The sequence below is a fragment of the Momordica charantia genome (assembly GCF_013281855.1).
Source record: "Momordica charantia cultivar OHB3-1 chromosome 7 unlocalized genomic scaffold, Mcharantia_2.0 BLBB01000007.1, whole genome shotgun sequence".
NCBI lineage: Eukaryota > Viridiplantae > Streptophyta > Magnoliopsida > Cucurbitales > Cucurbitaceae > Momordica > Momordica charantia.
Genome location: NW_028275165.1, coordinates 15,113,698 through 15,179,002, shown reverse-complemented (window position 1 = coordinate 15,179,002; position 65,305 = coordinate 15,113,698). Strand labels below are relative to the sequence as shown.

At 34.0% G+C, this 65,305-nt stretch overlaps 1 protein-coding gene, 2 long non-coding RNA genes and 1 pseudogene across 3 annotated transcripts in view; 2 read left to right on the top strand and 2 right to left on the bottom strand.

Moving 5' to 3' along the window:
* Positions 1–10,717: 10,717 nt before the first annotated feature.
* On the bottom strand, positions 10,718–12,403 carry LOC148210436 (UDP-glycosyltransferase 75C1 pseudogene; annotated as a pseudogene).
* Positions 12,404–34,513: 22,110 nt separating this feature from the next.
* Positions 34,514–36,223, top strand: LOC148210435 (uncharacterized). Its single transcript, XR_015792336.1, has 3 exons — positions 34,514–35,029; positions 35,736–35,803; positions 35,889–36,223. It is a non-coding gene; the product is annotated as an uncharacterized LOC148210435 (long non-coding RNA).
* A 13,606-nt stretch (positions 36,224–49,829) lies between these two features.
* On the top strand, positions 49,830–51,402 carry LOC111016219 (UDP-glycosyltransferase 75C1). The gene has a single exon (XM_022291521.2). It carries the CDS (start codon positions 49,903–49,905, stop codon positions 51,256–51,258), a length of 1,356 nt encoding a protein of 451 aa, XP_022147213.2. The 5' UTR covers positions 49,830–49,902; the 3' UTR covers positions 51,259–51,402.
* A 13,067-nt stretch (positions 51,403–64,469) lies between these two features.
* The window catches only part of LOC148210434 (uncharacterized), a 1,218-nt gene continuing 382 nt past the window's right edge, over positions 64,470–65,305 (bottom strand). Inside the window, exons 1-3 of the long non-coding RNA XR_015792357.1 lie at positions 65,238–65,305; positions 64,834–64,947; positions 64,470–64,755 (exon numbers count right to left, since the gene is read on the bottom strand). The exon at positions 65,238–65,305 is cut by the window's right edge and continues 382 nt beyond it. This is a non-coding gene — a long non-coding RNA (uncharacterized LOC148210434). The remainder of the gene's footprint in view (positions 64,756–64,833; positions 64,948–65,237) is intronic.

Below are 65,305 nucleotides of genomic sequence, written 5' to 3'. Positions count from 1 at the left end.
AGCATACGACTAAGGGAGGACGGGAGGGGCGCCGCGACATGCAGACAACAGTCTGCAAGAAAGACAGACTGGCAGGCGGCAGTACAACCGACTGCTTTAGGAATGTCATCGCTTGTTCGTGAAACTCTCATACAACGATGAGCCCCCATTGCGCCACGTATGAAACATCCTTCTTAGTCGGTCACAAGCACCTATAAAAAGAGAAAACAAACCACCACCACCACTACGGGGTAAGTGAAGAATCTGTCACTAATCTCTTAAGGTGCTCCATACTACATTTCTCTTGGATGACTAACTTGAGCGTCAGAGTTTATTAAACGGATCGCACCAGTATCGAAGATCATTGTTGTAGACTTATTTATCTGACGAGGTCCCGTTTTGAAGGACACGTGGACTTCTTCGAAACTTGCCATCAATATTAATTTTCCTAGTAAAATCCCAATGAACATTGATGTAAGACCATAAATATACAAGATATAATTGTTTTCTAACTAAAAAAAACTCAAAACGATTAGATTTAGGCATGCATTTTTGTCTTTTAATCTTTCTTTTATTGATGGTGGTCCTCACTATCCAAAAGACTCAAATTTTTTCAAATGGAATGAAGAACTATAGAATGGTTTCCCATGGTGTGCTCGTTCCTTTTTATTTTATTTTATGCTTTCCTTTTTTTTTCCTCTTTTCAAAATACGAGACTCTTTTTATCTCTTAAATTATGTATTTAAAATTTTAAGTATGCTTCCTATTTTAAGAACTCAATAACCATTTTGTTTTTTATTTTTAGTTTTATTCAATTTTCTGTTTTTTTGTTTTTTTCAAAAATCATTTTGAAATTCTATGTAAATTAAAAAAAAAACAAAATTACTTCTAACTCTAAAATTTTTTCTTTCTAAAATTCTCTCTTAAAAATTTATTTTTCTCTCTAAAATTTTCATATTTTGAATATTTATTATTATTTATTTTTCTCCAAAATTTTCTATATTTTTATTTTTTATTCTTTTTCTAATCCATCAATTTCATTTCTCTCTCTAATAATTTAATATTTTTCCTAACTTTTTTCTTTCTAAAATTTCGTCTTTTATAACTTTTTTTCTCTTCGTAATCCATTTTTTCTCTGAAAATTACATCTTATTTTCTCGTTCAATTTTCTTTCACTGTAATTTTTATTTATCTCTATATTTATTTATTTTTTCTAAAATTTATATTTTTAATCTTGTTTTTATCTCTAAATTTGTTTCCACTGTAATTTTCCTCCATCTTTATAATTTCTTTTTTTCTTTAACATATCTTTTCCTCTTAACTTGACTTTTTTTCTCTAAAATTTTACTCTTTTTGTCTTTTAACTTTTCTTTCACTATTTTTTTTTCTAAATATTTTTATTTACATCTCTCTAAACTTGTATTTTCATGTCTCTACATTAGTGGATGACAAAAATTTATGCAGGGTCGGGACCCAAAAATAGGAAATGCATGTCCCGATCCATCCTCGTCCCCATTCCCGATTCCTTTTTTAAAATAATTAATACATATTTATTACACTTTTTTATACTTAAATTCTAAAAATAATTAAAAACAATTTTAAAATCAATAATTTTTCTCGAGAGCATCTTTCGGATCGAAGAACGAGGTGGAGATGCGGATTGAAAATTTTCACGAGCATGAGAATGAGGGAGATCATCATCACTCTCACCCACACCATTGTCATTCTACCCTACATAGAATAGAATTTTCTCTCTCTATGTATTTTAAATTTTCTAACTTTTTAAAAACATAAAAGTAAAAATGGTTATTTGGTTTTTGTTTTTTACAAACAAAAACAAAAACTGGTTATCAAACACATAGGTTTTTTTTTTTAAAAAACAGAAAACCAAAAACTAAAACCAAGAAAAACCAAAAATAAAAAACAAAAATGGTTATCAAACGCGGCCATAAGTAAACTTTTTTTATTTTTTTTATTTTAGGGGTATTTTTGTACCATTTTCAAAATCAAATATCTTGAAAATTTTAAATGGCTATATTGTCCTAGCAGTATCAACGATTTCGATGCTGGAGCATTGGTCAGTAAAAAATAGTAAAAGGATTTAACTCCTATTATTTCTCGTGGATATAATTCTCCTTTTCTTTATGTTTATTTATTGTTTAAAATTTATAAACAAAAATGTATTTGTTTGGTTACCCACTTCTTAAGTCAAATTTAGAGCAATTTAGTTACAACGATCTACTTTTTATCACTTGCTACAACCTTGAGTGTAATATACTTAACACTTGCTTTGGATCTAGGATTACTAGGACAACATTGACCCTTCTTTGCAATGCGCTCGACGCCTCCCCTTGTGGGTCGTGGGGACCTAAAATCCATACTTGGGTCCACAGTATAATGCCCGCACAGGTGTTTTAAATTTACCTCTCAATAATATCCATTGATCATTTGTTTAAATAATATTAATGTAGAAAGTATTGTATTACGAGAATACTAGATTTTGTGAAGTGCCATATGTACTAGTATTTATTAAAGTTTTGTTTTGTATTTTTTTGTTTTAGTTCAATAGAGTGGAGATTCACGTCTCTAATCTTTTGGTGGATTATTTTAACTTGAGTTATGTTGAGATTGATATGTTAAAGTTTAATAAACTTGTTGCATGCCAATTTTTAGAGGGTCACACGCCAAGCATTACCTTTTCCCATAAGATGCACTTTTTTAAGTTGAACTTAGAAACAACGATACAACTACTTACCAATTACTCAATTAGCATGAGCTGATATTACTTTCTAAAGTTCGATTTATCTTTAATCGTCTATTTCCATTCTATTTAATAGTTGTTTATTTTTAGAATAATATTTACCTCGTTATCTTTCAATAGGAAAATTTGACAATTGTTCATTTTTTTCGAAAAAAAAATATATCTATTCTCTTTACTTTTACATTTATCTCTTCTACTTGTCAAACAAAATATATAATGGTGTTCAATCAAAAATTCTATTAATTAGAGATAAGGATTATTCCATCTCTTGAGAGCTAAAAAAAACCACGTGAGACAATATCAATTTGATCTTTTTGTGGTAATCAAATATTGATCATGCTTGGGGTAAGAGAATACTCCTCGAGGTGCTCAATTGGATTGGTCGACCACCTAGATCTTGACTAGGACATGTGAACCCTCACACCAAACCAACGGATCAGCCAACCTAAATCAGGAAGGCCAACAAGGATTGATCTTGGTGCCACGAAGCGAGAGTTTTAATTTCAAATTTCAGGGGAGGAGAGAAAATATAGAATACAAAAGCAACTATGGTTTTAATTGTATTGATAAAACTAATAATCTATTTATACTGATCCAATCTCAAGTCATGATTCAAACAGGAGATCTAATTCAAATAATATGATTTAAACTATATCCTAACTTAAATAACATAATAATCTAATAATAATTCAAATAAGAATGTCTAATATAATTCTAATTCAAATAACATAATCAAATAATAATTTAAATAACGTTATCTAATATAATCTTAGATAACTCATAAATTGTGGGTTTGCAAAAATAACGTTATGTCAAAGCCAATACCTAACCAATCTAATAACATCAATACTGACGCTGATGCCAATGTCAACCAAGAACCAAAAGCAAACCAAACCACACCCAAAATCAATTCCAAATCCAGCCAAATCAAATCCATAAACAATTCCAAAACCACTAAAGCCAAATCCAATACAAATTCAAATCCAACTCCATATTGGATAACGGAACCAAAACAGGAAACCATGTCCAATGAATAAAATGATTTTCAATACTATTAACGATTCCTATGATTCCTACGAGGAGTAGGATATTGATTTACTATAAGGATTATAATATTATTTTCCCTAAAAGGATTAGGATATTTGACCTCCTATAAATTAATGTGTTGTTGCACATCAAAATGGCGGCTGAACGTGTAGGTGCACGACTTTTCAGAGGGCAGCGACAGTGGTATTTGGTACAGTTTCAAAGGCGAGATCTCGGGGTTGTAGAGCATCGTCGACAACCTATTCTGGTGGATATATGGTGAAGTTTTTCATTCCTGTTTCCTACGATTCTATTGTTGTAGTTCCTAGAAGTTAGGTGGCTTTTGTCAAGGCTTCTTGATTTGATATATTATTGTATTTGCTCATTGTATTATCTCAAAATAATAGTAGAACTCATTGTCGCGAAATACTGGACATAGCTCATAGTTGGGGTGAACCAATATAAATCTCTTGTACCGTTTACAGTACTTTTCCTATATTTCTCTTATTTTGTGATGATTTAGTTTTCGGAAAATATTCTTGATAAGTACTCAACACAACCAACCACCAATATCAAAATCAAAATTAAACCTAATACCAAAACCAAAACCAAAACCAAAATCACACAGTCAAAACAAAAATAAAAACAAACCAAACTAATGCCCATAGCAACAAATAATGTAGATAATTCAAATTCCAACATGTTTCTCTTTCTACATTATCCTCCTCGCTATAGGGGTAGTATTTCCCTCGAATAGGTCATCCATCCAACCTTCGATATCCTCATACTAATATTTTATATACTTTTCTAATTGTCTTCCAAGATCGAACTACTACTTGCCTTCCTATGAACAAATGATACAAAGGAATCATCATCAAAATGAGATCACTTTACGTTGGTAACCAATCACCGAAAATAATAGGCAAGCACCAAGAAATGCACACAAAAACGAGACTTCAACACATATTGAAACAATTTTTCAGAGAAAAATTCTAATACCATGTTAATTTTAAGAGAGGAGAGAAAATAGAAAATACAAAGCAACTAATAACTTATTTATACTAATATAATACCAAATTATAATTCAAATAATATGATGAAAACTATATCCCAATTCAAATAACATAATCTAATAATAATTCAAATAACATTATTTAATATAATTCCGATTTAAATAACATAATTATTTAAATAATAATTCAAATAACACTATTTAATATAATCTAAACACCGAAAACCCCATCTTGGCTAGACCACTCAACCCCAAGTGTAGGATAAACCAGATGTGAAACTTGGGATCGTGCATGGCACAAGGTAGCTAGCCTAACACTGACTAGTCGAACGTACAGCGCACGACTAAGTACAGATTGACAAAGTAGCTAAGTTGACTTTCAAGGTTCTCCTATAAATATTGGAATTTGCCTTATAGGTATGATAAGCGACATTGCACTTGCTCAACTCAACCTAACTTGATTTAAATACTATTTTTTTCTTTTGAAACACGAGTGTGTTGGGCGTAACAGTTAAGAGGGTGTTTGGTTCGCTGTTTTGCCATAAATTATTAAGTTTGAGTTTGTTAAGTTTGTATTTGGTTGGTGTTAAGTTTGTGTTTTGTATCTTGTTAAAGTGACTTTATTAAACTTGTGTTCAGTTGGTTGAGTTTTAATTTTTTTTAAAAAAATATAATTTATAAACTAATTATTTAATTAAAATAATTTAAATTACATTTAAATGATTTTACAAAAGTCAATAACAAAATTAGGAAATACTATTTTAAGGATATAAAAAATATTTTTAATACATTTATCCATCCAATTTGTTTTCCAATTATTAATTTTTAAAATAAATATTCAATTATCAATGAAAATACTTTTCAAGTATTTATCAAAGTCTAAACAAGAGTATACAAATTCATTCGACATAAATTTTACCGTAGAGAAAATGTTATGAACAATTTATTTAATTTTTCACTATTTACCATCTTAAGTAAATTTGATTAGTTAATCAATCTAAAAAAAATTGATTATTTAATTATCATCAACATTACTATTAAATTTCACTTCTTTTATTTGACAGTTACATTTTATTACAAAGCGAAAACCTTTCCAATAATGCTTCCTTAAAAATTATAAACTTTATAAGTTAAAAAGAAGATATTAAATTAAAATAAATAATTATAAAAAATTATAACATCATTTACAAATGTGATAGTGATAAAAAAAAGTAAATAAAAATGGTATAAACAAAATAAACAACTATATAAAATGAAAAAAAAAAGAAAAAAAAACAAACAGTTAGAAATAGATACCAAGAATAAAAAAAAATTCTTGGTTCATTTGAAAAAAAACCTAGAGAAAATATTATTGAATTAAATTATTTATTACATGTAATTTTAATTAAATTCATTTCCTTATTTATATTAATTAATTTTTTCATTTATTTAATATTTAATTAAAAAATAAATGTATTTTAGAAAATACAATAAAGACAAAATATACACTATAGCAACTTGGGGAGTATAGACAAAGTGCTATCACAACCTGGAAAGAGTGGAATAGTATCTACCATAGCAAACTTGGAGAGTGGAATAGTATTTACTATACCAAATTTGAGTTTATAAAACTGCAAAGCAAACATGGATTTGTTAAATAAACTCTACTCCCTATTTTGAAAATGTCTGAGAGTGTACATAAATTTTCGAAAAATCGATTTGAACCATCGAGATTGACCAAACCGACATTGACCAGTCGATGTAGTCAGCGGTTCGGTCGGTGCCGATTTTACATGTCATAAAATCAACAAATTGGTCGATCGGAAAATCAAGAGAAAAAAAAAATCGATTGTCCGATCCATTATTAATTTGAAAAATATTTGCTGAGTGGTAGTTTATTCATCCTTAAAAATATCTGGTCCTACCGGTTAAGCTATAATCCTAATAGTTGTAATGGTATCTCCAAGTATTTCTACAATAAAACGATATTCTATACTTTTGACATAATTCTCACAATTTTACTTTTGATTTTTTATCCAAAAGACCTTACAAATCATATTAATGGAGATAATTGTTGTCATCTATATATCATACATCACCCCTCCTTTAATCAATATAGAACTTCCTTTGTGCTCTTTCCGTGGGTTAATGTGTCATACCATCACATGATTTACACTCTTAGCTCACTTCCGAAAATCTGTCGGTTCATTTATTTGAAGAGAGGGGAGACGGGAGACGGGAGATGGAAGAGAGGGAGGGGGAGACGAAGGAGGGAAATCAGGGAGGTGAGAGAAGGGGGGAAGGAGGAAGAGGATAAAGAAACCCTAGTTTTTAATTAATTATATATATATATATATATATATATATATATTTTAATTTAATGAATGGTTCTGTTCCGTTTGGGTTGAATTGATCAAAACCTTATTGAACCTGTGAACCGAACCGAATTTTTGGTTGTTACCCAACCCTTACGGTTTGGGTTGAAGGGTTGAGTTTGGGTTGTCCGGGTTGTTCGGATTACCGGGGTTTTTGAACACCCCTACTTGCAACCACTTGCTGCGTTGCCCCACCGTTGTTCCTTACTCGATTATGTCAATTTGTGCATCACCTAACAAAATATGTCTCCCTCGCTTGATTTGTGTCTCCTTTGCAATAGTTTCAGTCTCCTCTCTTTCTCACTTCGTGGCTTCAATCGTTTCCCTTTGATCGTCTCTCTCGACGTGTTGTCCCTCCTTATATTTGGTGAATTATGTTTTTACATATATATCATGTAAGTTTATACTAATAACTGTTGGAAAAAAAAACTAGAATCAAGTAGAGATAGAATCTACGAGAGATCATGGAATTTGAAATATTTTACTTTTAAAAATAGAGAGAGTAAAATGGTCCAAATTAAAACTACAAAACAGTTAGGAAAAAAATTGGGTAACAAATATGGACATCTACTAAAAGGGTAGAAATTTAAATATAATACATCTAGTCTCCAATATTTATGTATGGCTAAAAGTTCTGAAAAAAAGTAATTCAAATATTCCGTCCTTTGTCTCGTACCGGACACTTTCTCTCTCCATTTTGCGCTCAATACACACATTTTTTTACTGATAGATTAGACTTATTTGGTAGAGAATTCAAATTTTGTTTCTTAACTTCGGATTCACCAGATGAAATGAATTTTGATTTAGAAAATATCATGTTTGATATATTTATTTTTGAAATCTGTTTTCGAATTCTGTCATCCAAATAGTGCAAATTATGAAAACAATATGTTTCACTATTTTCCGATTCTAAATTTTAAGTTTTTAAATGTATAATTACATTAAAAAATATAAAAAGTTTGATAAATTCATTTCATTTTGTTAAAGTTAAAATATGTAAAACATAATATATTATAAATTTATAATATTATAAAATAATAATCATACAAAATTTATAACATACACATTAATAAATTAATTAATAATATTTTAGATTGAACTAAATAATTAATTAACTACCACTAATTTACAAATATATTACTAAAAATACATTGAACAACTTTTAATTTTTAATTCAATTTTTAAATTTGCTACCAACTAAGTATTCAAAAGCATTGAAAACATGAAATACAGTTTTCAAATTCCTTGTTTTAAAATTTCTATTTTTAGATCATCAACGAAACAAATCTGTTTTTTTTTTCTAATCCTTATATGTATGTATATATATATATCACTATTTTCTACTCTTTTTGTTGCAAATTTTTTTAAAAAGATTAGATAATAAAATTTATGAAAATAATTTAAGGTGGTGAAAAGGCTAAATGGAAGTTTGTTGGTTGTTATTGTGATGGGTAGGTTCTTGTCTCAAATAAAACTAAAGAAGGCTGAGGTGACATTGAAGAGGATTAGACCCCCAAACTTTATATATAAAACAATAACCCCATATAATGAATAAAAAGAGAGCATTATTTTATTTTAATAATGCCATATAATGAATATTATATATTTTTTAATAAAAAGAGATTAAAAAAAATAATCTCATCCATATATATACTCTTTTTTGTTCATTACTTGTCACATCAGCATTGTTGAAGGATAACGTGAGTCTTTCACTATTAAATAATTATTAATAAAGAACAAAGTATCGTGTGAACAAAGATAATATGTATTTTTTTAAGGAAAAAAATATGTATTGATTTAGTACTAGGAGATTTTTTTAAAATACCCAAGTGGCCACATTCTTGAACGGTTTTCTCAATCTGGTCATTAATTTTTTAAAATTCTCAATTTTACCTTCAATGTATTAATAGGTTCTCATTTAGATCATTAGGTCAAAAAAAAATGCTATAATTTTTGACATAAACTTTTTTTGTTTGTTTTTTTTTTCTGATAAAAGACCTAAAATTTAATGTGTCATAAAATCATTGTTTTATTAAAATTTTTGAACACATGGATTTATTATTTGGAAAAAATGAATTTTGTTAATTGGTGGATCAAATTTAGTTGATGGACAGGTTGAATTTCATGTGTCAACTAGCATGATCACATGTCTAAATAAAGAAGTTAATAAAATAATAATTTAATGATTTAAAAAAAATTAACAAAATTTTAACAATTTGTATGGAATAACATAATTGAAATTTTTTTATCTACTAAAGTAAATTTGAAACTTTTAAAAATTAGACTAAATTGAAAATTGGTTGATCTGAGAAGACACTTTTCATAGTGAATGGATTTTGATTAATGAGCTTAGAATTTAATTTAACTAAATACTGTAATTAAAAAAAAAACAATAAATATCAATTTGGTACTTGTCTCTCACAAAAAGATCATAAGTTCGAATACTCATCCGTATTAAAAAAAATATATATTTTGAGATATTTTCATTCCATCGAAGTTTAATGTTTTGAAAAATAGCTATATTAATATAAAATAATAAAATTTTTATTTAAAAAAAATCTTAAAAAAGTAACCCTATTTTGATTGACCTATTTATTAATATAAATAATAAAATCTCAACTTAAAATAGTAAAAAAAGTAGGTATATCAAAAAACCCCAAAGTTCGCCTACCTTGTCCTTTTTATCTAAAGATATTTATAATATCTCTTCATAAACGTTGGTGTAAAAGATTTAAATTTGAATTTGCAGTTATCTCCGAATTTTTTAGACAAAACATACACGAGAAAAATATAGTTACACGGTTAACAATTGGAACATTGGAAATGAGTTCAAACATTTACCGCCTAGATCGGCTTTTACCGAACTGCCCCAATCTGATGCTTGACAAGATTCATATGCGTGTCCATTTGAGTAGATCATAGATGACGTGTATTTTAGATGTATTTTTCCCTTGATCAGAAATGCACTCTCAACTCAATAAATATTTAAATTGAAATATTTTACCGTATTTCTAATATATAATTTGTTGGCCTATAATGTATGCCATTTGAGGAAATTAGGCAAGATAACTTTAACACATATATTTGTAGCTTTAACAAAATAATAAGATAACTTAAAATTTAATAAAATAAAGAAACAAAACCACTATATGTGAATCATTTTTTTAAGTTTCATTTTCTTTCACATCTTAAAAAACCAACAAAATCCTCAATTGTTTTTTCTAATAAAATAAACGAAACTTCTTCGAGAAGTTATATCGTGTTCTCTACATACACCATACACCATATATGTGTTAAAATATAAACACCGCCAACGTAATCTTATGACTAGCACCGCGATAAGGTTAACTATCGTATTTTATAAAGAGCATCGCATAAGTGCTCACGTGAAAGACCAACGCGATGTTATCCTCCACATGAACACGTTAGAGTTTATGATCATATTGCTAAGTTATTCGATTATGTTATGCAATGGCCAATAACGTCCATTGATCGCATGAATTAGCACAATGATGTTATAGCCCACCTAAATACGTTAGTATTTCATCCTGTATGTATTTTATTCAATCATGCTAGAGATGGCCTAACCCCCCATGCATGTATGGTGAATATCCATGTAACCAATGATATATTTTCCAACTCATATAGAACATGTCAGCCCATCTTTTCCACAAACGTTAGGTGATACACCATTTAAATTAATCTAAAAACTCAAAGATGAGAAGAGCACTATTTTAAAACATAGGCATCAAAAGTAACGTCAAATAACAAATTCAACTATGCTTAGAACTTCCATAAAGTGGTTACTAGAGAGGGGTCGCATTGCAAACCTCATCAACGAAAGCTCCAATATTGATGTGGGAAGAACCTCCCTCTCCGGCTGTGCTTTCCTGGCCAGCTCCTTCCATTTTCTGACGTTCTTTCTCAAAACCGCCCCCTTTGTTCCGTCGCCCATCACAAGCTCCAGGCATCTCTTGATCTCCCCTCGCTCCACAATGCCATCACCATTCGCCCTTAACCTCACGCCACTCTCCAACAACTCCTCGATGATCTTCGCATTGGTTCCCTGATCCGTCCATTGCGGAAACGCCACCACCGGCACCCCACATGCAATGCTCTCGAGCAACGAATTCCACCCGCAATGCGTCACGAAACACCCGGTCGCCGGATTGGACAGAATCTCCACCTGCGAGCACCACGGCACTATCTTCCCACGCGCCTCAAGCTCCGCCCTACAGCTCAGTGCCTCGTCCTCTGCCCCGCTCACGGTGCTCCTCATCACCCACAGAAACGGGCTCCCCGACTCCAGCAGCGCTCCGGCGATCTCCTCCAATTGGGGCCTCGACAGCGCCGTGATGCTCCCGAACGACACGTACACCACCGACGACTTCGGCTTCGAGTTCAGCCACGCCATGTGGGATTTCGTCGAGGAATCAGACGGAATCTCGCGCTGAATCACCGGCCCAACTGTGACCAAATCCACATTGGGGATCGCTCTCAAGGAGTCGCGCTCCAATTCCTCGAACGAGTTGATCAAAATCTTCAAGTGGGGGTCTCGATTGAGGACGCGGAAATGGACCTCGAACTGTTTGAAGACCAGAGAGTTGGAATTGGCCGGATCGCACAGGGACGGGAGCTCGTCAGACGACAGCAAAGGGAGGCCCGACAGCTGAATTCGCCCATCGGGAATTGAGAAGAGTTTCCGAATTGGGTCTCGGTGGGCGTTGAAGAAGTGGTGGTAAATGGAGAAGACAGAGGCGGACTGGTTCCAGAAGAGAGCAGAGGGGAGGTTGAAGGAGAGGGTGAGGTCGGCCATCCATGGGGTGAGGAGAGAGTAGAGGACGAAGGTGAAGGGGCGGCGGGCGCGGCGGCGGAGAGGACGATGTCGCGGACGGCGGCGGAGGCGTGGCTTTGGAACTGGGAGAGGAAGAGGACGACGTCGTGGCCGGGCTTGAAGCCGTCGTCGAAGGAGTCGGAGAGGAAGGCAAAGGAGAGGCGTGGGGAGGAGGGGAGCTCCGGAGGCGGCGGCTGACGGAGGAGGAGGTGGCGAAGGTGACGTGGAGGCCGCGCCGGGAGAGGACGGTGGCGAATTGGAGGCCTGGGTTGAAGTGGCCGTGCGTGGCAAACGACACGAACAGCACGTGACTTTCCTTTTCGTACATCGCACTTCCCAAAACTTCTGTCTATGTGAGTTGCAGTTGCAGCTCTAATTTGTTTTTATATCGAGAAATAGAGTAAAAACAAAACAAGTTCTTATTACGTGACGGATCCTTTTGTTTATTGATTAGAATCCCATTTTTGGTTCTTCAAACTTTGATTCCTGCTCTGCCTTCACTTTTTTAGAAACATAAATTAAAGCTACTGTCTTTACAAAATAATAATAATAATAATAATAAACAAACTAGTACGTGCGACAAAGTTTGATTTTGTCTCGAGTAATAACGACGAATTTTGTTGTAATAAATGATTTTAGTCGGCCAAATTAGGTTGTTTCATCGAAAGTTATATAGTCGGCAAAAATAAAAAAATAAAATAAAAAAAACTCTTGTATTGTATGTTATTGATGGAATATTAATGATAAAAACCAAAATGGACGATCACTTTTTGATAATTTTCTATCAATTTTTTCTCTCATCCAACACCTATCTCATGCTTATGTCATCACATTAATATACACATATAAAATCATACAATTTATTCCATCTAGCAAAAATATTTAGTAAAATAAGTAATATAGCAACTATATTTAGTTTTTTTAAATATAGTATTTTAAAAAAAACGGAGGTCCAATTTTCAAATTACAACTTTACCCTATAATATATCTGATATACATCTGTAATATATCTGCAATATATCTAACTACTGATAGTCAGATATATGCCTATGATGTACCACTGATATAATAATGATATACAATTGATGTACTTCTGATATAACTATGATATTTACTGAACTTCTAATATGTCTAAACACTGATATATGTATGATAACCATTGATTTACCATGCCGATACAACATTTATATATCTGTGATATATATTTGATATGTCTCTAATTTACCATTCATATACAAATGATATACCATTGATATAACTTTTTATATATGATTACATGATTTACCACTAAGATAAAATTGATATATATTTGATATATACTTAATATGCTTCTAATTTACCACTGATATATCTCTGATATAACGATGATATCTACTAATATAATTATGATACCTGTGTGTTGATATAATACTATTATATCTAATCTTTTTTTTCATATGAAAACAATGGTGTAAAAAATATATATATAAAGTTATTGTATAAAAAGTTTATGTAGATCATGCACGTCAAAAAAGAAAAGTTAGAAATATGATATACTTTATAAATTTAAACAGTTCATATCTCTTATATTTAGTATCTAATTAATATTATTATAGAACAAATAGCAGTGATATAGTAATCAACATTATTGATAATATTAGTATATCAATCAATAAATTGCAATGGTAAACTAGAATTTAAACAGTTGATATACCACTAAAAATTAAACATTTGATATACCTTATGTTTAGTATATCAGTTACAAATATATTTAGTATATCGTAAATTAGAGGTACATAAGATAGATATATATATATATATATATATATATATATGTATATATATATATTAGAGGTATAATACATACATCTAATAATGTATATCATGGGTACATCGGATGTATATCAGAAGTATATCAAATGAATGTGGTATGACGTACTGTTAGAGTTGCACGGAGTGCAAACAAAGTTCTACATTGGTTAAAGAATTAGCTAATACAGAGTATATAGATGATGACAATTATCTTCCTTTGATATGAAATTTTTTTGATGAAATCATATTGTGAGGGTTGTGCTAAAAGTAGACAATATCATAATGATCTTAAGATCTTTGCGACGAGAGAAGAAAATAGTTTCTTTAAAAAAAATAATTTATTGAGTGGTTTTTTGAAAAAAACGAGCAGCGGAGCTGGTTTGGATGATGTAAAACAGTTATATTCCCTGTAGTATATATACCTCCAAGATGAATGAACAAATCATGGGCATCTTCTTCCTTCGATCCTGGTAACACAGTTGTCGCGTCGAACCTATTCCAAACTTGCCCAATTTTATTTATTTTTTTCCCTTCCAAATTTTAGTTTTAATTACCCCACCCACATTTCACCCGTTTCCATTTTTGCCTCACTCCCACGTCATCTATTACTCAATTCCTACATCAAAAAAATATTTTTTTTCTTCCCATTTCCCACTTACACTTTGGCTTGACACCACCTTCTATTTTTTTTACCCAATTCCCTTTCCCACACAGCAAACTACATTCCTACCGAACAACAACTTGCGGACTTATTCACAAAGGCTCACACCATAGATCGGTTCGGTATTTATCCTCCGAACTTTTGTCTACTTCAAAGGTGTGTGGGGATATGTTAAGTATATCTCAACAACTTCTCAACAGTGTACCCCTAAAATCGTGTAACATTTATCTGTATACCTAAGATCATGAAAAACAGTTGTATTCCCTGTACTATATATACTTCCAAGATTAACGAACAAATCATGGACATTTATTCATTTCTTAAACCTTTTAAGCAATTATGACTATAAGACAATAGGTTTTTTGCCGTGGTCATATTGAACTATAGCAGTGGCATAACATAATCATTATGCATCAATTACCACAAACTACGGGTAGAACTAGTGTTACAAGGGATATAGCAACCGTTTGTAAAACTTGTAGATCAAGTACATCTTGGAAATCGTTGTCATAAGACACCCGTATTGTAGCGCTATTGTAAAATTAGAGACAATTTCTTAACTCCTGGAATCATCTAATAACTGTTGTAATTGTTAATATTATAGCAACAATTTATAAATATTTACCAATGGTTTGCACTTCTTAAACACTTCCTACCATGTAACAATTTAACGTTAATTAATTGGTCACCGCTGCAATACTTTACTCAATAACAACATTTGAATTCCTTATAGTGCAACAGCTTTGTTATCACAACAACTTTTTGACCCATTTTGAAATGATTTTATATTATCAATTTTATATATTTATCTTTTTTAGTACAATTATTTTCTTGGTTTGAACTATATAAATTAGAATTGATTGTTGTGGTATCTAATTAATAATGAAAATTGCAATAAAAGATCAATTAGGAAAGCTATAAATTAAAATAACCAAAATTGTAAGATAAATTAATAAAATATTATTAAGTACTAAAATAATTTAAAATAAATCCAACATCATAAAATAAAATAGAACTACCTGAAAAAACTTACTATCAACTTATATTCTAAAAAGAAAAAAGAAAATTATATCTGCCTCTTCGATCTAAAAAAGATCAAGCTCGGAATCTGTGTAGCTCGGAGTGAATGGAATGACCTCCTTGAGCCCTCTAAGAACCTACAAATAAAATGCAAGAGGATTCACGTACCTTGCACTAAGGGCAAGTATCTCTATTTATAGAGATTGGACCCAACAGGAATTATGACACAACCTAAACACGCGGCGCGTTGTCGGATTCAAGAAACACTGTTTCAGATGCAACTGAAGGTCGGCTCATCCAACTCAGATCGGGTCGTGGGTTCTAATTTTGAAACATGTTATTAGAGTGACTTATCCAAAATTGACCTTAATATTTTAGTCCACATTGCAGGCTCATTGATCCTATTAATAAAATAAAATAAAATATTAAAATTATACCAAATAAACTAAATTTGTTATACTAAAATAAACTAATATATATTTTATATCCGTTTGAACTACTATCAAAGATGTCTACCCACATGCCATAATTGGTGTAAAACGCCTTTATCTCATATTGCAGTTTAATAACTAGGAAATGTGAGAATCTAATCAATGAATTTACCCTAGAACAAAAAAGAACAAGGGAAGAAGAAAGACTACACGCTTGATTATAGTGTGGTTCGATCCGTAAGGATCTACGTCCACTTTACTAACTGAGATTCTGTTTTATTATAGAATGCAAAGAAGAAGATCAACAATACAGAGCTCAACTCTTAACTCTCACCCTCTCTTATGCTATCAGATACTTGAGGAAGGTAGGTACAACACTATCTATATAAACAGCAGTAAAAACTAGTCATAGACATAAGTGACATATTTTTCACAACTCACCCTCTTGGCACTTATCTGATATGAACTTTTGTAGACCTCAGTAGTAACTTTTTGAAGTTCTAAATCTTCTTTACCCAATCCCTACCTTAAGTAGGTTACTTAGTTGTTGGATTCTTGTACTTGATAGCGTCTTCGTGAGCATGTCAGCAGGATTGTCAACTGAGGCTATTTTCTCAAAATTTATCTGTTTCTTGAGTGCCATATCCCGCAAGTAGTGGAACTTCACATCAATGTGTTTGGTACGGTCATGATACACCGGATTCTTCGAGAGTGCTAAGGCACTTTGACTATCAGAGTAAATTGTAGGAACTTGTAGTTTTTCTGTCATTTCAGTGACCAATCCAGTTAGCCATACAGCTTCTTTGGTAGCTTCGGATAAAGCAATATATTCTGACTCAGTGGTAGATAGGGCTACCACTGATTGTAGAGATGATTTCAAACTTACTATATTTCCAAACAAAGTAAATGCATACCCTGTAGTAGACCTTCTTCTATCAAGATCAGATGCAAAATCAGCATCTGCATATCCCCTTAGAAAATTCTGAACTTTGTTTTTTTAAGGTGTATAGACTAGACCATAATTGGTGTTGCCTTTTATGTATCTAATGATCCATTTTACTGCTTCCCAATGAGTCTTACCAGGACAACTCATAAAACGACTTACCACACTCATTGCATGAGCCAAATCAGGTCGGGTGCAAGTCATGGCATACATTAAGCTACCAACTGCATTAGAATAAGGAATTGTAGTCATTACCTCAATTTCCTCTGGAGTTTTTGGTGATTGATCCTTAGACAGCTTGAAGTGATGAGCCAAAGGTACTTTGACTACTTTTGCTGATGATAGCTTAAATTTCTTGACTATTTTGTCAAGATATTCTGTTTGTGTGATTGTCAATTTTTTCTCACTTCTCTTCCTTTGAATTTTCATCCCCAATATCTTGGTAGCTTTACCAAGATCCTTCATCTCAAATTCATTGCTCAATTGAGTCTTTAATTCATTAATCTCATTCATGCTTCTTGAAGATATTAGCATGTCATCTACGTATAGTAGTAAGTAAACTGAATTTTCTTTCGAGACTCCTTTAACATACACGCAACTGTCATAGAGACTTCGTTTGAAACCACACTTAGTAATGAAGGTGTCAAATCGCTTATACAACTGCCTTGGCGATTGTTTTAATCCATATAAGGATTTCTTCAAGTGACAAACCATATGTTCATTTCCACATTGTATAAATCGAGGTGGTTGATGCATATAGATCTCTTCCTCTAGCTCTCCATGTGGAAAAGCTGTGGTGACGTCCATTTGCTCCAATTATAAGTCAAATTGAGTGACTAATGAGAGTAGGAGTGTCTCACTACGGGAGAGAGTACTTCATTGTAGTCTATACCATATTCCTGTGTGAAGCCCTTTGCTACAAGTCTTGCTTTAAACCTTGGTTTGTTTCCCCCTTTCACAGATGGCTTCACTTTATAAATCCATTTACAGTCAACAATTTTATGATCTAGAGGTTTTTCAACTAAATTCCATGTTCCATTTTTGTGAAGTGACAGTAACTCTTCTGTCATTGCATTCTGCCACTCATGACTATTTTCAGAGTGAATGGCTTCTTCAAAAGTTCTTGGTTCAGGCCCCAGAGAGTCATAATCATGGCAGTTTAAAGCATAAGATAAAGCATCATTATCATTTAATTCAACAGTACAATCATCTTGAGCAACTTGAGCATACCTTGCAGGTGGTCTTATGCTTCTTCTTTCTCTATCTCTGGTTAGTTGGTAATTTTGAACCTGCACATTTTTTGTCACTTGTTCTAGAGGTTCACTTTGAATTTCTGAATCATCAATTCCCTGTTGGTGTGGCTCTTCAGGTAGTTGGGATACTTGTTGTTGCTTGTCAGTACTTGGAGCATGATTATCAAAAGTGTCTAGCTCAATCTCAAAAGAACTGTTGCTAGAATCATGCTCTTTTTTGTAACTCTGACTTCCAAAACTCTTCCAAGGCATCTCTGTTTCATCAAATTTGACATCTCGACTAATTATGCATCTCCCACCAGTTGATTCTAAAAGTCATAGTTTATATCCTTTTACACCTTTAGGATACCCAAGAAAAATACATTTTCTTGCTCGTGGGTCTAACTTGTCTTGCCTTTCATGAGCATAAGCTGTGCAGCCAAATGTCCTTAAAAAACTCAAATTTGGTGGTTTCCCTGTCCATATTTCTTGTGGAGTCTTCAAATTTAAGGCTGTTGAAAGACTTCTATTGATAAGATAAGCCGCGGTATTCACTGCTTCCCCCCAAAACATCTTGGGTAATTGAGCATTGGATAACATACACCTCACCCTTTCAAGAATGGTTCTATTATACTTTCTGCTAAACCATTCTGCTGTGGTGTATTTGGAACTGTTAGGTGCCGTTGTATTCCAGACTTAATGCACATGACTTTGAACTTTTCATTCAAATATTCCAGGCCGTTGTCTGTTCTGATCACTTTAATCTTCCTCCCTGTTTGATTCTCAAGAAGCAGCTTCCACTGTTCAAATGTTTTAAATACATCACTCTTATGCCTAATGGTAAAAACCATAACTTGCGAGAGAAATCATCAATTATGCTAAGGAAGTAACGTGCTCCTCCCATTGTGGAGACTCTTGAAGGTCCTCATAGATCTGAATGGATATAATCCATTTTCCCATTTGAAGTGTGTGGTGATCTACTGAATTTATTTCTTGTTGACTTACCAAGTGTGCAGTGTTCACAGAAAGATAACTCGGACAATTTTGCTTTCCGAAGCAGCCCTTGTTTGTGCAGCTCTTGAAGTCCTTTTTCACTTACATGTGCAAGTCTTTTATGCCGTAATTCCATATCTGAATTTTTAGCCTGAGATACAGTATTTCCCTAGCCAATTATCGTGCTGCCATTTAGAACATAAAGACCATTGCTTAATTTTCCAGACAATTTTAACATAGACCCTTTGGATACTTCAATAACACCACCCTTTGACTTGTAGTTGTAGCCTTCTTTATCAAATGTGCCTAATGATATCAAGTTCCTTTTCAATTCCGGAACATATCTTACTGAAGATAGAATTTTATCAACTCCTTCTTTCAACCTAAGTCTGACTGAACCGATTCCTCTGACAGTGCAATGCTGATTATTTCCCATCAAGACTTTTCCATCATCAAATTCCTTTAGATCTTGGAAATAATGTTTGTGAGGTGTCATATGGAAGGTGCAACCCGAATCCAAAATCCATTCCTCACTCGAATTGCTCTGTGATATCATTAGAACTTCTGCGGACTCATACCCCTCAAGGACATTTGCAGAAGATTGGTGCTCTCTTTTACCTTGTACCTTGTTCTTATATTTCAGTTTTCAACAGTCTTTAATTAGATGACCTAGCCTATGACAATAGAAGCATTCAACTTTGTCTTTTCCTCTAGATTTTGATCCTTATGGCTCCTGATAGTTCTTTTTGTATTTGTTATGATGACTTTTGAAATCTGATTTACCTTTAGCTATTAATGCCTCATTTTCCTTTTTCTCAGTTCTGATTTCCAGCTCTTTAGTTCTCAAAGCATCAAGAACAGTCTCGAGGGTTAAGGTATCCCTTCCATATTTGATTGCTACTTTAATATCTTTATACATTTGTGGCAGAGAATTTAACAGAATTATTGCTTGATTTTCACCCCCTATTTTTTCTCCAGCATTTTCTAAATCGAGACAAATTTTATTAAATTCGTCTAAATTTTCTTCCAGAGTTTTTGAAGACTCCATACGATAGCTAAAGAATCTTTCTTTCAAAAGAACTTTATTTTAGAGAGACTTGCTCAGAAATAATTTTTCCAATCTTTCCCAAAGCCCTTTTGCTGTTCCATTTCAGTAACCTGGTAGAGAACATTGTCTGTTAGATGTAGTATCATAATACTGAAGGCTGACTCATCCATCTCCTTTTTCTTCTCTTCTGTTAATTCTTCTGAACTTTTCTCTTCAAGAATCTTCGCAACTTTGAGTTGAATCAGTAACACCTTTAGCTTCCTTCTCCAAAGACAGAAATCGCTTTTGCCATCGAATTTCTCCAACTCAAATTTTGCTGCCATCTTGAAACCAGTCACGGAGAATCTTGGAACTTCTTTCTTGAATCTTGATCTTGCACTAAATTTTAAATCAAACAGAATTCTTCCGTTTCTTTAGTGAGCTCTGATACCAATTGTGAGAATCTAATCAATGGATTTACCATAGAACAAAAACTAACAAGGGAAGAAGAAAGATTACACGCTTGATTAAAGTAGTTCGATCCCTAAGGATCTACGTCCACTTTACTAACTCAGATTCTGTTTTATTATAAAATGCAGAGAAGAAGATCAACAATACAGAGCTCAACTCTTAACTCTCACCCTCTCTTCTGCTATCAGATACTTGAGGAAGGTAGGTACAACACTATTTATATAACAGCAGTAAAAACTAGTCATAGACATAAGTGACATATTTTTCACAGGAAATTTTCCTAGTTACTCGTGCTAAAATACATGACAATTGGAAACAATAAGCCATAAAGGATAATGAGATGAAAAAAAGAGCAAATATTTTTAAATTAATAACCCGGTGGACAGTGAGTTTTTTCTTCTTTTGATTTTCTGATCCATCAACTGGTTGGTTTTATAACATGTAAAACCGATGCAGATGGAACTGTGGTCTAAACCGATCAGTCAATGTCGGTTTAAGTCGATCGGGTCGATTTTTTCAAAAATTTATGTACACCCATAGGTGCTACACCTGATACATTCTAAGTCTTAAATTAGTATTTTAATCAAGTTGTTTCAAGTTAAACAAGCGTAATGTCAATTACCATAGATATAAGGCGGGTTACAATATTTATAAAAGAACCTAGAAAGTCAAGCCTACCACTGTATTAATCTATACTTGAGCCGTGTGCTTTACGTTCGGCTAGTTCATGTAGTGTTAGACTGCCTCGTGTAATGCACGATCCTAGGTTTTGGACATCAAGTCTATCCCACACTTGGGGTGAGTGTTGGCTTGGCCAAAGTGGGGCAGCTTATGTTATTTGAATTGGTATTATATTAGATAATGATATTTGAATTATTACTGGATTATGCTATTTTAATTAGGATATAGTTTAGATCATATTATTTGAATTAAACTTTCTATTTGATTATAATTTGGGATTTTAGTATAAACGGATTATTAGATTTGCATCAATGCAATTCAACTTAATGAAATCATATACGTGCTTATGTCAGCTGCTAGGTGCAGAAAAAGCATGTGTTAGAAATCGATTAGGCGGACCTCGATGACAACTTTTAGTTAAAAATATTTTTGAAAATAAAAAAAGTGGGATCGAATCCCTTATATTTTTAGATCCCTTGGACTCCATGACATCTTTCGAGCTATCTTCGATCTACAACGAATTGGTGTGTGGACAGTTTCTGAGAGAAGATGAAGAACACTTCCTCCTTTATGGTGACTACTAGGAAGAAAAAAATAGAGAGTTAACCTTGAAAACATAGGGAGATAAAATTAGGGTTTGATTTATTAACAATTTAATTGTCTTGGAATATACATTATGATGCTTATATAAATCATTAACCCTAAATAAGAATGAATCCACACTAGAAGCTGCAACACCTGATACTTTGAGTTGATCCAAAAAATATAGTCCCCCTTGCCTACGGCCTATCCCAATATCCTTCTGAGACTGCGGGTCTTGTATAGAATAAGTGGAAGACGAAAAAGAAATTAAGTATCCAGATTTACATAATTGACTAATAGAGACAAGGTTCAAAGTAAGACTAGGAATATAATAAACATCAGAGAGAGACACAGAAGGAGTAACAATTTTGCCGACACTTACTAATGGCATAGGAGTGTCATCAGCAGTCACGATTGGTACAGAAAAATGAGAAGACAAAGAAACAAAAGAGGACAAACTAGGAGACATACGATGAGAGACACCTGAATCCAATACCTATAAGGTAAAGGATATACCTGAAGTATCGAGCGATGACAAACCTTTAGAAGATGAGGCAAACATAACATGAAGCTGTTAAACCAGGAACTTCTGAAATTGCTCAAACATGTAGGGATCCAAAGATGGGACCGCCACTCCATTATTGGACTGAAGCGGTCGATATGTCCATGGAGTGGGTTGCGAAGATTGCCGCTGCTGTTGGGATGGCAGATGATGTTGTTGTTGTTGCTGCTTCTGTTGCGATTTACCCACCTTATTCAATAACAACGGACATTGAGCCTTCCAATGACCCTTCTTTTTGCAGAACGCACACTCGTCATAAGAAAACTTTGTGTGAGAATTCTTCTGTATGACACCAGCTGAAGATTGTTGTGGAGTTGCAAAAACGGATTGACTCTGAGGAGGTGTGCTCTTATCTTTTTGGGACTTAAGGCGAATCTCCTCTGCTAATAGTTCACTAACCACTACGTTAACAGAAGTGAGAGGAGTACGATGTAAAATTGGCCCACGTAATGCCTCAAAATCATGACGAAGAGCCATAAGAAATTGGACCAAGCGCTGTGAGTCTCTCCGAACAATGTAAGCTTCAAATGTGCTTAATTCTAAGGATTCTGTTAATGCTAATTGATCCCATAATTCTGACATAGAGGAGTAAAAATCCTGAATACTCATATCATTCTGTTGTAATACACGAATATCTATTTCCAATTGATATTGTTTGGCAAAATTAGACTGGGTACACAATTTGGTCAAATGATCCCAAACTTGTTTAGCATATCATATTTTGCTAATTGAGCACAATGGAGTGTGTAACAGAATTATTTATCTACGTGATAATCTTCGAATTTTCAACCTCCCAAGTATCCAATGAGGATGCATAGTCATCTGCCTTGGTATCTTTAGGCTTACCTCAACACCTGTAACATAACTCCACATAGATTTTCCACGCAAGAAATTCTTAATAACATAACTCCAATACGAGTAATTTTTACCATCTAATTGTACACTAATCGATTGAAGAGAATCATCCTTACGATTGGACATAATGGCAAAATAAAAAATTCTTAATTTCACTCAACAAAACAACTACCAAATTTGACCCAACAATATCACCACCAAATTTCACCGAATAGAAAAATGCACTATGCACTACGTCGAAGACTCAAAATCTACGTGATCTTCCAATCCACCATCCACAAAAATTGTGGGTAACATATCTCAGAACAAATCAGAATGACTCCAAAATCAAATTAAAAACAAAGCTCCCAAATTCCAAAGCACATATCAGAATCTCAAATTTCAAAGTACATGTCATAATTAAAAACTCAAAAGCATATTCACTGATGCTCCCTCGATGCACAAAATCCAAAACTCAAATACAAACCATTCAAATTACTGACGCGTCCACGAAAAGTCCGAATTCAATTTCTTTCACATAAGTCACCTACTGACATTCTTGTGAAAATTTGATATTTCTTGACTTTTGTTTGAAAACGTAATGAATAATGATTTTAAAGCAGCCTAAAAAATTTGCCCTAATGACTTTTCGCGATAGATTCAGCAAAATATCTATAGCTCGTTCTTACGGCGTTGTTACAGTAGCCACAATAGCTAGTCACCACTATAAGAAATAAGGTTTTTTTCGATACTTAAAAATTTCAAGAGAAACCTTAAAACGTGTTGTAACTTTTTCTGTCGGGAAAAAGGTTTTTAGGACAATTTTTATAGGCATTTTTTAAAATGTAACTTTGTCCCGACGTTTTGTGCAAAAAGATTGGGAAAAGTAGATATTTCCCGAAGTTTGCTGAATCTATCGCGAAAGGTCATTAGGGCAAATTTTTTAGGCTGCCTTTAAAATCATTATTCATTACGTTTTCAAACAAAACTCGAGAAATATCAAATTTTCACAAAAATGTCGGTAGGTGACTTACCTTTTCCACGTTTTCAATTTTGTCAAAAGACCCATTTTATACTATAATGTTTATGTTGTGTGCTGCATGTGTGACGTGTGCCCTTCTTTCATCAATGGGTTTTGAGAAAACTAGCCACGCTGGTGTTTTTCAGAAAACCACTCAATAATTTTTTTTAAGACACTATTTTCTTCCCTCGTTCAAAATCTCTACAATAATATGATATTATCTACTTTTAGCATAACTCTCACGGTAATATTTCATATTCAAAACTGCTTCCTATCAAATAGAGATAATTACTGTGAATGAACTCATTTCTTAATTAATGTAGAACGTTGTTTCCACTTCTTGCTATCCTTGTAATTCCAACTGTACGTGACAACATACCACATTAGCACCACATGTTTTACACTTTCGCTTGCCAAAAATCTGTCTGTTCATTTATTTGCAAAAGGCTAAGGATACACAGCTCTAATTTCACTTTCCTTCCTTATTTGCACATAAAACTTTCCATGCCCATGCCCAAAATTTGCCTTTTTATCTCTTCTGACATTGTCGATGTTTGCAGCACCGTTTTAAATGTCATTTGATACATCGATATGTCAAGCGACATGTTGACGTATCGAGGGGTTCGACATCGATACATAGAAGAAAAATCGTTTTCCCCTATATTGACGATCTAATAAAATATCGTCAAAATATCATCAAAATATCGACATTTCATCGATATTTACCGAAAAAAAAAATTTAACTCAAAACCGGACCAAAAAAATAGGGCCAGCGATTCCCAACCCACATCCAAAATCGAGAAGGTTAGATGAGACTTGAGTTGAGAGAAGGGGTGGGGGAGGGGGTTTTATGGGCAAAATTTCACAAAAATTTCACAAAAATCTAAATTGATTTTGAAATCTAATACCAAAGTTTACGTGGCTTCAAATATTTATCCACGTTTTGCTCTTATTTAAAAATGATGTAGTGCCCAACTTAAAATAATTATTAAAAAAAAAATTATAATTGTAAATAGATGAAACAAGTCTTCACGGAAGTTTTTTCAGTTAAGAATTATTCTTCCTAAAATGCATACTTTTTTTTGTTTTTTTTGTTTTAACATCAAATATATGGAGATAAGTAATGTCTTAATCAATTGAATTATGTTCATGTCCAAAAAGAAATAATATCCCTCTACATGGTAGCTCAATTGGGACTCGTGGATCCTTGGAAGGCTACACCGAATAAAGGAATTAGCTAAGCGAAAAAAGAAGGTCGACCAGAACTTATCTTAGAGCCACAAGCCGAAGACCCCATCTCGACCAAGCCACTCACCCCTACTTGTAGAACCGACCCAATGTTCAGGTCTGGGACAAACCTAACATCAAATGAATTGGTTGTATATATAACGTACGCTATCTATTTAGGTATATAGACTGACAAAGTGGATGGGTTGACTTTTGAGTTTTAACCTACTTTATATACCTCATATGCAAGCATGCAAGATTAGCTAGTCTTTCTCACGTCGACGCACATTAAAAAAAACTAATTTAAGCATTGGAGTTTGCATGTTAGTTTTTCAACATGCTTTTCACCTATCAGTTCGTTGTCGTCCACTCCGGATCGAATCTTATTAGAAATAACTATGAATTGTTGACCATTAGTTTCTTAAGTTAGTTAAAAATCTAATTGTATTTATACCAAGTGTATTCTGTAAATACGGTGTGAGAATATAGCTCAAAATATTCTTTCTCATCAGTTTATTCGTGATATGGTATCAGAGATAACGTTGGATTTTTTTCTCACTCATTGCAATTTTTTCTTTTCGATTGATTCTGTTATCAATCACATTATTGACGCTTTTTTTTTTCAAGATTGCTTTCATGGCAGAGTAAGAAACAGTTTCAACCATTATTGAAACGACAACTGATGAACCTCAAATCAATTCAACTGTTACTGAGTCGCAACTCAATCTGTATATGCTCCACCATTCCACTGCTCCGACTACTGTCCTGATTACTCAACAATTGCTCGGTGCAAGCAATTACAGTTATTCATGGTGCAGACCTATGCTAATTTCATTTTCTGGAAATAATAAGGCCGAATTTATTGATGGTTCTATCAAGAAGCCGAATAGAAACCTACTTGCATCATGGAAGTGTAATAACGACATTGTCACTTCTTGGATTATCAATTCAGTTTCAAAAGAAATAGCGGCAAGTATCATTTACACAGGATCAATGAAGGGATGAATTTAAGGAATGATTTCAACAAAGTATCCATTGCAACTTTTTCAACTTCGCAAGGAATTAATCACCCACTGTGCAAGGTACGATGTCCATCAAGGCCTATTACATGAAGTTCAAAACTATTTGGCAAGAACTCACCGTGTATCGCCCAACAATTACTTGCACTTGCGATGGATTGAAGTCTCTTTAAGAATACCTTCAATCAGAGTATGTTATGACCTTTCTCATTGGCCTCAACGAATCTTATGCAAATGTTAGGGCTCATATTCTACTTATTGATCCAATTCCTCCTATGAACAAAGTTTTTTCATTATTCATCCAAGAATAGTGCCAACGTGCTATTGGTGCCATAAATCCTTCCTTTAATCCGATGAATTCGATGGCCATGGCTGCTGTTGAAGTATCCAAGAAAGAACAATATACTAATCAATTTCGACGGAAAGATAACCAATCCTTTTGCACACATTGGGGTCTTCATGGCCATGTAGTTGACAAATGTTACAAACTATATGGCTATCCACCAGGATACCGCAATAAAAACTCTTTTAATGCTCGGTTTAATCAATCTACTAGTATTGCATAACACTTTCAGTGGTGTTGCTGGAGCTAATCGGGTTCCCAAGAAGAATGTTGGTGTTTCTACTTCAAGCAATATCTCACCATCCACCAATCAACCTAGGCTGACCATCGGTCGGTCGGGGTTGGTTTTTGGCCAACCCCGACGATATCCATCTGCAGCCTGGTGTCGACCGGCCGACCGATCGGTTCGATCGGTCGGTTTGTCGGTTTAACAAACATTTTCTTTAATTATTCGGTTTCCTTTTCCCCTATTTTTAATTATTTGGAGGGGCGCCAGCGTGAGAGAGAGTGAACGGTGGGGTGGTGGTGTGGCACGGTGCAGCAACAGGGAGGGACAGAGAGTGAGAGAGCGGGGGGGGGGCTAAGGGGCTGCAACGAGGAGAATGGGCCAACGGGGGCAGTTGGGCGACGACGAGGAAGAGGGAGAACAGAGGGGGGCGGTAGGCGGCGCAGTGACAACAGAGAACAGAGGAGGTCGGAGAGTGATGGTGCGGCGACGACGTGGTGCGGTGCAGCAGTAGGGAGGACAGAGAGTGAGATGTGAGAGAGTGAGAGGGCAAGGGGGGGCTGAGGGCCGGCAGCGGCAGAAAAGTTAGAGGGTGAGAGAAGAGAACAACCCTAGCCCTCGGTATAATTGTTTTTTTTTAATAACTAAAAAAAAAAATATATATATATATATAACATATTAATATAATATTTTTTAGTCGGTTGGTCGGTATCGCCTGTGCCAAGGCCGCCGACCGACCGACTAAGTCGGTTCTGAATTTTCAGAACTGATGTGGAACCGACGTCTGGCAAAATCGACCGATCGCTCAGTTTTTCAGGTTCGCACGTTCACCCCTAGATCAACATTCTTTTTTTAATAGCTTGAGCTCAAGCCAATATTTTCAGTTGATGGAGATGCTCCAATCTCATCTTTTTACTACATAACCGGAGAATATAACACCTACAGTCTCTCATGTTGCAGGTACTTACTTTTTGGTATTCTCCTCTTTGCTACTTATTTCAACACTTGGATTATTGATTCTGGGGCTTCTAGTCATATATGTCATCAACGATTCTTGTTTATTGATATGCGTCCTGCTTCTCACATCACAGTAGTTTTACCAACACTTTCTCGACTTTCAGTCAAATTTATTGACACTGTTCGGTTGTCAGATACTTTTATTCTCCATGATGTTCTCTTCATTCTTGAATTCACTTACAATCCAAATTTTTGTGAGTGCTCTACTTCAACATGGTCACTTCTCTATTGAATTTTCTGGTACATCTTGCTTTATTTAGGACAAGTTACTATTGAGGATGATTGGCAAGTTTGAATGCTTGAATCGACTTTTATTCTCTTATACTACCATCATCTTCCTCCAATGATTCTTAGCATGCTTCTACCGTTGTTAGCCTTGTTACAGCTGGTACATGGCATCAAAACTTGGGACATCTTTCTTCTGCACGTCTTGCTTTGTTCAAACATTGTTTGAATTTTTCTAATGGTTATTCTTCTCATATTTGCCATATATGTCAATTGGCTAAACAACGTCGCCTTTCTTTTCAAGCAAATAATCATGTTTCAGATTTTGTGTTTGATTTAGTTCATTGTGATGTTTGGGGCTCTTTTAGTTACTACTGATGAATATACATATTTTTTGAGTCAATGATTTCTCCCGTTTCACTTGGGTATACTTTATGCGGCATAAATATGATATCTTGTCTATATTTCCTCGTTTGTTAAGATGATTGAAACATAGTTTTCCAAGGCTATCAAGGTTTTTTGTTATGATAACGCTTGTTTGGGATTTTGGATTCAAAATAAATGAGAGTGCAAGTGTACACCCGTCACAAGTAGTAAAACGGAACGAGTATTCTAAGTATCGATCTTCAGGGACAAATGAAGTCTTTTTATAGGAAATGTTAATGATCGGTGACTTTGTAATTGAATTTGGGGTGACAAATAGTAAGGATAATGTTGGTTTTGATATTTAAAAACTCAATGCAATAAACCCAGCTCAGTTACTTCAAATTAGCTAAGATTATGCAAACTTTTTCCAACTAGGTGCCGGATGCCTCTCATAAATTTTCTTCGATTTTACTTCGCCATCTTCTTATGTTTAAGTGATTTTGAAGGTTGAAGTCCATTCCTAATATGTCTATTAGAAAAAGGAACTTAATTTAGTAAAAACCAACAGTAACCTTAGGTCGAGGTCCTATGTCTAGGCTACCCAAGAGAAATATTTATGTCTAAAATATTCCTCTCTAAAGTTAAATCAGTAAAGTTGTGAAAATGTATCAACCCTCTCAGTATTGATGCTTGGTTAAAACATTAATTGGCCAAATCAAGTTTCAACTTATGGAAACAACTTTAAGTGATAAAATGGGAGAAAAAACACCTTTTGCCTTGTTCGATTTTAAAAATTTTAACTAACTATCCATAACCGGGCTTGGAAAAAATAAATTTAGCTCATGATGATAAAGGAAAAACAGAATTTAATGTTGATGGAAGTAGACAACATAATTAAAGGATGAGTAGAACTAAAACAAGCTAAAAATTATGGAGTTGTAACCCGAATGACCCTAACCCGTTCTCCTTCAAGATTGGGGAGCAATACTCGGTCGATTCCTCAAGGTTGAGTGATTATAACTTCGTAATGAGAAAGAGAGAGATAAGAGTAACAAAGAACTTGCTGGAATTTTAATTAAACAAGATTAAACTTACAATTCAAGACTAACAAGCTAAAAATAAAAGGTAAACTAGAAATAAACAAGGTTTAAAACAATAACAACTCAAAGACTAAAACAGAAAACGTAAATAAGCTGAGAAGGAACGTCTAAAGCTAAAATGATCACTCCGGGATGATGAATGAAGAGAATGAGCTACTGAATTTATAGGGACTTCAAGGTGGTTAGAAGGTTGAGAGTTTTGGGGAGAGCCATCCATTTCAAACACCTTTTGGTTGGTTAATTGTTCAATTGGCAACCTTTAATGCATGGAAGACACGTGTCAGAGCTTGAGAAGGCTTCAAATCACACCAAAACGTGCGTTTTACATTAAGGGTAATCTCGGGATTGGGGAAGGCGTCAGGCGCCTAGCTCGAAATTTTTCTGCACAAAGTGCAATTTCCGTTAGCAATCAACTCTAAATGATGTAAAAACGTCTTATGTGCATGTATAACCTAAGATAACTTAAAATGAAAGGTTTTGGATACTATAATAAGCTTAAAATACGGTTTTCGAGTTTAAAACGTTAAAAAACAGCAGCCGTTTAACTTCTTTTTACCCTTATGAACAAGGGAAATCAACGTTCCTGAGTTGCGATTTACTAATTTTTTTCGCTTCTAAAGAAACTTTACATCAGTTTTCTTGTGTTGATCGTCCCCATCATAATTGTTGAACGATTTTGTGTCTCTTATGTGCAAGTATACGCCATCGTCGTAGCAAGTAATAAAAAGTTCGAATCCACAGGGACTGCCCACTAAACACTTTAATTAAATTGCTCAAGACAACTAATATTTAAACACAATATCTTGGACAACGTAAACAAAATGGGCAATCACAGAAATAAATGCTACAGTTCTCATTGAATGCAATTAATCTGAACTTAAATTAACTTCACTTAGTTTTAAGAGGAAAGTACACAATCAAAAGATTAACCACTACTTTTAAAGGGGTAAGGGGGAAAGATTAATGTGGCTTTTTCTGGGGTACAGCAACGATGCTATCGCATTAAAAATATTGAAATATTGGCCAAAGAAACACAGAATCTTCCCAGACGTCTCAGGTTTTCTGCTATTAGGATTTTTAGACAAACTCAACAACATATAATAACAGTTTATAACCGTGCTAGGTGAGCCCTATTTATAAGTATCCACTATCTAACTCGAGTAAATTATAGCATGAGTTGAAGTTTATCACTCCCTATTACCATTTTTCAAGAGTTAACAAGGAGATATTCCAACAATGGTGATCAAGCATGCTGAAAATAAAATATAAAAATAACTTCAACTCAATATTCATCATCATTAACACAAATAACACGATTTACAGCCCAAGAAAAGAGTTCACAACATTTCCCCCTTACAAATGGGTTTAGCTACGCATGGCCATAAAGGAAAGCAAGGAAATGACAAGAAGAAATGCAATGGAAAATGGAATCAAGGATGAAGAAGTGGAGCTGAAGGTTTCAGCTCCAAGTGGGTCGGTATGCTCTTTGTCTCTGCTGCTTCAGTTAGTGCTCTTCTCTTCCTCTTGACTTCTTCAAACAACTGATTTGTTTTGGGAGGTTTTCTTGAAGTGAGGGTGAGGTGATGTGAAAAGTGAAGTATGAAGGCTTCCTTAAATGTGAGCATTTATACCCCGTTCTATTTTTGGGGCAACAAACAAATCTTGTGGGCCCCGTCTCTCACTTCTAGGTGATTCCTTGAGTTACTGTGGTAACTCCCAGTGTAAAGTTCTGTCACTGTCAGCTTGTCGTTTTCTACTCCTTTCTGATTCCAATGCTCACTACAACAAATATGAGTTTTAATGTCGGACAGAAAAAAAAATACGGAGGAAACTATGACGGACAAAAAAACACGAAGGAAACAATGACGGACAATTTAAAAAATAAAAAAAGAAAAGAAATTATATTTCAATGTCGGGCAAGGCCCGACATAGTAGATCATCATTTGGGCCCGCCATCAAAAGTGGCCCAAATTTTATTTTTAACCCTAACACTAACTTTCCACCAAATTTTGTGGTCTTTATCTCTCACCTCATTGTGGCGTGAAATAGGTAGAATAGCGAGTCTGGTGGCGACAGTCGAAGTCCAAAGCTTCGATCAATGGCGACAACAACATAGGATGGGGAACTCCATGGCTTCGATCGACAGCGATAGTAACGAGGACGACGACCTCCATGGCTTTGATCGACAGCGGAATCCATCCTTTTGTGCAGTGGGTAAGTTTCTTATGAATGTCAGAATACTCAAATTGACTCTTTAGAATCTCTATTACTTCATGATTTATACTGACAAATGGCTGCAATTTGTCTAGGGTTTGGTCGACACCCACCAACTGTTTTCGATTGTTTCGCATCCCCTGTTCATATGGCCTTTTGAAATTGTGGGTTTTGTGGATACTGCTTTGTTTTTTTTTTTTTTCCTCTTTTGGCCGTAAAGGATATTTTTGTGAGGAATGATTGAATTTTGTTTTGAGAAGCTGTGTTGTTCTTTTTCTGTGGAAATTGTAGTTAGGTTGAAGCTCGGTCAATTGGTAATAAAATCAAATAATACAAATTTAATTGTTTGCAAACTCGGACTCTGTGTTTTCACTTCTCATCATTTTTTTTAGTATAAATATAATCATGTTGTTCACTCATTTGAGATACTTGCACCTAAGGCCAAGCATGCAAATTTGTAGGTTTGGAATAATTAGAACCATTTCGTGTTATTTTTTTTGTGGTTCTCTTGGTTTCTTTGGCTTGTGTTTTTGTATTACCGAAATCGTCCATTTATTTTACTTCTCGAGTTTTATCTCTTACTAAAGAATTGTATTTGGAGATGTCTTTGAAGATGATAGTTTATATTAATTGCTCTCGATATTTATGCCATATAATGTTGGTTTTTAATGGTCATGATGTTAGTTTTCTTTCCATAGCATGTAAATTGTAATGTATGTCCATTTCTATATGTTAGTTTTATTTGCCCTCTGGGTTTGTGATTTTTTCTGCCTTATCATTTCCTTTTGTTGGCAAAATTTGTTTCTTTACGTTTTCTTTTCTTTTTCAAAATAAAACCAATTGGTCTTTTAGGGTCATTTTGAAATGAATTTTGAACCAAATCGTTAGAAGTTAGATAATAAAAAATATTTTAACAGGTTCTAAAAACACTTATAAAGTGTGGGGCATTTACTGGTTTTTCTTTCCAAAAGTACTTATAAGAAGTTCTTTCATTAATATATATATATATGTGTGTGTGTGTGTGTGTGTGTGTGTGTGTTTTCTAAAAAAAAAAAAAGACTATGATCCCTTAATAATTATCAAAACGGCCCTAAAATTTTCCTTTTATTTTCCTTATTCATCCGTTTAAAGTAAAACACACATTTTTTTATTAGATTTTAGTCTTTTTCAAAACCAAAAAAATAAGATGTCCAACAATTCATGGAGTGTCATTAGGTGTGGACAATGTGAGAGTCATGGTACACATTGTCATTGGTGAAAATGCTACACTACCAATTCCTGTTAAGGGGGAGATAGAGACATTAAATCAAACCATTGGTAGCTTCGTGGCATGGCCTCGTAGACTAGTAATTTTAGATGACGAGAAAAAGGTATGTGTTGTTCTAACTTGAGTGAGGTTTTAATTTTTCATTTGTTAAATGTTTGTAATTTTGTTTGTCAAAGGTTCCTTCTCCTCGAACGTCGAAGCCAATAACACAATCATCTAAACATATTGATGTCCATATGACTATTAAACTCCTAAATCAATATGCCATGCGTACGATGAACCACAAGGATGTCATTGGATTCAATATTAGTGATTACATATTCGGAAGAGAGAAGATCATTAGTTTAACACGTGATGACATCATGCAATACTACGAGATGATTGAAATAGGCTATATGTGTGTGCTCACATACATCGCGTAAGTATATTAAATCTATTTCATATCTTAGATTCGTTAACTAAGAAGTTTAATGTTTTACAATTATATTTTTAGGTATCTTTGGAATGAATGTGAGGAGGAGACACGTAAGAAGTTCTTGGTGGTTGACCTAGACAACATTGTACCATAAATAATGTCTCAAGAAACTTGTTCCAGACATCTAGCCAACAGGTTAGACATGAGTAACTTAGAACAAGTAGTACTCATCCCACATAACAGCGGGTAAGCTAGCAATTTAACTTCATTTTACTTATTTATAGTTTCTTTTATCCATGCATGATTGATAATATTATCATGTTGGTTATTAATAGTTTTCACTGGAAGTTGTTTGTTATTCATCTCCGAGACAATTTTGTTTATGTATTGGACTCTCTAAGGAGTAAGATTGAAGAAAATTATAAGGGAATCATTAACACGTAAGTGCCTTGAACTCTTATAGTTGAAATTTTTACAATTATGTTATTCTAATGTTTCAAATTATTTAGATGATTGAAAATGTGGCAAGCCAAACATTCTACTCAACAATCTCGCAGTACTACAATTTGGAAACCTGTGAAGGTAAATTTGCATAAATTATAACAATGTCGCAGTAAATTCTTTGTATAACTCATAATTTTGTTATTTTTCAAATTTTCATAGTGTCCTCGACAACTAGGTTCTATCGAGTGTGGGTACTATTGTTGGGTGTGTTGCCCTAAACTCGTAGTTTGTATTTTGTAAAAACAAATGTCTATTTAAGTATTGTCACTGTTGCACAAAATCCTACCACATCACAACCTATTGTTGATCTCAACGCACGACCTGCAGCTGCTGATAGTGATTTATCACATTTTGATTTTGGTCCTGCAGCCTTACCTCTGGATATTGGCAACATTGAGAATACTATCACCTTACATTTTGATGTCCATTCTTGCACTGTTGTACCATCTGATGGTGTCACTTCAAGATCTGTTATGCCCCTTTGCGTTTGTCGCTCCCAGCGCTCACGACATCCTCCTTTATATTTGAATTATTTTCATTGCAACCTTTTGCAAAATATATCCACTGGTTCATCTTCACGGCCTGATGCTACACATGTTGTGATGAATTTATTTCTCATGACCACTTGTTTGTTGATCATAGACGATTTGTGTCTCTGTAGAGTTTGAACCTGTTTATTTTCATTAAGTTGTTCAGTTTCCACTATGGCGCAAGGCTATGGATAATGAACTTACTACAATGGAGCACACCAGTACTTGGTCTTTTGTTTTTCTTCCCCTAGGCAACATGTTATCGGCTATAAATGGGTGTATCGCGTCAAATACAAAGCTGATGGCACAGTTGAATGTTATAAGACACGTCTTGTTACTAAGGGTTCTAATCAACAATAAGGTATTGATTTCATTGACACTTTTTTCCCCATTGCCAATATTGTGATGGTTAAAGTTTTGTTAACTTTTTATGCATCGTATGATTAGCCTCTTGATCAAATTGATGTTAATGATGATTTCCTAAATGGAGATTTATTTGAAGAAGTCTATATGTCTTTGTTTCTTGGTTATTCACCTACTTCAATTAATTAGTAATTAGGGGGAGTCAGTTGTTTGTAAACTTCATAAATCCATTTATGGTCTAAAGCAGACATCTCGCTAATGGTTTACAAAATTTTCTCATGATTACTCTCTGTTTACACGAGGGTGTGGTTCTTCATTTGTTGCCCTATTAGTATACATTGATGATATAATTTTGACTGGGCCATCTCTGCTTGAACTTGAATCTATTAAGGTCATTCTCCGGTCTTCTTTTCATTTTAAAGATTTAGGATTTGTTAAATATTTTCTTGGTTGGAGATTTCTCGTTCTCCACTTGGCATGTCTCTGTCTCAACGGAAATATTGTCTTCAAATCCTTGAAGATACTAGTTTTCTTGGAGCTCGTCTAGCTATTTTTTGTGTGGATCCTAATCTTAAGGTTGCTAAATCTGCTGGCAATCCACATTCTCATAAGGAGGCTACTGTTTATCATCCTTTACTTGGTCATTTGCTTTATTTGCATATTTCTCATTCAGATGTCTCTTTCTCTGTTCATAAATTTATTAGTCAGTTTTTACAACAACCATGCTCTGGCCACCTAGATGCAGTTCATCACTTGTTACGATACTTAAAAGGTTCGACAGGGCATTTTACTGCAAAAGTCTTATTCTTTTAATCTTTGTGCCTTTGTTGTTGATGCTGATTGGGGTTCTTATTTAGACACACGGCGCTCGGTCACTGCTTTCTTTGTATTTCTTGGTGAATCTTTAGTTTCCTGGCGGTCTAAGAAACAAGCCACTGTTTCCCGTTCATCTGCCGAAGTCGAGTATCGTGCTCTAGCTACTATCATGAGTGAGTTGGTTTGGATCCATTAGATACCTGCTGACCTACTTGTTCCTTTTTCATCGGTGGCTGTTTACTATCATAATCAGACTGTTGTGTTTATTGCTTCTAATCCTACTTTTCACAAGCACACGAAACACATTGAAATTGATTGCCATTTTGTCCGAAACAAGATTATATTCTGATGGATTTTTGAAGTTGTTACCCATACGCTCCAGTTCTTAGTTGGATAATATGTTTAACAAAGTCTTGATATTACCAAGTGTATTCTATAAATACGGTGTGAGAATATAATTCAAAATATTCTTTCTCATAAGCTTATTCGCAATAAATATAATATCAAGATATTCCACACACCCAACTTTAGAAATGACCCTACTTAACGTACACACACCAAACACGAGAGAATGTCCACTCTTGTCTTTATAAACCACTAAAAAAAACAGCACATGAGAGAGAGAATTAATATAAACCGTCCAAATTGATAGAACATAATTTTTGAGCAATTATTGTTCATAATTTGTACTGAAAAAAAAAATGTGGGAATCAGATCTCTCTTTATTTCGCTTTCGAATTTCTCACAGTTTAGCAGCTTCGTTATTTTTTGTTGTTTGTACAAAATCGATTATGTTCACAGAAAAAAAAGTTGAAAAAAAGCGACAACTGACGCGTAGGTCCTGACGTCATCAGCCTTACGTAACCAAATAAAAGTAATCTTTTTTTTTTTTTTTTTTGAGCAAAGTTTGTTGAATCGATTTGAAATCTCCTACCTAATTTCATGCGACTTTGAATATTTATCAGTATAAATATTTATGAATTTAGATAAATGAATCAAAGTTGCTGAGTTGAGTTTATATGATAAATTTTGTTAGCCATAAGCTATAACTATTTTAACCTTTGAATTCCTTTTTTTTTTTTTAATTTTTGTCATCATTTCCTCATCAGTTGTTTGATTAACGAATAGATGGTATGGTTTTAAGTTTATATATTAATGCGACGATACAAGCATTAATACGACTAGCAAGGGCCATATATTATTCATCATGTGGATATTCACTCATATGTGCACCAAGCATTGGGCCCGCAATGAAATAGGTACATGATGAAATACTAACCCGTCAGATGGACTATAACATAATTGCTAATTCGTGCAATCATAGGGCATTATTGACCATCGCGTAGCATGATCAAATAACTTAGTAATACGATCATAAACTCTAACGTGTTCATGTGGACTATAAGATCATGTTGGTCTTTCACGCGAGCATTTATGTGATGCTCTTTATAAAATGCAATAGTTAGTCCTATCTCACAGTGTTAATCATAAGAACACGTTGTGTGATGCTTATATTTTAGCACGTATATGACCTATATATGGCATATGTAAAGAACACAATATAATACTTCTCAAAGAAGTTTCACATGTTTTATTAGAAAAAAACACTTGAGAATTTTAGAAAGGATATGCTAATCCATAGTTGGTCGATCGTCTCTTTTGACCAATATACATGGCGTGTTTGTCAATATAAGACCACACCTATTTTTCTTTTTCTTTTTTTTCTAAAGAATTGGTATTGATTATGCAGCAGATTTCGTGGAATTTTAATTTCTAAGTTTAGCAATTTCGACCGATTGAATTGAATTGAGTATTTTGATTTTAAGTCTAGAGAAAAGAAAGAGGAAAACAAAAAAAAAAATCAACTCAAAGTTTTGATAGTGAAGGCAAAGAATGAAATATAAATAATAAATATGAAGCAAATTAAAGAAAATGAGGACGAAAAAGTAATTTTACATGATAACGACTCAGACTAGAGTAACAAGTTTTTCAAAAAGCGGTCCTTCGCCCAAATGGCATATATTATAAGGCCAACAAATTATAGAATAAAAATACGGTATAATATTTCAATTTAAATATTGATTGAGTTGACCACTCACCGACACATTGTCGATGGTTGGATTATCAACTATCAATAACTTTGACTTTACAAAATAATAAAATAATATTATTATTATATAAGTTGAAACACAATAGATAAGATACCTTATTACATTCTTTAAAATTTGATGTCGGATCTCCTACCCATGTTTTTTGAATTTGAAAAAAATGATTAGTTATCTTGTTATCTTTGATATAAAACAAATATATAGAGGCATTTACATAGATAACATATAATAAATATATATTTTTGAATATTGTTTATGCAACAAATATTAGTCAAGGTCGACCTCGACAAGATTTACCTCTTACCAAAATCAATTTATCATGTGTTTAAATAATATTATTGACACGACCCGTCCCAAAATACCTACTAGTCCCAGAACGAGTCGTGTCGACCACAGACCCCGACTAGCTACAAAGTCCATGGTCAACTTTCTTCTTAACTTTGACTAACAAACTCTGAATGGATGCACAATAAAATAATAATCTTTACAGAACAACCATTCTTACATCCAATTCTATACTTTCGTTTTTATCAAAAGGTGTTAACAGTTTTACAACAACTACATGTACGTACAAAGTGATATGCAAATCCTCAACTACTCTGGATGGCAGAAGCTGAACTAAATTCTCTTTGAAACTCAAAAAGTCAGATACTCAGATACAGTCTGGGAAAAACAAAAGATAAACAGTGAGCTCGGAAGCTCAGTGAGTGGTAGGTTAATAAGAAAATATTCTCGTAAAACTTCTTTCATAAACAACTGAAATTCAGCTCTTAAAAACAAACTTCACAAAACTGAAGTAACAAACATCCTCATTTAGATTTCATAAAACTTGAGCAACTAAAAAATCAATAAACTTTCTCAAGATCAAACTTAAAACAACAATTTTCTTTCTAGGCAAACTGAAAACACAACGCTCCTAAGTTCAAAATTCGGAATCCGGATTTGGCTCTAATCGCCTCGACATTCCCCTACCTCCCCTGCAACCTAGTTACACCAACTTCTCAACCTGCTCTAAAACACAATCTAAAACATATAAAACATTCTTCTTCAATCATAAAACAGATAGATAAAACTGAACACCACATATGTATCCATATTCTATTCTGATCTACTAACGTAGAGTAATCTCAATACGCATAGCAGAATAATTCTCTCAATGTGCAGAGTAAAATGGTTCCAAATACCTTCCAGTTCTGGGTATACTATAGAAATACATTCTTATAGCATACGGGTACACTTTGATACAATAACATGGTGGTTTGAAAACTATTCTCATAAACTGTTCTAAAATTCTTTTCTTCTTCTTTCTAAGAACTTTTCTAAATTCCTCAAATCATTTCTAAAACCTTTCTTTCAACGAACATTTCATGAAATTCTAGAATCATTTATGAAATCCCTTTTTAAATAACATTTCATAACTTTTCTTAGAGATTTCTCTAAATCATAAATCATTTCTCAATTCTAAAAAACATTTCTAAAATAATTCTTTCTAACACATTTTCTTTAATTCTGAGTAGAAATGCTAAAACATACATAATATATACTTTTTTAAAATTTAATCATAATATATTTCTAAAAACATCTAAAATAAATCACTCACAAATCCTTCAACTTGGTCGTCCCTTGCTCCAATTTCTGTCCGACTTAAGATGTCGATTCAATATCAAATCAATTCATGCTTTAATCCAATATAATTTCAACATATTCTTAATTCCAATATAAATCACATTATGTTTCAAATTAATCCACATATCCAATTTTTCATGTCATTCTCTCTCTTCATTAATAACCACATATTCAATTCATAATTCATTATCTTTCTTTATTAAAACACTTCTTTCTCTCTCATAACACTTACAAGTGGGTCCCACAAAACCCATTCAATTTCTCTTCATCTCACTCCATCTCAAGCTATTTCTCCCCTTTTCTTTTTATTTTTATTATACCTTATTTATTTTAATCCATAATTTATTTCTCTCTCATCAACAACTATTCATCTTCTTCTTCTTATTCGTTCAAATGGTCGATTTTCTCCATTTCTTCCTTCACTTTCTTTTGCATTTCTTTAGCCCAGAAAACTCCTTTTTACCAAAACCCATTACATTTCCACATTACAGACGTTAACCCATAGCTAATAAACCCCAAGAAACTCAACAATAAAATCTTAACTTCTATGTACTTGGTTTCCCATCTCCTGTCGAGACCAACAACATCAATTCTACATTTCTTTTTCTTCTTCTTCTTCCATTTAATTTTATCGTGACACCCCCAAATTGATTATTTTTTCACTAAATCCCAAATTTTACCACGAACTCTATTTTAGATCGAAACCCGTTCACATAAATATTCCATAGGAACAAGCTTAATTACCAAATTTCCATCTATGTTCAGTTGTTGAATTCTTTCAATTTAAAGTACGCTTAACTTTAAAGTTTTTATGATTGAGCCACCAAAAAGGAAAGTACACCTTGTTTGTATAGGTAGTGACTATCAATTCTTTCAAATCTTTCTTAACCATTCATGTACCCCTCCTCTCTTTAAGCCTTTTACATGTCAATTTTCATAGGTTCACACTAAAATGAGCATAGCCCAACGGTAATTGACATATATCTCAAACTAAGAAGTTGTGAGTTCGATTCCCGTCCCGTACTCCAGAAAAAAAAATTATAGGTTCACACGTCAAGCAATAGGTGAATATTAACTCTTCCCCCAAGAGGCACTCTTTGAGTTGAACTTGCAAACAACAATACAAGTGCTTGTCAATTGGCATGAGCTGATATTACTTTCTAAAGTTAGATTTATCTTTACTTGTCTATTTCTATTCTATTTACTTGTCAAGTGAATTTCCCTTTTTTTTTTTTTTGTTAAGAATAGTTCTTTACTTTTTAGAATAATATTTACCTTAATTATGATCTGTAAATAGGAAAATTTGACGACTTTTCTTTTTTGAAAAGTAATTATATATATATATATGTATACTCTTTATTTTTTACCCTTTATCTTTCTTACTTGTCAAAAATATATAACGGTGGTCAACCAAAAATTTATATTAACCAGATATAAGAATTATTCTATATTTTGAAAGCTAAAGAAAATTCAAGTGAATCAATCAATTTGATCTTTTTGTAGGTAAGCAAATATTATTGGATAAGAGAATATTCCTCTAGGTACTCAGTTGGATTGGTCGACCACCTGGAGCTTGACTAGGACATGTGAACCCTCACACGAAACTAATGGATCAGCCAATAGATCAACCAACTTGAAGTAGACTGGCCAACAAAGGCATAAAATAATAATTCAAATAACATTATCTAATATAATCTTGGATAAATTCATAGATTGTGAGTTTGCACAATAACGTTGATGTCAAAGCCAATACCTAAACCAATTCATTAACATCAATGCTGACGCTGATGCCATTGCCAACCAAGAACCAAAATCAAAACCAAACCAAACCCAAAATCAATTCCAAAACTAATACTAAAGCTAAATCAAACTCGTAAACAATTCCAAAACCAAAATGAAAACCAGACCAAAGTCAAAACCAAACCAAATTCAAATCCAACAACCAAACCACCAATATCAAAATCAAAATCAAACATAAATGCGAAAACGAAAACTAAAACCAAACCAAAATCAAAATCAAAATCAACAGTCAAAACAAAATTCAAAACCAAACCAAACTAATATCAATACCAACTAATGTCGATAATTCACAACGATAAGTCATGTTTCTCTTTCTACATTATCCTCCTTGCCATGGAGGTAGTATTTCCCTTAAATAGGTCATCCATCCAACCTTCGATATCGTTAGGCTGATACTTTATGTACTTCTTCGATTGTCCTCCCAGATCGTACTGAAGAGTCGTTCCATGGGGGATTTCCAATTCAGGGAATGGTTTGGGGCCAAGATTGAATATACGTGAGGCCTGCATTGCCGTTCATGGTACGATGGAATCATCACCAAAAGAAGATATATCACTATACGTTGGTAACAATCACAGAAAATATTAGGCAAGCCTTGAGAAATGCACACAAAAACAAGACTTCAACCCATTTTGAAACAATTCTTCAAAGAAAAGCTCTGATTCCATGTTCAATTATTTCATTGAATTGTATTGATACAAACCTAATAATCTATTTATACTCATCTAATCCCAAATTATAATTCAAATAGAAAACTCCATTCAAATAATATGATGTAAACTATATCTTAATTCAAATAACATAATCGAATAATAATTCAAATAACATTGTTTACTTGCCTTAAGCCTAACACTAACTCGCCATACCTAAAGTATACAACTAAGTAGAGATTGACAAAGTGGCTGAGTTGACTTTCAAGGTTATCTTATAAATATTTTAATTCTCCTCGGGTAAGAGACATTTCACTTGCTCAACTAAACACAACTTAATTTAAATACTATGGATTTAAATACAAATTTAAGGATTAAAATGTGTTCGGCGTAGCACTTAAAAAGGTGTACATAAATTTCCAAAAAATCAATCTCTAGTAGCATACAGACAAGTATTTTTTTTTATTTTGTATAATTATTCTATGGTTCATTGATTTATATGCTATTAGACCATATATCAATCCAGGAATTTTTGTCCTCGAAAGATCAAAACAAGGAAAAATCGACAGAGGATCGAAGTCTTAATTTAAAAACAATTGCTGTAAAATGATCATGTTGCGCCGCTGCATGTTCGACACCTGCCCTCCCATCAATGCCAAGAGCTTTTGAAGAAAACGAGTAGCGTCGTGGGTTTTCTCAAAAACCACTCAATAATTATTAATACAAAAAAAAAAAAAATCTTTTTCTCTCTCCTCTTCCCTCTCACCATCGGAAACAATCTCTCTTATTTGGTCCGAGACCGACCGATGTACAACCCTAACAATTATATAAATAGATGTAGATAGAAATATCGAAGCGTTAATTTCATGAAAATATTGATAAAATATTGATGTCCATGAATATTTATATAAAAGTCAAAGAAATTAAAAAATTGTAAAAAATATTTCAATTAGCAAATAAACATTTTTCAATTTTTAAATAAGTTTTAAATGATTAATATTATGTATATATTGATATTTTTCATATTGTATTGAATTTTTTAATAGGATGGAAATATCGATGTTGAACCTAAAGAGACATGAAAATGTTGATGGAAATGTCAACGTCTCAATGGATACTTATTAATATCATGATTGTAACAGTATTCTCAAATATCTCCAATATGATATTGTCTGTCTTAGACATAACCCTCTCGACTTTAGCTTTTAATTTTATCAAAAAAAAACCTCACAAATAATACTAATTGAAATTGATAATTATCTTCATCTATACATGTCATAAATTACTTTTTCCACTTACCAATGTAAAACTTTATTTGCACAGCCTATAACAGTATAATAACCATACAATCACATGTTTTACATTGCCAAAAATCTGTCGGTTCATTTATTTGAAAAGTCCAGCAGTACACAGCTCTTTTAATTTCACTTTCCTTGCTTTTTGCAATTTAACTTTCGATGCACATGCCCAAAATTTGCCTTTTTTATCGCTACCCTGTGACGTTGTCCCTGCCCAGCTGCCTTAAAGAAAGCAATAATTCCATTTCACACTTAATTACAAAAGTCATTTTCCTGCCCCTAAAAAAATCGTGTCTACTTTCTTTCATTTCATGATAATGATTCAACAAGAATCTAAATCGATTTTGATATCCACTACCTTCAGGTGACTCCAAATATTTATCCAATCTTATTAAAAAATGATGTAGGGTCGCAACAACTATTTATAAAAGCAAAATTATAGTTTGAATAGATGAAGCAAGCTCTCTCGTAATACTTGATGGAAATTATCAAGTTAAGAATTATTTTTTGGAAAATATCGGTTATATACCTTGTTATGGTTAAGGGAGATAAGTAATATCTTATCAAATTCAATTATGCTTATTGATGATGCGCGAATTATGCTCTCCCGATTCCTTCCCAAGTTCGCACCAAACTTGATAATCAGGGAACAGAGAACCTGCAAAACCAATCAAATCTAAACCGGTGTGACTTCATCCACGTGGGCTCCGATGCCTAAGTTAGCAAGGAGAGTAGATGGATAATGGAGTTAGAGTGTAGAGAGTAGGGTGTTTTGGCTTACCTCTAAGGTTTGGCTCCCCCTTCCATTTATAGAAGTCAAGCTCATCCCTTTAGGGTTTACCCCAGTCGAATCCTCATACATCTCAATATTCGAGCCCGCTCGTTCGTTGTTGGCTTTTGGTCAAATCGAGAATCAAGGTGGGATACTTCGAGTGGGACTGCGAAACGGTCAGGATGAACCGCTACAGTTCTTGGTCGGGGGGGCCGAGAATTGCTCGGCGTCGAGGCCTGGTCGGCGCCGAGCACTGGTTAGCTAGGGGTCGGCCCAGTCGTCGAGTGCCGGCCCCCCTTTCCTGGTTCGTGCTTTCTCTCGGGTTTCCTCTAGCCCCCGTCGCTTGGTCCATTCTTCTTTTATCTCCCCATAACAGTAGCCCCAACTCTTAAAATAGAAACCAAGAGCATCCTAAGGCCTCTATGTTGAGAGTATTTGTTATCTGGGGTGGATGACTACTTTTGTGGAACAGTCCTATTTTTAGTCGCTGTTGATTGTCGTCTTAATTAGGCTGACTTTCCTAGCCCCCATTCTCTTTTGTTGTAGTTGTTTACCATCAAGTCTCTTAGCATTAAGAGTATTTGTCGTTGTCAATTGTTGCTTTCTATGGGCTGACCTGTTATAGCCCCTATACCCTTTTGTCGTAGTTGGCTATAGTCAAGTCTTTTGTCGCTTTCTATGGGCTGGCCTGTTGTGGCCCCCATACCCTTTTGTCGTAGTTGGCTATAGTCAAGTCTCTTGGTTTACTCTTGGGTTTCTAACCTACTTGGTGTTTGCCAACGATTTTATACCCTGAGTCCAATCGATACCCTTTTGTTATTGTCAATTGTCGTTTTATGGGCTGGCTGTCGTAGCCTCCATTCTCTTCTGTTGTAGTTGGCTGCAATCAAGTCTCTTAGACACTACTATACGGTTAGTTTTAACCGTTAGATTTTGGCCTTGGGATCTAAATTTCAACAGGACCAGTGGTACTTTGGGTTTCTAACCTCTTTGGCTTTTGCCCATGTTTTATACCTCAGAGTTAATATCGAAATTCTAACTCATTTGGCTTTTGCCTATGACTTTTATACCCTAAGTTTAGTCGGCACCCTTGGGTTTCTAACATATTTGGCTTCTGCGGTTTTTTACCCCAAGTTAAATCAACACCATCGGGTTTCTAACATATTTTGGCTTTTGCCACATGGTTTTTTACCTGTGGGTTTCATTGAGAGTACTTGGCTTGCCTGCTTTCTGTTTTAACCTTACTGGGCCTGTACGTATGCCTTTTTCAGCACCTCGGGATTATTTTCCGTGGTTTCACTGATTGGCTTTTAGCCTATCGGCCTGCTTCTAGGTCTGTCCCTGTTTGAGCTCTTTGACCAGCTATTGATTAATCTACCCATGCCCCCACTTGAGGAGTTTTCATGTAGAATAAAGATAAATGCTCAAGTAGTAAAGAATTAATCAAATATCACATGCTAGAACCAAAAGCAAGTAACTATTTTCTAAAATGTAGGGCCAAACGTGATTTTAAACGAAGTAAATGATATAAGCAATTGTAAAAAATTAAGCCTAAACTATTAACCAGGCAAAAAGGAAAGAAATATTGTTATGTGTGATCAGACCGTCAAGCATCATCTTGAGATGGCGTAGTAGCATCCATGCAAGACTCACTACTCTCTCCCGATTCTTGCTCGAGTGAGTCTGTCGTTAGAGTAAATTTTTCCAAAAGGTCTCGTTAATACAACCGGTCTTGAGTTTTGTCATGACCCCGTTTTGAATGGAGTAGTTCTTCTATGCTCATATATTTTTGAGCTCGAGTCAATGCTTCTAAGAAGGTTGTTGGAGCTCTCTTTCTAAAGCAGAATGACAGTTCTTTATCTCTTATGCCAAATAGGGAAGCGAGTAGTGATATTTCGTCGGTAAGATCTTTGACTAGTAGTCTTTCCTCGTTGAAGCGAGCCATATATTCTCTGAGGCTCTCAGTTGATTCTTGCTTTATGGTCAGGAGGTAAGTCACAGGTTGGCTCCTATTCTGCCATCCAACGAATTGCGTGACAAATGCTTCGGCTAGTTTTTTGAAGGAGAAGATTGATTTCTTCTTAATTGTCGAAACCAGACACGAGTAGTGCCCGTTAACGTGAAAGAGAACATTCTGCACTTGATTGCTTCTTTCATCCCATAGAGATCCATCCATTCTCTATACACGTCCAAATGGTCAAAAGGATCTGTTGAGCCATCGTATTGCTTTATAGTAGGGAGTTTGAACTTTGGAGGGATCTTTTCTCTCATTATTTCTTCCACGAATGGGGAATTTGTTTGCTCTATAATCTCTTCAACATCGTATCTTCTGTCTTTTCGTTTTTTACTGTCTTTCTGTGATCTTTCTGTATGCTCATGTCGGCTAAGCGATTGTTCTTTATGTAGCGTGGTGTTCTTGAGGCATGGTCGGGGTTCCCGCCGACGATAAGTATCATTCCGTGGTTTGTCATTCCCTCCAATTACCAGTTTACTCCGTGCCACTGGGCTGTTCGTCGACTCCTTCGTGTCTCCACTCGTGGGAGCTTTGCCCTTTCGTGGATCTTGTACTAGTGCTGGTGGACTCTCCTCTTGTTGCTCAAGTCTCTCAATAATGAGAGACATGTTTCGATTCACTCGTACAATCTTCTTTTCTAAATTAGCCCACTTGTTCTCTTGTTGTTTAGGAATTTCTATTTGTTGCTCTTTCTGCCCTAGAATTTGTCGCCTTGTATCACCCAGGGCCTGCTCGGGAAATTGTCGACCTGTTTCACCCTCGGCTGTCTCGGGTAAAGGCAGCCTCCCAGTCAAATGACGTTCGTTGCCAGCATGTTGTGGTTTATTTCCAGAATTCATGTCGATTTGTTTTTTTTAGGATCTGTCCTGTATTTTGTCGATTCGCTTCACCCTAGACCTTCTCGGATCCTGAGTAGCTCTCAGTCGACTTGTTGATCGTCTCGACTTCTAGACCTGAATTGTCGCTTCTCGGATTCGAGCAGTTCTCTGTTTCACTTGTTGATCATCTCGACTTTTGGATCTGAATCGTCCCTTCTCGGGTCCTAGCAGTTCTCGGTCGACTTATCGATCGTCTCGACTTTTGGATCTGAATTGCCCTTTCTGGGTCCAAACAGTTCTCGGTTGACTTGTTGATCGTCTCGACTTTTGGATCTGAATCGTCCCCACAAAAGGCGCTAATTGTTGATGCGCGAATTATGCTTTCCCGGTTCCTTCCCAGGTTAGCACCAAACTTGATAATCAGGAAACAGAGAACCTGTAAAACCTCAAACCTAAACCGGTGTGACTCCAGTCACACGAGCTCCAATGTCTAAGTTAGCAAGGAGAGTAGATGGATAATGGAGTTAGAGTGTAGATAGTAGGGTATTTTGGCTTACCTCTAGGGTTTGGCTCCCCCTTCCATTTATAGAAGTCGAGTTCTCATCCCTTTAGGGTTTACCCTAGTCGAATCCTCATACATCTCAATATTCGGGCTTGCTCGTTCGTTGTGGGTTTTCGGTCAAATCGAGAATCAAGGCAAGATACTTCGAGTGGGACTGCGAAACGGTCAGGATGAACAGCTGCAGTTCTTGGCTGGGGGCCGAGAACTGCTTGGCGACAAGGAGGCCTCGGCGTCGAGGCCTGGTCGGCCAGGGGCCGGCCCAAGTCGTCGGGTGCCGGCCCCCTTTCCTGGTTCGTGCTTTCTCTCGAGTTTCCTCCGACCCCCATCGCTTGGTCTATTCTTCTTTTATCTCCCCATAACACTTATGGTTGTTATATACCTTGTTATGGTTAAGGGAGAAATAATACTCCTACACATGATAGCCCAACTGGGGTATGTGGATATCATTGGAAAGCTACATCGAACAAGTGAATTGGCCAAGCCAAAAAAGATGATCGACCAAAACTTATCTTGGAGTCACAAGCTGAGGACCTCATCTCGACCAAGCTACTCACCCCAAGTGTGGAACTAACCCAATGTCTGACATAGGATCATGCATACATGATATGAGACAAACTTGACACCAAATGAATTGGTTGTATGTATAGCATATGTTGTCGGTTTAGGTACAAACCAACAGGGTGGACAGGTTGACATTTTAAAGTTCTTATGTAAATATTAGAACCTACCTTACATACTTCATATGCAAGTATGCAAGACTAGTCCTTTTGATGTCAACACACCTCCTTCAAAACACTGATTCAAGTATTAGAAATGTGTTGGCCACAACACTATACTAGTGCAAGGTTTCTATACACACCCTTCGCATCATTCGGCTCATTATCGTCAACTCTCAAGATCGAATCTCAATGGAGTCCACTTGCCAGAAATCTGCATCTAACACACACACACCCTTTTAGTTAAATTTTACAAACGACACTACTTAAACATACACACACCAAACACGAGCACGAATGGCTCTTAGGCAATACTTTGATAAAGAGACCTTAATATACTACAGCTCCAATTTAGGGGTAGAATCGTTGGAGCAGCTCAATTGCCCCTTCGCGGAGCTCTTTTGAATTTTGAATTGTTTTTCTAATTCAAGACCCAATCAGTAGACACTACATTAGTAAGGGCTATCATATCAAGCAGCTAAAAATTTTGCGAAAAACTCTACTTAAAAAACCCAAAGAATACGAGAACAATCCAGCCCATCCAAGAGCATTTGGCTTCATCATACTTTTTTTTTCTATGGCTATGGACAACGGAACTATAAGCAGACTTAGCTGCTAATCTGCTAGCCATAATAAATATTCCTTTTTAGGTGTTCACGAGCTAGCTGATTCTCCCCTAAATGCGTTGAGGTGTAGCGGGCAGGAAAAAGTGAAAAAAGGGGGGAAGTCGTGGATTATTGTTCACCCACCCTATTGAAAATGACGAGCAGCTCGACTGTTTGGTAAGTTTATTTAATTACATGCTTCATTTTCAACCATAACATTATCTACTATTTTTTTTTATCTTTTGATTTGTCTATACCTATCATTTCTTCTATTATTTCATCATTTGTATTACTTTTACTTTCAATAACAAATTTATAGAGAATACCTTTTTGAGATTAAATAAGTTTTAAATATTATAGGGTCCTTTTTTAGAGAAAGTCATCAACTTATTAATTATGGATTTTTTATTTTCAAGTAAACTATATATATAGTGTTTAAATATTATAAGAAAATTTTAAGAAATGTATATTAAAAAAATATGACGCCCTTCTAAAATTGAAGATTTTAGGTTACTGTCCCACTAAGTTATACCGAGTTTGAACATGAAGAATAAGCAGAAATTCCACTCTTTTCTTTATAACCACAAAAAAAAAAAAAAAAAACCAACGAGCCACATGAGTGAGAATGAGTATAAACCGTCCATATTGTGTAACAGAAACTGATAGAAAATAATTTTCGAGCAATTATTGTTCATAATTTGTACTAAAAAAAATGTTGGAATCACATCTCTCGTTATTTCGCTTTCAAATTTTTGTAACAGTCAGCCGCTTTATTTCTTAGGTTGTTTGTAAAAATACGATTTTGTTCACAGGAAAAAGGTTGAAAGACGGCTACAACTGACACGTATTTGCTCACATCATCAGCCTTACGTCACCAATAAACGTAATCATTCGGTTCTTTTTTGTTTGCCAACCCATAACCAATAACAAATAACCAGTCAAGTATTTTCTAAAAAAAAAATACAATTCGTCCACGTAATAAGAACTTTTTTTTTTTTTTTCTTTTCTCTCTATTTCTCAGTATAAAAACAATTAGAACTGCAACTCACAAAGTACAACGAAATTATCGGAAGTGGCAGCAGTCCGATGTACGAAAAGGAAGGACACGTTCTGTTCGTGGCATTGGCCACACACGGCCACTTCAACCCAGGCCTCCAATTCGCCACCGTCCTCTCCCGGCGCGGCCTCCACGTCACCTTCGCCACCTCCTCCTCCGTCCGCCGCCGCCTCCCGGAGCTCCCCTCCTCCCCACGCCTCTCCTTCGCCTTCTTCTCCGACTCCTTCGACGACGGCTTCAAGCCCGGCCACGACGTCGTCCTCTTCCTCTCCCAGTTCCAAAGCCACGCCTCCGCCGCCGTCCGCGACATCGTCCTCTCCGCCGCCGCCGCCCGCCGCCCCTTCACCTTCGTCCTCTACTCTCTCCTCACCCCATGGATGGCCGACCTCGCCCTCTCCTTCAACCTCCCCTCCGCTCTCTTCTGGAACCAGTCCGCCTCTGTCTTCTCCATTTACCACCACTTCTTCCACGCCCACCGAGACCCAATTCGGAAACTCTTCTCAATTCCCAATGGCCGAATTCAGCTGCCGGGCCTCCCTCTGCTGTCCTCCGACGAGCTCCCCTCCCTGTGCGAGCCGGCCAATCCCAACTCTCTGGTCTTCCAACTCTTCGACGCCCATTTCCGCGTCCTCAATCGAGACCCCCATTTGAAGATTTTGATCAACTCGTTCGAGGAATTGGAGCGCGACGCCTTGAGAGCGATCCCCAATGTGGATTTGGTCACAGTTGGGCCGGTGATTCAGCGCGAGATTCCGTCGGATGCCTCGACAAAAGCCCACGTGGCCTGGCTGAACTCGAAGCCGAAGTCGTCGGTGGTGTACGTGTCATTTGGGAGCATCGCGGCGCTGTCGAAGCCCCAATTGGAGGAGATCGCCGGAGCGCTGCTGGACTCGGGGCGGCCATTTCTCTGGGTGATGAGGAAAACCGTAAATGGGGTGGAGGACGAGGCAGTCAGCTGCAGAGCTGAGCTGGAGGCGCGCGGGAAGATAGTATCGTGGTGCTCGCAGGTGGAGATTTTGTCGAATCCGGCGACTGGGTGTTTCGTGACGCACTGCGGGTGGAATTCTTCGCTCGAGAGCATTGCGTGTGGGGTGCCGGTGGTGGCGTTTCCGCAGTGGACAGATCAGGGGACCAATGCGAAGATCATCGAGGAGTTGTCGGAGAGTGGCGTGAGGTTGAGGGCAAATGGTGATGACATTGTGGAGCGAGGGGAGATCAAGAGATGCCTGGAGCTTGTGATGGATCCCAGAGCGGAGGGGGAGATTTTGAGGAGGAATGTCGGAAAATGGAAGGAGCTGGCCAAGAAAGCGACTGGAGAAGGAGGTTCTTCCCACGTCAATATTGGGGCTTTTGTTGATGAGGTCTCCAATGCGGCTGCCCTCTAGTAACCATTACATGAGATTAATTTGTTATTTTATGTCATTTTGGTACCTCTGTTTTAAAATAGTGCACTTCTTATTTTTTAGTTTTTAGAATGATTTAAATGTTATATCATCTAATGCATATGGAAAAGATCGACTTGGAAAATATATCATTCATCACGTGATATTCACCATTGGCACTAGGCATTAGTAATTCACCTAAATAATTAACAAACTAAAAACTAAATTATCAATAAAACATAATTAAACAATATTTTACTAGTTCACATCATTTCTATCAATCTTTATTATATTGTTTCAACATTTACACCAACCACATCAATATTTCTATAGATAAGTTACTCATATTCTACGTATTAGGGTTAAAAGTGACTAATTATAACCTAATTGAGTTACTTATAAAGTTTTGTTAATTAAATTAAAATAATTTTCATCAATTTGCATAATTTCCATAATATTTTTTAAAATATCCATCAACATCAACATATGTGTAAAATCGATATCTCGATATTTTCATCAACATCGAAATTTGAACCTCAGTTATCTTGTAAACAAAATACAATTTGACTGAGTGGTTTTCCCATTCTCTTGCTTTCCTGCCTTAACTCACGTCATGTGTTTGAATTTCAAGTATCACACACCATTTTTTTCCCCTTTTTTAGCGCCCTAGCCTCGCGTTTTGGGTTCGTTTTGCAACTAACATATCCTTCATTTTATTTTTTAGCGCATTCTTTTTTTTTTTTTTTTAAATATATTAGCTTTGGCGTCCTTGGTTGGGATCATAGCTAACGCATCTTTTTTATTTTTTTATTTGATTAATTTTATAACACATTCAATTTTATGTCTTTTATATACAAAAACAAAGTTTTACGTCAAAAAATTATAGCTTTTATGTTTTTGTTTTGTTTTGTTGTTGTTTTTTTTTTTTTGAAGCAAGGAGCTAAATAAGAAAATTTTAATACGGTAAAATTGAGAATTTTATAAGATCAATGACCAAATTGAGGAAATTCTTAAAGAATATGACCAATCGGCTATTTTTTAAAAATCTTCTAGTACTAGACCAGTACTTTTTATTTTCTTTAAAAAAAATACATATTCTTTTTATTTATTTATTTATGGTTTTGAGAATATAAATATTCTTTTTATTCACACAATAATTTATTTATTTTTATTAATAATTATCTTTCAATGATGCTTGACAAAACGTGACAAACAATAAATAATAAATAAAATAGTATTTATATTCCTGCAATAATATATATATTAAAAAAAATGGAAAATTGGGGCCTAGTCCTCATGCAAGTAGTAGGTCATTTGGTCACCTCATCCTTCTTTAGTTTTAATTGAGACAAGCACCTACCTATCACAATGACTACCACCAGCTTCCCCTTTTAGTCTTTTCACCCACTTTAAATTATTTTCACAAATTTTATTATCTAATATTTTTAAAGAAATTTGCAACAAAAAAAGAGTTATAGAGAAATTAATAGTGAGATATTATGGAGAGAATAACAAAGATAGTAAGGACGCATTTGATTCTTGATTTGAAAATGTGAGATTCAAAAATCAAAATTGTATTTCATGTTTTCGAATACGTGTTGGATAGCATATTTGAAAATTAAATTAAATATTAAAAATTATCTTTAGTAATATATTTGTAAAGTAGTGGTAATTAACAACTAAATATTTAGTTCAATCTAAAATATTATTAATTAATTTATTAAAATATATGTTTTAAATTTTGTATAATTATTTATTTTATAATATTATATAATTTATAATATATTATTTTTTACATCTTTTAACTTTAACAAAATTTAAATGAATTTATTACCTGAAATAGTGCATTTATCAAAATTTTTATCATTTTTAATGTAATTCTGCATTTTAAAATTTCAAATTTAGAATCTTGAAACACTTAAATTTTAAGAATTCACACTATTTGTATCACAAAATCCTAAAATAATTTTGAAAATAAGTCTGCCAAACATCATATTCACTAAATTAGTTTTTGAACACGATAAACATAATTCGAATTTTCAACCAAACAAACATCAGAAAAAAAAATTATTGTGTGCATCGAGAGAAAAAGGAGAAAGAAATTGTATGTATGAGACTAAAGATGAAATATTCGAATTTACTTCTTTCAAAACTTGTACCAACACATAAATATTGGATATCAGGGGTGGACTCAACATTTTTGTTTAGGAGCTACATTTAAAATTTAGTAGAAATAATTTACAATGTACGAGAATAATATGTATAAATTTTTTATTCATAAGAATTATATTTTTTATTTATAAGAATAATTCACTAAATTTTATGCAAGATGTTAAAAACCAATGTGGGGAATTTCTGTTTCAATATTTAAGCCAAATCTTTGATATGTAATTGTAAAAAAAAAAAAATTACAAATTGTGATGAATTCTACTTTAGTTCTCAACCATAAAGTTACTCGTAATAAAATTTAAAGATTTACGTATAAAAAGCATAGAAATACCAATTCCAAAAGATGAATGAACAAACATGTAGAATATTTTCTACAGCAAGATTACCTTTAATCCATACAGTTCAAGTAAGTCCTCCCCTCTACTTGAAGCTAATTCTGGTTCAAGATTATTAGATGGATAAGTAACAACTAAAGAGCTTTCTTTTTTCTTAAAAAATTAAAAAAAAAAGAGAGCCATTTGGTGCAAATGTTTAAAGATAAAAATGGAGTAATTTTGGTGTAACATGAGCAGTACAAGAATGTATTTAGGAGTGATTTTGGAATGTGCAAAATCACTTGTATTTTCATTAATCATATCTGAAAAGTTAGAAAACTGACTTTAAGAAAGCTTAAAATCACTTTTAAATTGATTTTTAAGTTATCATTTTGATGGTGATTTTCGAAAATCAATTCTACTTAAATCTCTCGTTCAAAATCACTAATTCTACCATCACTCCGAAACACAACGGATAAATTGTTGCACTCAAGAAACATTGGGTGGAAAGAAAGAAAAAAAAAACGAATTAAAAAGTCGTGATTTTTCCAGCAGTAGTCAGTACAACAAGCTTCATAATTGGCCGCCCAGCATCACATAAATGACCCAATTTCACAAAACAAACTACAATCGTCACAAGTAATAGAGAAGTAAGTAAAGTATCGTCTCCACCGGGAATGAATGATTACTAATTACCAAAATTAATCTCCACTTCAATTTTATTTGAATGTCGAACGTTTAATGGTGGTGAAATGAAGTAATTCTAACAGAAACTAGTTCAATAACAAAAGAAAATATCACAATTATCAAGAATCAAGAATAAATTCAAGCGGATTAAACTCTAGAGCATGACTTCACCAATATTGCCCTTTAACTCTTCCTACTACTTTATTCAAAACTTTTCTAAACAATGGTTGTTGGCAGATTCTACCCTATTGACTCGATATTCTTTCTCAAGCAATAACGATTTTCTTCGAAAAGTAGACTATCTATATTTCTATGACTACTCCAACGATTCAAATAATTAAGTACATAGAATCCAAAAACTATGCCACCAAATTCACAAGAATATTTCTATCTCTTGCTTTAATTTGGGAGACCTATTCAAATCTAGTCAATAATCTTGTTTCTCAACCTCGATTTATGACAATGAATCAATGTAAAGAATGGCCAAGTCTCAACAATGCATTAAGAATATAAAAAGTTCTCACAACCAACAAGTTTAGAAAGAAAATCAAATAAAGAACATAGAAGAGTCAAGTTTGATAAATGCTACATCAATGCCCTAGAAAATGTATTTAGTTCATGCTTGAATCCAAAAAGAAAATCTCAATCAACATCCTTGAAGGAAGTTAAAGCTAGAGGAGAGAAAGAAGAGGAGAAAGAAAACAAATCTGGCGATCTCTCGACATTGTTCGTGTTCCTTCCAATCTTCTCAAAATCACCTCTTTTCTCTCTAAAAATACTATGCTCCTCTGTTTTTCCTCTTTTCTCTCTATTTTACCTCCTATTTTTCCTCCTTTCTCTATGATTTTCTCCTTTTTCTCTGTTTTTCCTCCTCAGTGGCCAAGGCTAATATGAGATATTTAACAAAATTCTATTGCGAGTGCCTAGGCGCCCAAACACGTGCCAAGCAAAAACCCCGCTTCCAACTTCGTAGCGCCTAGGCGCCCAACATTTTGCAGGTCGGCTCTTAAGCGCCCAACATTCTGTTGTAGGTCGGCGCCTAGGCGCCCAACATTCTGCCATTTTATCAATTTTCAGCACCTAGGTGCTCAACGCACTGAAATTTGGTTCACTTTTGCTTCTTTATTTGCTCTTTTTCTCCTCTTCATCAACTAAAGTCCTACAAAAGAAAGAAATACCAAAAACAATTAAACTACCCAAAGGAAATGTCGGTAAAAACTATAAAATGACTCAAAAACACCCTAAATTACTAGAGCCAAAAGTCACTTATCAAATTACCCCAAACTTATCATTTTGCTCGTCCTCGAACCAAGAAAAACAACCAAAGAAAATTTAAGCAACCACTAAAGTATTATTGAGTAGAGATAGACTCAAGCTTCAAAAACAAAACTTTCTTACTTACAAAAGAAAATGAAACTAAGCTCAAGCAATGTCGAAGCTCTTTAACCAACAAGATAATTTGTCTCCATTTTAGGCCCTATACGAGTGTGTGCACAATTCTTCATAAATTGTCATCTCTCATACCAAAAACAAATTTTACGCACAAGAAAACTTAACCATTTCACATCCACGAGCTACATGCAAAATACTAAATAGCATCACAATTCTAGGATATGCAAGAATTCGCTCATATGTCGTCTCAAGAAAAAAATCAGAACTTTAGCATCTCTCATTCTTATAAGCCAAGTCACCATGAGCCAAGAATGTTTAAATGATAAAGAGTTTTCTAAATCAAATATTTTCCTAACTAAAAAATTTTTCAAACGCTAAATAATCTGCACACTTCCTTTCTGCTTCAACAATTTTTACACTTATGAGACTCGAGGACTGGCTACTAGCCCTGTAGCTTAAAGAACACGTTCACAGCCCTCCACTACAGTCACTTATAAAGATCTCTAAGTAATTGACAAAATCATAATATATCGACAATGGGTTGAACGAGGTTACACTAGATTATGTAACTATTACTACTAAGATCGCTAAAAAGCCTCTCATAACTTACTGCTAGCGGAGTATCTATAAGGAAGACACGGAAAAATAATTGCATTTTCTTTCCTCTCCATTTTCTTTTCGCTCTTTTCTTTCTCCTCACTTATTTTTGCTAATATTTTCCCGTCTCTTATTTTCTCTCAAGCAAATGGTATGCAAAAAAACGAATGTGATTTTTTTAATTTTTTATTATTTTTTCTAACATTTTCTTTCTGAAAAGTAAAATAAGATCTAAAAAATAAAGTAGCAAAATACACTTGGGAATCAGTGTCCTCACTGGGAAATGATATTTGAAAGCGAAAAAAAAAATATATTAAACAATTAGGATAAGGAATTCTCTATAGTGTTTTAAAATAAGTTTAGGAAAGACCAGCAGAAAAAACCTTATTAAACAAACACATTAACAGATGGCTCACGACTTATGCAAACAAGAAATGTTAAATTTCCTCAATTCCTTAATTATCATCATAGACATGAAGTACTAACAAGACACACCCTAATGGTGAATTAATAAAGATTTATCATGCTTTTCATGAATGATAAAACCAGCTAAGCACAACCTTTAAGCAACGAAACAAACAAAGTACTCAGAATTGTGTGATCAATAAGATTGTAAAAGGGCCAAAAACAAAGTCAAACCAACTACACAGTCAATAAATTCAGCATGCTTGAAACTAATTTAACATTTAATTTGTAAGAGCGAAAATTGTAATTACTAACTCCAGCTATCATTGTCTACCAGAATTCAACAAGGAACCACACTACCCCCAAACTTAAATCATGCATTGAATGAATGAAAATGCATAAAGGACAAGCAAATAATCAAATAAACATAGGATAGGGGATACTGAGACTTCCTTGAGTGACACAACTTTAAAAATCTAATAACTTCGATGACTTCTTTTCTTTTCTTTCTTTTTTTCTTTCACCTTGCTCAATTTCCTACCTTCAAAAAGTAAAGTTAGAAAGAAATAAAACTAAAAATAAAAATAAAAGAAAAAATAAACAGAAGTTGCAAAAGAAACATTTGGGTTGCCTCCCAATAACGCTTGATTTATAGTCTTTAGCCTGATTTTTCTTCTCCTCTTCAAGGTGGTTTAAAACAGTAGGATGCATATGACTTCGAAGAAGATGAGGATGATGGTGATCTCGCCTCAATGATGCAAGAGCAACTCGTGGGGTTATAATAAGGGTCGGAATGTTTGAAAACTTTGAAAATGACTTACTCATCTAACCCTTAGGGGGTGTTTGGCCTACGGGTTCGAAATTAGTAGCCTGGATTTGTGTAACCTGGGGGTTTGATGTTGGGGTGTTGTATAGCCTGGGTTTGTGTAGCCTATGTTTGGGGTGCAGGGTTGGGTATCATGGGTTTGTGTAGTCTGTGTTTGGAGTGTAGGGTTGGGTAGCCTAGGTTTGGTAGAAATTTTTTATTTGTTTCTTAAAAAATTGTTAAATATTTGATATAGTCTAATTTAATTTGTAAATGTGTTTTAGAAGGCAATTAATCTATCTATTTCAAAATTTACATTTGTTAATTTATATATATTTTTCAACAATAATTTTCTTCATTTTGTCTGTTGAACAGCCACAGAAGTTTAATTTTAAAATCAGACAAATAGTTCACAATAATTTGGAGCAAGATCCTATGATTTGAAGTCAAAAAAATTGTTTTATTTGAAACAAATGTGTTCATATAACATACATAATACTTGTACATTTAATTAGAAATATTTAAGACATTCCACCAAATTAATTAGAAATACTTAAGATATTCCACAAAATAAATCATAGGTTCCTGACATTACCCTACGACCTAGTTACGCCAACTTCTCAACCTGCTCTAAAACATATAAAACATTCTTCTTTCAAACATAAAACAGATAAATAAAACTAAACATCACACATGTATCCATATTCTATTTTAGTTTACTGGCATAGAGTAATCTCAATGCACACAGCAGAATAATTCTGGTATACTAGCATAGAAGAATCTCGATATGCATAGCAGAATAATTCTCTCACCGCGCGGAATAAATTGGTCCCAAAGACCTTCTATTTTTGGGTATACTATAGAAACACATTCACATTGAATACGGGTAATCATCTTGATACAATAACATGGTGGTTTGAAAACTATTCTCATAAAATGTTCTAAAATTCTTCTCTTAGTTTTAAGAACTTTTCTAACTTTCTCAAATCATTTCTAAAATCTTTCTTTTTAAAAAGATTTCTTAAAATTCTAAATCAATTTCTGAAATCTCTTTCTAAATACAATTTCATAGCTTTCTCAAACATTTCTTTAAAATCATAAAGAATTTCTAAATTCTCATAAACATTTATAAATTCTCAAACAAACACATTTTATTTCATTCTCAGCATAAATGTTAAATCATACATAATATATATAATTTCTCAGAAATTCTATATTAATAGATAATATAAACATTTAATAAAATAACCACCCACAAATTTTTTAAACTGAGTCTTCCTTTATTCCAATTTCTGCCTGACCTGAAATATCAATTCAATACCAAATCAATTCATGCTTTAATCCAATATAATTTCAAAATACTCTTATTTCCAATATAAATCACATTATGTTCCAAATTAATCCACATATCCAAATTAATAACTCATTCTCTCTCTTCATTAAAAACTCACTTACTCGTCTTTCTTACTACCTTATACAAGTGTGACCCACAACCAAACAATTTATCTTGCCTCCAACTTCCAACGTAATGGCCTATTTTCCTTGTAATCAATTTTCTTTTCTTATTTATTTTTATTCACAACAACCCTCTCATTTTAAGGTGGACTTCATTCTCTCCCTTTTTTTCTTCTTCATCGTCTTCTTCCTTCCTTCCTCCCCTACGTATCTTTTTTTTTTTTTACCCTTTCTTTGCTTAGTCAAGTGCCCCTTACACTAGCATTCTACTCTATCATTATGTTCAACCTTCTATTTTCCTCTTTCTTCTTCAATGACCCCAGCAAACAGTTAAGTACTTGCTTCGTGATTTCTCTTTACAAATTTCATTGGAAACCCAAGTAACAAACTCATAGATTCTTCGCTTAATTGATCATCCTAATCCATCTTTCATCTCAACCAAGAATAACAAATGTTCTCACTTCTTACTCTTCAAGAAGAATCCATAAATCTCAAAAGGACTCTTTATTTCATAAAACTCACCATTTAACAATGACAAAAAGTCCAATAATTTAGGGATTCTCAAGATTAAATCTCAATAAACTTACCCAAATTCACCTTCTTAGCACTTTGATTCAAGCTTCTTAACCTGATTTGCCCAACTCTTTCTCTTTCCCTCTTTTCTTTTCCCCGAATTCAGCCGAATAAAAGTACAAGAACATTCTTTTTTTTTTCTTCTTTTTTTCTTTTTTTTTTTTTTGGTTCTTTTCTTTTAATTTCCTTCCTATCTTAATGCCACATGTCAACCAAAAAGGCACCAACACACACCTGCCTTACCAAAGTTTCTTTCTTTTTTTAAGAGGAAAGACTGTTATGCCTTTGGACCTTAATTTCAAAATTTCTAATTTCTTTTTTTTCGTTTTTTTTCAAATAAACCAATGACCAATGTGTCCTTACACCTCCTCTATCGTCAGCTCTCTCCCCCAATGGAGAGCTTCCTCCTCCTTATCATTTCAGCTCTAAAAAACGTGTTTCTATTGGGATCTCTGTCTGTCGGCTGGGGTTAAATGTCTCTTTATATCGGGTCCCAATCTTAGGGCAACTTACAGGTTGTACGAGCATGGTAAATTCTTGTGTCTGGGCTGTTAGCTGCACAGTAAATCCATGCTCCAGCATTGCTTCACTCCAGCTTTCGTCTACTCTGCCTTGAAAATGTTTAATCCACTCTTCTCTCGGTTTAGCACTCTCTTCACGCTTTGTCTCCTTTCTAGACTTGTGCATTTAAGCCAGAAATAAAAGACTTTAGCGCAATTTTTAGCCAAAGCATTCAAGACGTGAGACTTTTAACTCAAACTTCAATTTCTAATATTATCTATGATAATTAGGAGCTAAAATGGACACACTTTGCCAATTCTTTGCAAATAAACACACAAATATACACTAGAATAACTCTATCTTGGAGAGTTATCAAAACCTAGCTCCAACAAATTAAAATATGATGGAGACACCTTCCTCCCTACGTATAAATCATTTTTCAGATATCAACGTCTTCTATCCATGAAGTGGTTTTTAGTGATTTTTTTATCCCTCAAATTCAGTTACTTTTGTTTTTGTTGAAATGGTATAAATTTATAAAACTACATTTACAACTTTTTATCCTAAAAAATCTTTATTTCACTAATTTACATATTCTTAAAAGAAAATCTTTTTGCTATTTCATGAATTCTCCAGCATCATACTCATTCTCATCATGATCCTAATGTGTCATTTGTGTTTTTTCAAGATTTCAAATGTTAACTTTTATTTATTGATATTATTTTGAAAATAACTACTTCGTAATCTTTAGTTTGTTTAATTTTGATTTTATAAATTGATTTCCGGATTATGGTGCATGATTTTTTTTTTTTGTGCTACCTTTGTTGTTGAAAAAAAATTCGTAAAATTTTGTTTATATTTTCTTTTGCACTTGTCCCAAAAATTTTCTTTTTTGTAGAGCACAAAGCCAAGCCGGCTGTGTTTATTTTATTCTCCATAACCAAACGACCTTTACTTGAAGTGTCCATGTTGTCCTTTAAACATGTATAAAATATTGCTAGGCGTTCATCCTAGGTTAAAAAAAAAAAATCTCTACCGCCTCCAAGAATGGAGATTCCAATAATACATCTGTATTTTATTTACACTAGTCTGCCACCGTTTAGATCAAAGGCGCCGCCATTAGAATCTTGGAAAATCAAGACGACAGTTCATTCATATTTTATTTACACCAAAAATCTGCCTCCACTAAAATTGAAGGCGCCACCACCGAAATCTTAGAGAATCCAGATGACGGTTCATCCCTATTTTCTTTACTAGTAAAAATAATTAGTTTTAAACATATTTAATATTTTATTCCCAATTTAGAAAATATGTCAATAAATTATATATTAATTATTTAAAAAATGGAAATCAGGAACTGGGTGAGACATGCATTTCCTATTCTTAGATCGGGAACCCAACTCCAACTCTGCGACAATTTTTGTCATCCCTAATGTAGAGACATTAAAATACAAGTCTAAAGAGATGGAAACAAACTTTGAAAGAGAAATTTTAGAGAGATAAAGAAAAATATTTAGAAAAAAATTAGTGAAAGTAAAGTCAAAGACAAAAAGAGAAAAATTTTAGAGGAAAAAAAAAGTAAAGTTGAGAGAAAAAGATATGATAAAGGAAAAAAACAAAGAAAATTAGAAAGAAAAGAAAAATTATAGTCAGAAAAAATTTAGAGATAAAAACAATATTCGAAATATATCCCTTGTCGCATATCATTTGGTATGAGAACTTTCGGATATATCCCTTTATTTTTCTTGTATTTAAATTCTGTCTTGTCTTTACTTTCATCATATTTCGAAAATCCCAAAATTTTCACCTCTTGTTATTGTTGTCTTCCGCGTGCCCTATCTTGTCTATCATTCTTGCATGAAAGTATTGATTTCGAAAATTTGCTTTGAAGTGTTCAAAATTTTCAAACCCGATAACCCAACCCAATCCAATTCCAAAATATGAGGGTTGGGTTGGGTTGTCCACATGATTCGACTATATCGGGTTGAATAATTGCCCAATCCAAAAAAATAGGGTTGGTCCAAAAAACCCTCTAACCTTACCCAAACTCAACCCGTGTACTCCCCTACAACCAACAAGGGTCAAGACGAAGTCAGAGATTGAAAAAGTTCATACCACTTGAGAAGTCACTAGCATGCATAGGCACAACATCACAAGTAACCTCATCTTTGTACCTAGCTATAGCAAATGAAACTTCAACTTATTTTTGGACTCTCACATCACCACTATCATTTAACCATTTTAGACTATAAGTCTATGGGTGTGGTGTGGTGGCTAACTTCAATCTTTCCACTATGTTCTTACTAGCAACATTGGTGCAACTCCCGCTATCAATTATGATACTACAAGGGGTGGAGTTTACCATGCACCTAGTATGAAACACACTATAATAATTTATTACTTTCCCAATGTTAAAAAAGTCGTCGGGAGAAGTCATTTTCTCCCGACGAAAACAAAATCGTAGGGCCAATTATAAGCTTCACCAACGTTTCTACAAGAACGTTAGGAAAAAGTATATGTTTGCCAACGTTTTCTACAAAATGTCGACAGATATTCGATTCTTTAGACGTTTTCTACAGAATATTGGAAAATATTCGATTTCTTCCTACGTCTTACAAAAACCGTTGGGAATATGGTCGGATAAATTCAAACCTACCAATGTTACACGTTAAATATTCGAACGTTTTAATAAAAATGTTGGGTAAAGATCCCTTCTCCCCACGTTTTATTAAAAACATAAAACGTTGCGAGAAGTAATCTTATACCAACGTTTTTAGATAAATTCTCCCATCGTTTTATTGAAAGCATCGATATTTATGTTATTTCCTCTTATGTTTCCATTTTGGACCGAATGCTCGTTTGAGCTTGTGGGCTGTGATATCATATTAATATTCATGGGGTTCCATCTCAAAACCAATTGGCAATGAGAGGAGTAGCCCATGTCTATTATAAACCATTGTTAAGTCCCTTCTTTTATCAATGTGAGATCCTTAACAGAGAATCATTTTATCCTAGCCTTTTAATAAAACATTTTGGGATCAGTTCACCCATCATTTAATAAAAACGTCAATATATATGTTATTCCTTCCGACGTTTTGCAACAAACGTTTGGAATCTAAGTTGATAAGTTCAAACATACCAAAATTACACGCTAAATTTTATGATGTCTTAATAATAATGTGGAGCAAAGATCTCTTCTCACAACGTTTTAATAATAATATGGGGCAAATTTTTCGAGCACCATTTGAATAGTAGTGCATTATTAGTAATATTGTTTTAATCAATTATATGCTCAAATTCTATATTTTAAATTTGTAATACTATAAATAAATTATAACAACAAAAAATTTATGTATAATCATTGGAGGAAAATGTTTGAAATGATTGTTTTATGATTCGTTCTAATTACCATGCCCATTTAAGTGTGAGCCGAAATGAGCAAGTCCATCACATACGATTGTCCAACATCCAAATTAATTTAAAGCCCACGAAAATAAGATCATAGATATATCATTTTTATTTGTTTATTTTTAAATACAAAATCATTAGGACGAAGATTCAAATTCACAATCTTTTAATCTAAAATAGATAATTCTAATTTATTTTTACGTAGAAAATATGCACAATTTTTAAATATAATCAGTTAAAAGAAATTTGAGTTTTCAATCAGATAATATACTAATTAATTTTTTGATGTAAGTTACAAGAAATTTGAGTGTTAGCTTGACCCAAAACTCAATTGATTAAGACATATATCTCCAATTAAAAAGTTGTGTATTTTATCCCATTACACATATTATATTGTATTCAATCTTTTTTAGTTTTTAAATTAGATAAGATGCTCATTAATATCTTTTTTTAGGTGGAATGTTTTATTATTCCTATATACTCCTGACTAATTTTCTTTAACAAACTGATGTATTATTTAATTTTGATGTAACTTTTTGAGTTTCAATTCCTAAGCATAAATTGCCTTTGGAAAATTCATTTTTTAATTTTGTTATTTAAAATTAAAAATATTAACTGTTCTGTTAGTTTTTATTTATTCAAAGTTTCTAATATAGGAAATAGTGCCTAAGATTTAAGGTAGATCTCAACTTTATCCTTAATTATTTCAAAGTCTCATTTTACCCTACAAAATTTTCAATTAAATACCTCCGTACAAATTTTTGTTCAAATTTGTTAACAAATAGTCGACATATCACTGAATTATTATTGTATGTATATGTAGACACATGAACACGTGGCTCAAGTTAACAAACTTGAAACAAGTAAAATAAAAATAGTAAAGAACACACCACATGGACACTTTCAGAAAAAACACAAGATACATACGCATCAATTACATAATTAATTAAAATCATCAATTCAGCAAAGAAAACAGAATAAATGAGATGTATCATATGCATGATATTCAATCTATAATGGAAAACCCTCCATCTTGATATGAGGGAAAAAAATATCCAGAATTTCATATGCTCTACCATCATAGCTTTCACGGTCCACTACCTACAAAAACAACTCGGAAAAGAAACACCCAGATCAACATTCAACTCCAAAGCAGCAAATGCCCAAAATTGTGAAGCGAAGAACCACAACATCCTAAGAGAGAGGAGGGACAAGCGTTAGCAAAAACTCACTAAATTGGAACGAAATGAAGGTTTGAATTTGAGGACCCACATTATCTTATCTTCAAGCTATGCAGTGTACATACTTCAATCCTAAGTTCTTAAGTTTGATGGGTGAAGCCCTAACTCTTGGGCAAAATTTTTCCTCCTGCTCTTCGATTTGTTCCTATAGAAATTATAGGTTACATCAAGTAATCAATAATGCCCACAGAGGATCAAGCATGATACGATCCAATACTATTATAGGCGACATCGATTCCGAAAATCAGAAGAAAAAAGTAATCACTAGAAAAACAGAACCATTAAAAAGTCAAAGAAGGATGAAGAAAATAATTAAAAGAAATTGTCCCGCCACTCTCTTAAAAAAATAATCACTAAAAAAACGATAACAATAAAAAAAAATCAAAGAATGATGAAAGAAAATAAATAAAAGAAAGCCTCCCACCACCGTCTTACCTTAGACGGCATTCTGATTTTCGAGCAAATGAAGTTATGCACATCAGCTTCCTACAATTCCATGTTCC

Bases quoted from the DNA above. Each gene is read 5' to 3' on its own strand.
- LOC111016219 (XM_022291521.2), top strand. From the start codon at position 49,903: ATGTACGAAAAGGAAGGACACGTTCTGTTCGTGGCATTGGCCACACAC.